Source organism: Astatotilapia calliptera, chromosome 6, assembly GCF_964374335.1.
Source record: "Astatotilapia calliptera chromosome 6, fAstCal68.1, whole genome shotgun sequence".
NCBI classification, from domain to species: domain Eukaryota; kingdom Metazoa; phylum Chordata; class Actinopteri; order Cichliformes; family Cichlidae; genus Astatotilapia; species Astatotilapia calliptera.
In genome coordinates this window covers 1,226,497-1,298,073 of record NC_137427.1, presented here as the reverse complement: position 1 = coordinate 1,298,073, position 71,577 = coordinate 1,226,497, and the positions used below count along the sequence as shown (strand labels likewise).

The 71,577-nt window shown below is 46.1% G+C and overlaps 3 protein-coding genes across 7 annotated transcripts in view; 1 reads left to right on the top strand and 2 right to left on the bottom strand.

Annotated features, from left to right (window-relative positions):
• glra3 (glycine receptor, alpha 3) overlaps positions 1-4,592 on the bottom strand; it is a 52,318-nt gene extending 47,726 nt beyond the window's left edge. For all 3 annotated transcript variants that reach the window (XM_080302285.1, XM_080302283.1, XM_080302284.1), the window contains exon 1: positions 4,001-4,592. In XM_080302285.1, coding sequence (XP_080158411.1) covers positions 4,001-4,062 — 62 coding nt within the window. In that variant the 5' untranslated portion in view covers positions 4,063-4,592. The remainder of the gene's footprint in view (positions 1-4,000) is intronic.
• A 20,638-nt stretch (positions 4,593-25,230) lies between these two features.
• dok1a (docking protein 1a) lies at positions 25,231-34,592 on the top strand. Of its 3 annotated transcripts, none has more exons than XM_026169579.2 (7): positions 25,231-25,367; positions 26,592-26,670; positions 31,234-31,349; positions 31,423-31,533; positions 31,636-31,705; positions 32,144-32,265; positions 33,206-34,592. In XM_026169579.2, the coding sequence occupies exons 1-7, from the start codon at positions 25,311-25,313 to the stop codon at positions 34,049-34,051; spliced, it is 1,401 nt and encodes a 466-aa protein (XP_026025364.2). In that variant the 5' UTR covers positions 25,231-25,310; the 3' UTR covers positions 34,052-34,592. The 3 variants fall into 3 exon arrangements, with proteins under 3 accessions (XP_026025364.2, XP_026025363.2, XP_080158412.1); XM_026169578.2 differs by having other exon boundaries at positions 32,144-32,316; XM_080302286.1 differs by lacking the exon at positions 25,231-25,367 and adding an exon at positions 25,994-26,058 and having other exon boundaries at positions 32,144-32,316.
• Positions 34,593-36,733: 2,141 nt separating this feature from the next.
• LOC113023521 (neuronal membrane glycoprotein M6-a-like) lies at positions 36,734-71,135 on the bottom strand. Its single transcript, XM_026169595.2, has 7 exons — positions 70,691-71,135; positions 53,097-53,289; positions 51,491-51,647; positions 50,637-50,790; positions 43,602-43,678; positions 43,457-43,522; positions 36,734-42,564 (listed from the first exon to the last, which is right to left on the bottom strand). Exons 1-7 carry the CDS (start codon positions 70,725-70,727, stop codon positions 42,412-42,414), a joined length of 837 nt encoding a protein of 278 aa, XP_026025380.1. The 5' UTR covers positions 70,728-71,135; the 3' UTR covers positions 36,734-42,411.
• Between the last annotated feature and the right edge of the window lie 442 nt (positions 71,136-71,577).

Here is a 71,577-nt window from a genome sequence, read left to right as displayed (position 1 = left end):
CCTGACTTCACAGGAACTATTTGTGGTTTCAAAGACAAAATCTCACGAGCCTCAAGTTTCACATCGCGGAAGGCAGATCCACTGTAAATCCACAGGATCCACCAGAACCAGGAGCTACAGTTACACCAATATCAGTCATGTGATATCCATTATCCAGTCACGTGTTCACACCACGCTGCAATCGTGCCAGAGAGCTCCAGGCTTCCGTTAGCACGCTAAAGGTTAAAGTTAAAGCTGGTTTGGAAGGGCTGCAGGAGAAAGCCTCTCCTCTCTGGGAAGAACACGGCAGCACGGCTGACGTTTGCAGATGTTCGTCCTGGACCGCCGAGCTGCTGCGACGGTCCGGTCCAGACCTCAGTGTGTGACCCTCAGACAGCCGTGCATCAACCTCAGTGAACTGAAGCAACGCTGTGAAGACGCGTGCATGAAAATCTGTGTCCACGTGAGAAACGGAGGATGAAACCGTTACTTTAGGTTATTGCTGCTACAGGAGCAACGAGCTGCTGAACGAGCGGAGAGCGTCGAAGCGTCAGCCACAGCTGAGTCGTGGCTCATTCCCAAAGCTGTGTGAGCTCAGGCCCAGTTTGCACACATTAGTCCAGTACAGGCTAACCAACCCCATGATTCAATCTTAGACTGAAGATTAAAGCTTCGACATCCTCCTCTTCCTCTTTCTGTAACCACTGCCCCGCTCAGCAGCCCGGGTATTCTGATATTTCTTCAAGTTAAAACTGCTTTGAGTTTTTGACACGTCTCTTTAAATGTTTCACAATAAAAGCCTTATTAAGAAAAATATGTGAAACACAGAGAAGCTTTTAATGTGAAACAACCACAGGAAACACTGAGTTTGTATAAACAGGGTAATTTAAATAACACGACCAAAGGAAAAGAGGCTGAAAGGAGGCACCGTGCCAGCTTTTACGCACTTTTAAGGTGGAATGGCTTTTACATGTTGGTGCGACTCTTGACACCTTAAATGTGGCTCTAACCTTCAGTTTGCATTTACTCGATTGCACGCAGAACAAACTGAATGTGAATATTTTATTTCCTGTCTGAGGGTTTTTCCGGTCTGCACCGAGATCATGTGACACTTCAGAAACTGATCCCAGTTTTCCAGACTCGTCGATCTTCAGGCTCAGCAGGTTTGAACAAAAGCGTGACTCCTTACATCGAGAGAGACGGAGGATTAACGCTGTAAACTTACAAGAAATCAATAAAAATGAAGAATCGCCATTGAAGACTCACAGTCTTAAATATGTGAGGGTTACGTGCCGGCCTACAGCAAGCTTGGACATGATCCAGGATCAGTACTTCGCTCTTTAAATAAGTGAAAGGCAAATAAACTGTGAGCTCCTCGTGTGCAGCCACACTGCTGTCACTGCTGAAAGCTGAACGTGAGCTCGTTCCCTGAGCTCAATCATCGAGGCTGCTGGCGGTCAGCAAGCCATCAGAGCACTGACGGCTCAAGCTTCTCAAACCTCCTCTGACTTTGTTTCCTCGGACAGACCTCGCTGTCTGTGTGAGCGACGTTTCATTCAGCAGCGCTTCCTGCAGAGCGAGGATGGCCTGCGAGCGCGTGCTGTCAGCGGATTGGCTGGAAACTAACTGGGACTGAATGATGAGAGAGTTTAATGAGTCACGCCGGAGCTGAAGGACTGACCCAGTTGGTGAGACTCTGAGGGGCAGCCTCAGAGTTATGCCAGGTCACGATCCGTCACATTACTGTTTGGTGATATTGATCACTGTGCCTAATTATCCAAACAGGAAGTGAACAAGCTGTAAAGCAGACTCAAACCGCGTCCTATAAAAGGAGTCAGTTGTCCCACGGCTGTCCCTCGAGTGCACGCTCTGATCCCTGCATGTGTGACTCAGAGATGTGGTCACATGATCGTGGACTCAGCCAGCGATGAGCACGTTTACACATGTTCACACCACAGGACGGTAAAGAGGCCATCGTACCGACCGTACAGATACAGACACGCAGATACGAAGTCCACGGCAGCCTTGAGCAGCCTGCCATCGCTCCCTTGCAGATTAAAACAGCTGTGAGATTTTCTGGACAGAATTTTAGGCGCAGTGAAGGGGCGGAGCGAGTCAGTTGTTGGCGTGATCACAGTTTGCAGCTCTGCGTGTGAAGCAGCTGCGATGAGGATCAGCACCACCCAGTCTGAGGACTTCAAGTGTTTGGGGTTCACCATCTGGGGCGATCGTGGCTCAAGAGTTGGGCGTTCGCCTTGTAATCGGAAGGTTGCCGGTTCGAGCCCTGGCTTGGACAGTTGTTGACCGTTGTGTCCTTGGGCAAGACACTTCACCGGTGGTGGTCAGAGGGCCCGGTGGCGCCAGTGTCCGGCAGCCTCGCCTCTGTCAGTGCGCCCCAGGGTGGCTGTGGCTACAATGTAGCTGCCATCACCAGTGTGTGGATGTGTGTGTGAATGGGTGGATGACTGGGTGTGTAAAGCGCTATATAAATACAGGCCATTTACCATCTCTGCTGACTGACCACATCAATGAAATCTGATACAAGCGACATGTTTTCACTCTCGGAGCGTCATCAGGGCTCAGAGAGGAGCTGAGGCGTCCTGGTGCCTCCACAACAGGATCGGGTTACTACTAATTAGGGATGGGTATCATTTAGGTTTTATCCGATACCGGTGCCAAATCAGTACTTTTGAAACGGTGCCGGTGCTCAAACCGGTGCTTAAAGAATGGAGAACACAAAATTGGTCCAAAAACTTCTCATGTTCAGCTGTTTTTTTGTAAAAAGATAACAATGTTAGCCTTTTCTGCAGCTATGGGGCATATATGGTATCACTCTTGACTGGAAGCAGTGCTTAAACAATGGAAAAAACACAAACTTTGTCCAAAAACCTCTCATGTTTAACTGTTTTCCACTTTTTTTTGGTCATTTTAGCCCTTTTAGCCAGGGTGAAGGGAGTATCTGCCATCAAACAAGAAGACAGCCGCATGTAGCTATGATGATGTTTGCTAGTTCACCTTACATGCATTAATGTAATAACGTGGTTAGCCTACTCACGCAGAGAAGAACGGCTGCTGCTGCCATCATCATCATTTCTGCTACACTGGCAGGGCTAGGGGCCAGGACTCTCCTCTTCTTGTTTTTGGGGGATGTTGCATAACAGGCAACCCACCCGCAGTAGATGCGCTCGGTGTGAGGTCTCGCAGCAAGCTATCAAATACGGCGCATTTCTCGGCTTTTAAAAAAAACGCTATGCGTCGCCAGGTGTTTCATCGGATTCTTGGTGTTACCTCCTTTGACAGTATCACAGTATCAGCTTAAAGCACTTGTTGCTGCTGAGTTTGCATATTTTGCTGTGAAGTACAGCCAGACTTTTAACCGCTTCACCTTGGGCATTTTTAATCTGTAGCTCTGCTTTAACAGAACGTACGTACCTGGCCCCGCCTACTATCCTCGGAAACGTAAAATGATTGGCTAGAATCTAAAGTGTGTCACAGCTCAGGAAAATAAAGCACCGAAATGTGCGCTGCTTTTCGGTCTGGTTACTACCGTTTATGTCAGAACCGGTGCCATCATGGCACCGGACACCGGTACCCATCCCTACTACTAATAATTAACGACTTTACCTGCACAGGTAAACTACTGGACTAACAGCTGCTTCAGGACAAGCATCATCACGTGCACGTGCTCAGCCACTCCAGGCTCCTCAATCAGTCAGCTGTCACGTGACACATGGGCGCGAGCGGAGGCGAGGGTCATTCTGCCCACGCAGTCACTGATAACCCTGATCCCAGCAAATTATACCGAGGAGACTTCACACAGAAAACATCAGCGATAAAAATAAAACTAAATAAATATGAAATGAAATAAAAACATTAAAATAAATGCATCAGCAGCCACGCTTCTCTCACATGAACATTTCAAACACAGTTTGAAGTTCAGCTCCATCCTGAAGCACCTGTGACTCCAACAGGAAGTCCTCAGCGTGCCTCACACAGGTAAGGGGGGGTTGGGGGGTCGTACCTGAGCAGCAGCACTACCCGCCACGCGAGCAGGCAGCCCGCCGCGGACAGCGTCCTCCTCATGCCGGTCAGAGCCTCGCGCTGCTGTCCTCGCGCCTCTGGATGCTTTCAGCACCGCGAACAGCGCTCGCGCTCCAACTGTGCTCACACGGCACGCGGGGGGAAGCTCACGCACATGCCGGAGAAACGGAGCGCGCTCCGCTGGGTCCCATCACCGCGGACAGCGCGCGCAGCTGTGCAGACCCGAACTGGGCTCGTTCTGTGCCCTCGCGAGGCACGGGGCACCAAGCCCCGCCCCCGCTCCGGATTACGTGAGTGGCAGGCAGCTCGACCAATCGTGTCTGACACCAGGAGCCCGCGAGCTGCAGCCAGAGTGGCGTCTTTACCGTTCTCATCTCCGCCTGTATGTGTCTACCCCCTCCCCCTGCTCCCCCTGCCCTCCTGCTCCTGCCCCTCCTGCCCTCTTGTACTCTTCCTCCTCCCCTCCTGCCCTGCTCCTCCTCTTCTCTCCCCGCTGCCCCCCTCCTCCTCTCCTCTTCCTCCTCCTCCCCTCCTGCCCTGCTCCTCCTCTTCTCTCCCTGCTGCCGCCCTCCTCCTCTCCTCCTCCTCCTCCTCCCCTCCTGCCCTGCTCCTCCTCTTCTCTCCCTGCTGCCCCCTCCTCCTCTCCTCTTCCTCCTCCTCCCCTGCTCCTCCTCTTCTCTCCCCGCTGCCCCCCTCCTCCTCTCCTCTTCCTCCTCCTCCCCTCCTGCCCTGCTCCTCCTCTTCTCTCCCTGCTGCCCCCCTCCTCCTCTCCTCCTCCTCCTCCTCCCCTCCTGCCCTGCTCCTCCTCTTCTCTCCCTGCTGCCCCCTCCTCCTCTCCTCTTCCTCCTCCTCCCCTGCTCCTCCTCTTCTCTCCCCGCTGCCCCCCTCCTCCTCTCCTCTTCCTCCTCCTCCCCTCCTGCCCTGCTCCTCCTCTTCTCTCCCCGCTGCCCCACTCCTCCTCTCCTCTTCCTCCTCCTCCCCTCCTGCCCCCCTCCTCCTCTTCTCTCCCCGCTGCCCCACTCCTCCTCTCCTCTTCCTCCTCCTCTTCTCTCCCTGCCCCCCTCCTCCTCTCCTCTTCCTCCTCCTCCCCTCCTGCCCCCCTCCTCCTCTTCTCTCCCCGCTGCCCCCCACCTCCTCTCCTCCTCCTCCTCCTCCCCTCCTGCCCTGCTCCTCCTCTTCTCTCCCTGCCCCCCTCCTCCTCTTCTCTCCCTGCTGCCCCCCTCCTCCTCTTCTCTCCCTGCTGCCCCCCTCCTCTTCTCTCCCTGCCCCCCTCCTCCTCCTCCCCTCCTGCCCCCCTCCTCCTCTTCTCTCCCTGCTGCCCCCCTCCTCCTCTCCTGGCTCCATCTGTCTCTGGTTCATCGTCTTTCTGCTCTGCTGAGCAGGAGTTTGGAGAACCACATGTGTCTGTGATTGGCGGCTGTGTGGAGGACGGCGCTCCCGTGCGCTGGATGGAGGCCATGGTGATAATCCCTCAGTTATGACTTCACGTGTGGAGTTCCAGCTGCAGGAATAATAAACATGATTTTAACATGTGGAGGCATTAAGGTTATTTTGTTTTCCTTGTGAGGTCATCGGAGGTTCAGGTGATGTCACGCTTGTAACGGGGCCTGGGTGGATGAATCTACAGGTGTGCTTTAGGTGTGGCAGACTTCTTGGGATGTTGTCGGGAATGTTTTTATCCTGGATGCTGAACACCAGTAACACTCAGGTTACCTGAGGAGTGGGTGGGAACAGATGTACTGAAGCCTCAGCTTTGATGGAGGAACCTTCACCCCTCCTCCTCCTCCTGCTGCCTCCATTCATTTCCTGAGCTGACTGAACGACCCAGAACGTGGCTCTGCGCCGCACGTGCACATGTGACACTGATGGGATGATGAAGGTGCTGAAAGCGAGAACATCTTTCAGGCACTCATCATCATGTTCACAGTAATGTGCATGAACGAGACATCAGCGCGGTGACACTTTTAACGCACTCCTTTCACCTGCCCCTCATGCATGGTCCCTGCCCCGGCTCTCTCAGCGTCTGTGCAGCACCACAGCACGCTTTACCTCAGAGTGAGGGGTCAGAGTAGAGGTGGCTTTTTATAATCGATTTATCGATTAAAATCGATTCTGGCTTGGATAACGTGAAATCGATTCATTAAAATCCTGAATCGATTTTTTTATATAAATTTATTTTGCCCGAAACGCCAGAATCTCAGGTGAAACCTCAAAATTTCAACAACCACCAAACAGCTAAGACAGTAAACGAGAGCAGGAACAGGATTCTGCACAGAGACGTAAACACACAGCGCGACCCGCGGATCAGAATCAGTGAGACGTGACTTTCTCACCCGATGGCACGGACACGGTCGGGGCTGAAAGCCGACAGCTCGCTGATTCTGATGCGTTGCCGGGTCCGCGCTTTGTGTTCACGCCATTTTTGCGCTGATTCTAAAGCTGTTAGTTTGATGTCTCCAAACATTATTGACCGAACCAGCAGCAAAAGAAGATCCAAACTACGAAAACCCCCCCTTTTTTTTTCGTTTTACATACTTCCGAAAAGAAAACCTAATTTCTGCCGTTCAATACTGAACAAATTTAAACTTTCTAAAATTATGGAAAATGCAAAACGCTGTGTCTCTAATAAAACCGCTGCAACTCAGAGGTAACGTTCATGTGTTGATTCAAGGTTTTCTTTCGTTTTTGATGTGCTGCAGAATATTTGTATAAAATCCAGGCCAGGAAAAATCACCTTCATGTTTTTCTGTGTTTTTTCTTCAGCTACTTTGACACAAAGGCCTCTGCTGTGACGCTCACACCTGTGATAAAGTCTGGAAAGTGTCAGCTTCCTTTTTATAGATACAAAAATATGTAAATGTACTGATCTGAATTATAATATTTCTGACTGTCAAAATTTCCCAGATTCAAAGCAAATTGAATCGTGGATCGAATCGATTGGGAACCTTGTGAATCATTCTAGAAATCAGTGACGATACCCAGCCCTAGGTCAGAGGCCTCTTCATGCTCACAGGTGAGCCTTTATTCTCCTTTTGGGCTCGAATGAGACTGAATGTCCAAATTAAACATGTTTTATTCAGAATGAAATTAGCTTGAGAACATAAACCCACCAGGAAGGTGTGCACAGAGCAGTAACACGGGCTTACGATCCAGCACGTCGTCCCCTGCTGGTCATTATGATGATTTCAGGGTTGAGGCTTCGCCTTGCAGTGCGTGTGCTACGCTTCTTCTACTTCCAAAAACTCAGCAGCCATGATGGCTGTCTCCAGCTCGTGTTCTCACTTCATTCAGTTTGAGAAACTCGAGGAGTTTTTAAACGATCCTCGTTTTGCACAGCAGAATCAGGGTCAGAAACACTCAAAGCTCACATGTCAGTACCTGGACTGATCCCACTCCACTTTCACCACATCTATCATGGATGACTGCAGCCTGTCAGACACATCCTTTACATCACCAAGAACTTTTTATAGCGTCGCCAGGAGCCCAAAAAAGTCAAATCATTGCGGCTGGAGCCGCCGACCCCCTCAGACCCCCCCTTCTCATGGTAAACATCCCGAAGGATGCGCAGCACAGCAGCGAGTCCGTGCAGCAGATTACAGCCTGTGAAGACCGGACTCTCCAACGATCATGTGATCTCATCTGAAGAGAAACGACAATGAAAACACCGAGCCGCAGGTCCAACACACACACACACACACACACACACACACACACACACACACACACACACACACACACACGCACACGCACACTCACACACACACAGATACACACACACACACACACACACACACACACACACACACACACACACACACACAGATACACACACACACACACACACACACACACACACACACACACACACACACACACACACACACACACACACACAGCTCTGTTTCCAGCATATGTCCAATAAAAGATGTCAAATCTTTTTGTTTTAAGGTGAATCTTACTTGATTTTCTTCACAGCCTTTCTTTACGACCAGAGCTGAATATGATTTACACACAAAACACAACAACACTAATAATAATAATAATAATGATAAATATTAAATATATCAACAAGAGAAGCAGGAAGAAGCACGCTGTTATTTAAACTCAGCCCACACTGTTACTGTCACGGCGGGGTGCGCCGATGTGTGTGGAAACAGGACCCAAAAGCAGATGACGACGAGGAGTAGTAAGGTTTTAACAGAAAGGTGAGGCTTTATTAGATGACGGCAGAAGTAAACCAGGGCCCTATTTCAGGAAGCCGGTTTAGTGCAAACTCTGAGTAAGTATACCCCGAGTTAACGAAAACTCTGGGTTTTCGGTTTCACAAAGCGAGTTTAGATTAATTCTGAGTGAGTTACTATGACGACACACTCCATGAAGCTAACCTGCCCCCTAGCAGGTTTACTTCAACTAACCCTGACCTTCTCCGCCCCTTTGTCGGAAACCTGACTGTAGGAAGTGTCAGACATGGCGTGTCCCTTCCTTGAAGAGCCAGTAGATGTTGAAGCCCAAATTCTCCGCAGAGCTCTCCGCCGGGAGAGAGTGATTAGAGCGCGTTTGGACATTTTATCATTTCCTGATGATTTCCTGTGTGAACGTTACCGTTTTTCAGCACAATCTATAATTTATTTGAATAACATCCTCAGGCCTAATATTGCTCATGTGACACATCGCGGACATGCTCTCAGTTCATTGCATATTATTTGTATCGCACTTCAGTTTTTTGCAAACGGGAGCTTTCTGTATAATATTGGTGATGCTGAGCACGTTTCCAAGGCTACCGTCTGTCGGGCAGTCAGGAATGTTACAGTTGCACTGAAACGTCTCCTGTACTCGTCTGTGGTGTTCCCCGGTCACAGACCCACAAGATTTATCAAAGAGGGATGCCACAAAATTGCAGGTATCAGGATGAACGAAACTTAATTCATGATGTGGTGATACTTGAACTACTACTTAAATTTTACATTTATTCTCAGGGTTCCCAGGCGTGATTGGCTGTATAGATGGCACTCACATTCCAATCATTGCTCCTTCAGTAAATGAAGGAGACTATGTGAACAGGAAGTCTTTCCACAGCATTAATGTACAGGTACATAGCTCCCTGTAGCATTTCAAACTAACAGATTATTTCATTATAGTAATGGATGCTAATTTGTGTTCTCTGCACTGTGAAGATCATATGTGATGCTGCCAACATTATCACAAATGTGGAAGCCAACTGCTCAGCCTCTGTGAGTGGTGGTGGTGGAGGACCCCCACCTGTTTTTCAGGCCTCCGCTTTTTTTCTGTTGGCTATAACGGGCCACATTTGAGCACACAGAGTAAGCAAATATGTACTTGTAATGTGCTCAGATAATTTCAATAAGTGCTTACAGAGGGGAAATTAATGTAGCCTCTAACTGCAATTGATTTACATCGGACAAACAGACCAAGCACTATGGCTCATAATACAATTACACCTTACCTGTTTGGACTATATTTTTATATTTCATTTTTACTTGCTGCCAGGAACGTTGGGGGCCTGTTGGGTTGCACCTGCGCTCACATCACGTCACATCACAAAATAAAATATAATAAAATAACAAATAAAATAACATATGATAAAATAACGTGTTAAATGGGTGGAAATCCCTCGATCAATGTTTAAATTAACACTCACGCATTGACTCTGTCGGCTATGTTTTGCCATGCATGCTTTTGCAGCTGTGGCTGTGTTACTTTTTTCCGTGGAATTTGCATGTTATCGGCATATGCTGCCATCAGAATTTCGGCCTCAAGCGCTGTGAAATACATTGACCGCGCCTTCTTTCCCTCCGTCTCCATGGTGACTCGCTTAATCTGTGCTCCACTAATCAGGGCTTTATGTATCCTCGTGCGCGCGCTTCACTTGGGGTTAAAGCAACTCCGCGTTGATTGAACTAATTGTTATCAGCCTTTCTGAAACCGAATATTCCGAGTTGGACAGTTCGGGGTTACTCAACCCTGGAAACCAAAGTAAACTGACAAGACACTAAGAAACAAAATACTAAAACGGTACTGAGACCAAAACCTAAACTATGACTGTGGTGGAAAATAACAAGCAAAGACCATGACTAAGACTAATAATACATAACAGACGAAAACCGAAACTAAGACTGAGGTCAAATAAACAGATGACCCGACAATGGCATGCAGAAAATAAAGGGCTTAAATACATACATGAGGTGATCAGGGGAAGTGGAGAGACACATGGGGGAACAGCTGACTGACATAAACCTAATGACAGGACCAGGAGAGGAAAGCTAAATACAATGAACAAAGAACACATGACATTGTCAGAATAAAACAGGAAACACTAAAACTAAACATGACAACACAACTTAACAGACCTAATACGTGATGAATAAATACAAAACCCCAAAACATAGAAAACCCAGGAACAATAATCAATAACTGCCTAAACTAAAGGCAAATAGGAAATAACACAAACTAATAACATATCAAAAAATACAAAGAAAACTCAGAGTGCTGGGTCGGAGACCCAGCCTGTGACAGTTACTTCCTTTTTGTTTTCATAAATCTGTTTTTACAATGTGCTGCATTTGTTTTGTTTACATATTTATTTATGTATATTTACACATACATAGAAACATGTTCTTTCTTGCATCTATTTTTGTACCAGTCTTCCATCTGAGTCACGTTTCAGTTCATCGCTGATCACCATATAAAGCTCGAGTATCTACATAACTTGAATGTTATTTTATATTTTGTCATATTTTTTTTAAGGCCTCGCTGCGCTTTGAGCCTAATGGAGCACAAACAGCAGACGGCGTGACGGAGCTGTGAGATCACTGCTGGTCATGAACGAGAGCTAGAGTCCCCGACTGTCCAGAGTTCAGCTGCAGACATCATGAGTGGATTTTGTGGATGGACCTGAAGACATCTGGCCGGGCAGCTCGTCTTCTGCAGTCCTTGAGTCTGCATGCTTACAGCAGATTAAATAGCAGGGATGAGGGCGGTGTCGGCTACTGTCAGCTCCACTGGGGTTCAGGAAGTACAGCAGGTCACCTACTCGTTGGAAGGTTGGTGGTTCAATCCCCGTCTACTCCAGTCTGCATGCCAAATATCGTTGGGCAAGAAACTTAGCCGAAGCACTTGGATAGAAAAAAAAGTGCTTGTGTGATTGAGGCGAGTTGTATAAAGTGCTACAAAAGAACGATTCCTCTTTGGGACCTAAAGACCAGGATAAACTCCATCTAAGGCAAAGCGCATGATTGGTCCAGCACCACCATGCTGCTTGGTGCAGGAGGATCTCCTGCTGCTATCAGCGGGTCCTCTGTGGCAGCAACACATACCAGTTGGCTCTGCACTCAACTTCTGCAGATTTGGATTTTGGACTTTGTTTCTTCTTCTTCTTTTCTTTCTTTAAAATCAGGTGCACCTGAAATGTTGCCATCCTTTGGTTTTCAATCATTCTGTGCTCGAGGCTCACCTGAGAGGTCCTAAATCCTCACTGTGTTCATCAGGGCGGTGTTGTGCCACCAATGAGCCAACAGCAGCACACAGTATCACATGAATGATAATCACTATCCTCTGTGGGCGTATCTGTGAAAGATCAGCCAGAAGTGCAAAGTAGTCACGATCTGTTAGAGACAAACAGCAAACATCCGCCGCTTCGTGCGCTCAGCGTGCGCAGAGGTGACCTTCCTCTGAGGGAGGGACGACCTCATTGAGGCCATCTCCATCTGACAGCGTTGAAGGTTACGCCTCCCGTCTCAAACGCGCTCCTCTGCCCCGTGGTTTCTCCTCCTTCACCCGTCACAGCCCAACATGCTCTCAGCTCTTTATTATTAATGCTCCTCATTAATAAACAGCCATCATGAGCGGTTGCACCACGTCAGCTGCTGCACACGTACGAATAAATAAACGATGTACTGTAGTCTGGAAAGACAAACAGCCTTTGAATGCATCAAAGCAGGTGGAGCCGCTGCAGGCGATTCCGACTAACCTTAATCTGCCTCTGAAGACATCGCAGACGTCACTTCATCTTTTTGCCTCAGAGCAAATAGAAGGAGACCGACCGGTCGTAGCCGGAGGGCTTCCATTCCCCAAACCTGTCAAAAGGCATTTTCCTAAATTAGAACAATACTATTATTAATTTACAGAGCTGGATCTGCCGTACTCCTGAGGGTTTCGCTTAAAAGGTTGTTAATATGAAATAAAAGCTCTTCTGTCGTCTGCATCCTCCAAACATTCGACCACAAGGCAGGATTATTTTTTGTGGCTAAACACAAATCAGCCACGACTACTGGAGCTCATAGCACCAGGTGCTGTTTCACTACCTGCTTGGGGTTCCAAGTGAGCCGAGGGGATCCCGAAATGTGACGCCAACAGACTGAAGGCCACCGATTGGCTGTAAGTGGCGCCACTTGAAGAGTCCTTCGAGCATCTCATTCATGAAAACCAAAACGGATGGGACACCTGGGAATCTCATGAAAAGCCACAGACATAGCAGCAGGTGCATCGTCGCCTCCACGTCCACCTTTGTTGTAGCGTTTGTGTCGCATAATTACATCACGGGATGCTCAGCCCTGTTGCCATAACGATGAGTACCATTAGGTGGGACGCGATTTTAATGGCAAACCAGTCGAATCAAGTTGAGCCGTGGCGAGTCGATACTTATGGAAAAGGGAGACAAACTCTTCTCTTCAATCCGCTCCTGCTGTGTAAGTATGCTTTCATCGTCAGGCTCTCTGTGGGCCCCACAGTGAGGACATCTATGGGCTCACTGACTATAACCTTCTGCTCCGTTGTCCCAGCTTGGACTGTCCATTGTTACCCAAATAACAAGCAGTGGGCGACCAAGAACATTAAAGCTCTCCTCAATGACAAGAAGAGGCTTTCAGAGCGGGCCACCGAGAGGAGGTGAGAACGGTTCAGGGGCAAGATCAGGGAGGCTAAGGACAGTTACAGGAGGACTCGCCACGTCACGAAGACCCTGGAAAGACTCATCGTCTACCTGCTCGACCGTGTGACAGCGATGCAGGTGGATCCTCTCTGATGCCCTGGATCACTGATCACCTGATGGAGAGACCAGAATATGTGTATCTTCAACATTGTGTGTCCAGTTTTGTGTAACTACTGGGATGTTTATATATTTTGTATTATTTAATTGATGCTTTAATTTGGCAGTTACTGTTCTTACTGTCCTGCAGCGATCACATCATTTCCTCTGGGATTAATAAAGTATTTTGATTCTGACATTAACTGATAATAAGATACATTCTTCACTGCATCTTTTAAAAGCAAAGAAGTAGGAGCGTGTGTCCTGGTATCTTTGAGCCTCTTTGGTTGGTCTACCTGTGACGGTGGTTTAAGCGACTGCTCCGTCCATGCTGACCTGTCCCACAGAATTAAGGCCTAATCAGGCAGCTCCGGGTGGCGAGAAGAATTAACCACAGTGAGCTGCTTAGGAAGAGGACTCTTTCACAGATGTGCTTTCTGTATATGATAATCCACTTTTGCAGCTAAGCAGGATATATTTATTATAAAGGGGTCAGTGTGCCGCACAGTAAAATCACCCCGAATGTCCTAGAACTGTATATTTTTACTGTGGAAATCATCCTGTGTGGAGAGCAGGACTCACCAAGAAGGAACGCAGGACTGTGATTTATGGGTAATGAGCAAAGAGCCTGTCTGGGTCACAGAGCACATGACCCACAGTAACTGTGGTCTCACTGGTTTGTTAGCAGCACCAGGAGCTCTGAGATAGATCTGAGGCAGTGGATGAGATATTCTCGCCTAAGACAAAGACACCAGATATTCATTTGTCTGGATGATTTTGCATCTGTCTGGCAATTCTGCCATTTGGATTTCAGTTCCTAAGAATTATCTCTAACAAACATATTAATTCAAACAACAATTTAAAATATGGTTTCTTACAAAGTCAGCAACGATGATTCCTCACGCCCCAGGAAAGATCTTTCTCCAGGACTAACTGGACAACATGAAAACTGTCACGGTTTGCGGGGCAAGCCGTGTGGATTTGTAGTAAGGACCCAAAAGGCAGCAGCTCTGGTGCAGGTGAGTGTTTATTTACAGCAGTGGGTACAAACAGCAACGGGGTGTGAACATGAAACCGAAACCTAAACTGGGTAAACTAACAACACAAACCAGGAATGACGGTGCAGGGAGGTCCGGGGAAACACATACGGGGAGACGCAGGGAGACCGAGGGGAAACAACACAGACAAACCAGCAACTACTATGACAGAAGACACAACTTAAATACACTCAGAGAACACAGGGGGATTACATACAGGTGGGAAACACAGCTGGGAGTGATTAACATGACGAGACTAGGGAGGCAAACTGAAAACACTCACATAAGACACAGACCTTCACAATAAAACAGGAACTTACACATGAAAGGACACAAACTAAGAAACGCGGACTAGATACAGGAACACATGGGCAGAACAGAGTAAACACTAACCAGAGGAAGAACAGAACCAAAATCGCGAAGAGAAAACACAAAACGCTGGGTCAAAAGGACCCAGGATCATGACAAAAACACAATTTCATGACTTTGAGCTGCCTCTGTTTTCTTCTTCTACGCATGCTGGCAGCCTTTGGATATCTTGTTGCATGCATGGGCATCTTTACCTGTCTGGTAAATCGATTTGTTGATCAATTATTAAGTCATGTACTAACAGAGACTTGGAGGAGAGAGACCTGATATTTAATAATCCACATTTCACTGTGTTACTCTTTGGTTCAGATGTGGATACTGTATTGTTCTTTCTTTGTGATTGTTTATGTTTAAGTTGTTTGTTGCTGGTTTTTAGTTTGTTCTTTGTCTGTTTGGGAGCTGACACAGTCTCTATGGAGATGGGTTTTTGGGGGGGTAGCAGGAGGAGAGAAGCTGCAGAGAGGCGTGTAAGACTGCAGCTCTGCTTCCTGGTCCCAACTCTGGATAGTCATATTTTGGGGGGTTTAATAAATTTGTCCATATTTCTAGAAATGAGAGCTGCTCCATCCAAAGTGGGATGGGTGCCGTCTCTCCTAACAAGACCAGGTTTCCTCCAGAAGGTTTGCCAATTATCTATGAAGCCCACATCGTTTCTGGGACACCACTCAGACAGCCAGCAGTTTAAGGAGAACATGCGGCTAAACATGTGGTTGTGATGTTCTCCTAGATGCTATTCTGATGGTGCATCTGGTTCATTTTGCCTGTTGCATTTAACCAGACGCTGCTGGAGCTAAGCTAAGGTACTCAGTGATGAGCTATTCATTTTCACATCACACTCTAAGCTTCCTACATCTCACATGTTGGTGAGAGGAAACTTATATTAAGATGGTAAATCACAGGCTGCTTGTTTATTTGCTAGCTTCATTTCCACACGAGCTGCTGATGGTAACTGATCCCAGTGCAGTGAAAGCAAAACTAGTGGCAGCTTGTCAGCAGCTCTGGTCAGAAACCAAACGAGCAAACAGCCAGAAAGGTCTGCTGTCAAACTCAAGCCTCTGTTACCAGAACAGAGACACACCCACGAGTCAATCAACGAGTTGATATTATTATTATTGATTTATAAAGAGTGTCAGTTAATTTTGATTCCCTGGGAGTCAAATAATAGGGATTTGTTAAAAATCTGCTGGTGCATCTCAGTGATGGGCTCCTGGCTGTCAGCTGTGCACCAACCTGACTTCTGCACACCTGATGGTCCCAACCTCATTAAGAGGACAAAATCCCACAACTGAACCCTGACAGGCTCACCTGTGAAGGGAAACCATCGCAGGTGATGACATCATGAAGCTCACTGAGCGTCTGCAGCGCTGTCAACAAAGCAAAGACATATTTAGAGTTATTTATCATTTTTTCTTTGCTACATAGTTCCATGTGTTGTTTGTTGTTTCATATATGATGTCTTCAGTTTAGAAAGTAGTAAATATAAATATATATGTATATGAAGTTTATATACATTTTTAACCCAAACTGCAATCTTGACCTAAAACTACGCAGGTAATTTATTTTTTATGTACCTAAAGAACGCAGACAGTGATAAACCAATGCTACACATCCAGCCCGGTGTGCAGACTTTACATGCATGTGAAAAAGCACAGTCACGTTTCTATTAAGGTACTGACACCAGCCAACACCCTGTGTGTGATGGTGAGACGTGGGATCTGAAAACACCCCGGGATGAGAACATGTTCTGACTTTGCTGTAGATGTAAGTAAACATTTAAATAACCAAGACATTTGTTTGTACCCAGAGACAATGAAAAAACAGAACCCTCAGCGATAGATCAGAGGAGAAACACAATGCTTTCATTCCTCTGGTAGGACAAAGGAGTCCAAATTAAAACCAAGCATATTTATCGTTTAAAACTGTCCTCGTGCATCATCGGCCCTCTGCAGAGTGAGAGTCTTTAAAGTGAGAAAACTGACAGGCTGATTAGACGGTTCAGTTCAGCTCGTTGACCTTTTACCCTTTGTGGTCTGAACAGTGACCCTAAATCTGCAGCTATCGACCGGTCGGAGCCCGTCCTTGTGGGGACAGATTTGTAACCCGCACAGGTCAATAAATTCACTTCTGTTTTATTGATATCAGGTCAAACTATCACATCATTCATCTCAGGACACTTTATATTATTAAGGTTAAAACGTTAGCCCCGCCCCCACGCGCCCCCTGAGTGTGCACATCTTTAATAAATAAAGTGAGTGAATGAATTGGTGGAGCTGAATCGATTGTTTCAGGAGAAGGCTGATGGTCAGGATGGACGAGCAGAATCAATACTGTGGCAGATTTCCCCAGAGAAACGTTTGTGGGAACGCAAACATTTCTATTCTATTACATCACAAAACAAAGTGGATTCAGACTTCGCAGACTGAACTGACCGGTAAAGGCTGAGTCCAAAGTTGGGTTCAATCAAACAATCTCCTCGTGGTGTTCAGACTGATTCCAAACAGAAGCTGCTCCCTACATCGGGTCAGGCTCATGAAACATCCATCCATTCGCTTCCACTTATCCTTTTCAGGGTCACGGAGCCTATCCCAGCTATCAAAGGGCAAGAGGGGGGGTACACGGGGGGTAAGGGGGACGGGACAGGTCGCCAGTCTGTTGCAGGGCTAACACACAGGGACACACAACCATTCGCGCTCACATTCACTCCCACATAGCGTATCCACACAAACAGCATTTCACTGGACGGTGAAAACTCAAAGAAATAAAGTAAATAAATACATAAAGCTCCAGAGAACTCGACTGGGGCCAAGACTGCTGCAGAACAGGTGAGCAAACAGTTATAGGTGCAGCCAGTGAGGGTAGAGTTTGTTCTTCCTCTACACTTGGCTGCAGCACTGCCACCTGCTGGGCTGGAGGATGGATGGTGTAATGGTCTTTTGCATTTTATGTTTGTTGAGCTGTATGTCCAGATTTTGCTCTTTTGCACCCTCTGGTGGTGAAGTATAGAGGGTTCAGTTGTTTGCAGTTTGGGTCTCCACCAGCCACTTTATGGTAGCCAGTGTTGGGGAGTAACAGAGTACATGTACCACCGTTACGTATTTAGAATACAAAATATGAGTAACTGTATTCCGTTACAGTTACCGTTTAAAAAGGTGGTATTCAGAATACAGTTACTTTGTTGAAATAAAGGGATTACACAGCGGTATTTTCCTGTTTCATATGTTAGGCTATGCCCTCTCTAGTTTTAGCTTACACGCCGGTGGAAACTAGAGATGGCACGACACCACTTTTTTATGTCTGATACCGATATCATAAATTTGGATATCTGCCGATACCGATATAAATCCGATATAGCGTATTTTATAATTAATGAAATGGTTTTTTAAATATCTTGCTGCATTTTGTATGAGTTCATACTCAAGTTTAACAAACTAAACTAAAGTTATTCAGTTATACCTGTATGCAAAAACACACTGCACCCAAAATATTTCATAGATCAGCAAAACTGATCAATCTAATAAACTTAAACCTGCAGCATCCTCCCTGTTCTGGTGTTTTAAAGAGTACTTAGTGGAAATACACTCAACAAAAATATAAACGCAACACCTTTGTTACTGCAAAGGGTGGCCTTTTGTTGTGGGCAGTCTGAGGTACACCTGTGCACTACTCATGATGTCAGATCAGCATCCTGATGTGGCACACCTGTGAGGTGGGATGGATTATCTCAATATAGCAGATGTGCCCACTACCACACATTTGGACTGATTTGTGACCACTGTTTGGGAGGGATGGTTATATTGTGTATCTGGAATGAATTTTAGGTCTCTACGTCCATCCCATGGGGAATGGGAGCAGTAACAAAGGTGTTGCGTTTATATTTTTATTGAGTGTATTAAGCAACCTAAATAATAGGGCCGCCAACTCCGGACAAAAAAACTAGGGAACCACCCCCCACCCTCTGCCTCATAATGCTTAATTGACGTAATCAACTTTAATTTATTACACATGAAAAAAAAATGCAGATCAATAATTTTTCTACAATAATTCAATAGATTCAACATCTTTCTTCAACAGAACTGCAGACTGCACAGATGGTGTCATGATCAGGCTGTGTGGCAGGCAGGAAATAGGACCCAAACGCAAACTCAGTGGAGACAGGACTGAACTCAAAATGGCAAAAACTCTACAAAATCTAAACTGGGAAGACTCTAACAAAACACACAGGGAGCTACAGGTAGAAACACACAGCATGAGGGAGACGCAGACAGAAATACACAGAGGGTTAACGAGGGAAGTGTGAACACAGCTGACACAGATAACCATAACGAGACAGGGCAGGAGTGAACACAACATGACGCATACTGACGAGAGACTGTCAAAGTAAAACAGGAAGTACACGGAGGTACAGACAGGAGGAGAGAGAGCACGGGGAGAACACAGACATAACGGGCTGGGAAAACATGGAATAAAACACAAGGAGAGACGAGGGCTCACAGATACACAGGGGCACACAGCAGGTAACCAAATAAGGAACATCTTAACTAAACAACCTAGGAACCAAGGCATAAATAGGGAACAAAATACAAAACACACAAAAACTAAGAATACTGGGCCAACGTGGCCCAGGACCATGACAGATGGTACCATCCCAAAAGGAAAAAGTACTATAGCTTAGTAGGATATATTACACTTAATAGTTACTATATACAGTAATGGACTTCTATATATTTAACATCAGATAAAACTTTGGTTGTAAGATTCAGATAATTATTTATTAAAAGCCAGACATGAGAATAAGAAAGAAAAGTATGTCTTTGTGCCCCCTTTTCCTGTTCATGCCCTATCGGCCCCCCTGGCAAAACTTTGCTAGATCCGCCCCTGCACAGTTACGTCAGCTGTAGAAAAAGATCCTGGCAAATGGTCTGTATTTGTAAAGCGCTTTACACTGTACACAATCATCCACACATTCACACACTGGTGATGGCAGCTACATTGTAGCCACAGCCGCCAGTGTAGATCCTGGAGTAGAAAGTAACATTAAATAAATTCTAACAACAGCTGATCAAGCTTAAACATGCTGCTGTTGTTCAGCCGCTGGTTTCCTCTTTCTGGTGCAAAGTGGGCCAAAAACAAACAAGAGAGCCGATCAGCTGATCATTGATCAGTTTCATGATTGAAGCAGCAACAGGAGAGGGTTATTAGCTTAACGTGGGAATGCTTTACAAACATTCAGAGGTGAACTTGCACATTTGCTTTACTTCTCTGGGAGAACTTTCTCGGATTTTAAATGCCGGTGTTCTGGGAATCCATCCTAACTCAAAAAACATCCTATCCAATGTTTCTGCGCAGACGCGGCGCATGCGTGCAACACCAACGCCGAATTAACCTCTTTTTCTCTCACCCATCCGGAATACTTCTTAAGGTTATGGTTAGGTTTAGTCACAAGTCACCGTCAAATTATAATACGGGTAGGACGATTTCTCAGAACACGTTTGGTATCTTCTTGATGCATCTCAATCATCCAGGTAAATAAATCTCCAAAAGTTGATTCTGGACGTAGCGTTTTGGGGGAGAAACGTTTCGTCATCATCAGGTGACGTCTTCAGTCTCAGCTGACTGCAGGTTTCAATCTTATAAACAGCACATTTGCATAATGACTGAAACCAGCCCACTGAGGAACAGTGGGCTGAGATGAATGGAGGAGGGGGCCTAAGGGTACATCTTTCGCCATCTTACAATGCTGTGATTGCAGCCATTCCCCAACTGTCTGTGAATGCCACTCATGGCCATTAATCAGTGGGCTTTGTAAATTAAGATTAAGGAACTGACCTCCAGCCCATTGTTCCTTCAGCAGGCTGGTTTCAGTCATTATGCAAATGTACTGTTGATAAGATTGATAGATAATGAGACTACTTCGTGGGCACGAAATAGGTATAAATAATATATATATATAATGTATAAATATTACGAAACAGGTATAACATGCACACGAAATGCTAATTTGTGGGCACAAATTGGATCTAACATGGCAACGAATTACGCATTTGTGGCCACAAAATAGATAACGTGCGACCTGGATGCTGGGATAGATTTTATTGTCAACCAACTGCAAGGGCCTGAAGGATCACGGTTATCGGTGCGGTGGTCATTTCGTGCCCACGAAATAGTATTTTGTGGCCACAATTTATTTATTTTTTGGACCAAGTCATCCGAGGGGCTCCGTATCAACCACACCGCTGACAGGTCTCTCACGTCACAGCCGCCGTGCTAAGGTTATGAGCTGAGTTACGCCATGTCGTAGTTTTGTGAGGTGCTTTTGTGATATTTAATGGATCAAATTACATTTTTTACTTCTCACCGAAATCAGTATCGGTATCGGTCCGATACTGATATCGGACCGGTCCATCTCTGGTGGAAACCCAAACAAAACACGCATTAAGAGGCTCTAATGTCTGTGTCTCTATCTTGCAGCCCATGTCATCTCTACTTGCTGCCCGTATAATGACGTGAAGAAATATTTTTAAAAATTATTTGTTACTGGCATCGCCCTAAAGCATGCAGCCTCATGGGCTGTACCCGTGATGTGTCTGTGAGCGAGGGAGGGAGAAAAAGCAAAAGTAGGAGCTGTGACCGAGCAGCTCCTACTTATTCTTTAATCACTTAAGAATAAAACAAAGAAAGAAGTACAGAAGTCCTGCCCTTCACTTTATACTCCACCCATCTTCTTATATGCAGAGTTACTGGAGCGTGTTAGGTACACTGTGGCCTGGTCACCAGTCTGTCACAGAGCTACAGACAACCCTTTGCACCCACAGACAATTTAAAAACACTCCTGACTAAGCGTAACTCTTACACACCTCTGTCTCCAGCTCCTCCTACATCGTCCGTCTCCTCGCGTTGCGTTCAGTCCTTCTGATGCTTCAACATGAAACTTCTCTCATTCCCTTCAGTTTACCTGCTGCCTTTGTTTGACACTATTTCTGTATCATCAACAATTTTTATTTATTTCACTTTATACTTTAATAACAGAACTTAAGGATAAATACATAAATAAATAATTTAAAAAATGAACAAACAAAATCAACAACAACAAAAACAAAAACAAAGGGAAGTCATCCTATTCTTTCTTCACACACCAATCTTCAAGTTACAGACAGCCAGCTTGTAAACGGGGACCAAATACAATCATATTGATGCAATTTGTCCAATAAACCACGAGTCACTTTTTCGTAACTGAGCCATTGTCTTTAGCCACTCTTCATAGGGAGGGGGGCTCTTTTTCCACCAATGTCTTAGCAGCACCCGTTTGGCCGTAGAGCCAGAATAATCCATCTTTTTGTATAACTGGAAAAATCTCCATCAGAAAGTTCTGTGGTTATACCAAGTATGGACAGTTTTGGTGAGATACCAAATCTCCTTTTCAAAACACTGAAAATTACCTCCATCATGTTTTCCCATCAATCCCGAAGTGCCGAACAGCTCCATAAGATACGTAAGATCGAAGCGTTTTGACCATCACATCTCCAACATTCGTCCGTAGAGGCCAGGTTCCATTTATACAACTGTTGTGGTGTTCGATGCCACCTATGGATTATCTTAAGTTGAATAAATCTGCTGCCTATTTCTTTATACGTAGTATTAACATTTTGAAAACATGAATCCCGTTCAACTGAAGATATGTCCAATGCCACGTCCTGGGCCCAGTAGCCCTTAACTTTCAGGAGAGGGTCAGCTGACCGTTCTTGCAATAAATGATAAATCTTAGTGGTGATGCCTTTACCCAAGGGTGATTTTGAGAGCAGGACTTCCACAGGGCCGCCCACAGGACAACTCAAGGGGGTTCGCAGCCACTTCGATAATGAACTATGTATTTGGACATATCTCCAGAATTGGTTACGCTGCAACTTATATAACTCCACAATTTTATCAAAGCTTAGAAAACATTTGGTCCCACAGTCAAATAAATCTGCTACATAATGCCTACTTTACTGTAACCAGTCAACCGATGTCCCTGCAATTAAAATGATTTTATTTGACACTATTTCTATATTTTGTCTTCCATTTGTGTCCTACGTGTGAAGACTCTTTTTCTGCTGTCAGGTGGAGTTGTGGGCGGGTGCTCCACCTGTTGGCAGAGTCTCCTTCTTGCCAATCGGCTCTGGGAGCTAAAGGAGGAGCTGTCGCCCGCTCGGTGGTGAATCAGCCCACGATGTCTTTGCGTCTTTGTCAGTGGCTGTCTTCCAGTCTGGCCCTCACACCAACCGGTCGCAGCAGAAAGCTGTTGGCTTTTCTACTGTAGGGTCTTCACCTTACAATATAAAGCACCCTGAGGCGGGCGTTGTTGTGATTCGCTGCCATACAAATAAACTGAATTGTTCATTTATTACAGGAGGTTTAGAATAAATTCATTCACATAAGAAAATATATATCGCCTTGAGGCGACTTTTGTTGTGATTTGGCGCTATATAAATAAAGATGAATTGAATTGAATTGAAATTGAATATTGAGGCTTCCTCCTCAGAAGGATGTAGCAGCAGGTTTGGTCCTGATTATATTCAGCAGTGACCTTTGCTGCTGACTGTTTCATAACCCGGAGTCATCCTGGATCCTTCATGTTCCACAGCAGCGTGACAGGAAGTTTATATTACTGCAAGGTCCTGACTGGTGCTGAATCCCCACAGTGTGTGTGAGTGTGTCTGTGAGTGTGTGTCTGTGAGTGTGTGTCTGTGAGTGTGTGTCTGTGAGTGTCTGTGAGTGTGTGTCTGAGTGTGTCTGTGAGTGTGTCTGTGAGTGTGTGTCTGTGAGTGTCTGTGAGTGTGTGTGTGAATGTGTGTCTGAGTGTGTCTGTGAGTGTGTGTCTGTGAGTGTGTGTCTGTGAGTGTCTGTGAGTGTGTGTCTGAGTGTGTCTGAGTGTGTCTGTGAGTGTGTGTCTGTGAGTGTGTGTGAGTGTGTGTGAGTGTGTGTCTGTGAGTGTCTGTGAGTGTGTGTGAGTGTGTATTTCTGTGAGTGTGTGTGAGTGCGTGTCTGTGAGTGTCTGTGAGTGTGTCTGTGTGTGTATTTCTGTGAGTGTGTGTGAGTGTGTGTGAGTGTGTGTCTGTGAGTGTCTGTGAGTGTGTGTCTGTGAGTGTCTGTGAGTGTGTGTGAGTGTGTGTGAGTGCGTGTCTGTGAGTGTGTCTGTGAGTGTATCTGTGAGTGTGTGTGTGAATGTGTGTCTGAGTGTGTCTGTGAGTGTGTGTCTGTGAGTGTGTGTCTGTGAGTGTGTGTCTGTGAGTGTCTGTGAGTGTGTGTGAGTGCGTGTCTGTGAGTGTCTGTGAGTGTGTGTGAGTGTGTATTTCTGTGAGTGTGTGTGAGTGCGTGTCTGTGAGTGTCTGTGAGTGTGTCTGTGTGTGTATTTCTGTGAGTGTGTGTGAGTGTGTGTGAGTGTGTGTCTGTGAGTGTCTGTGAGTGTGTGTCTGTGAGTGTCTGTGAGTGTGTGTGAGTGTGTGTGAGTGCGTGTCTGTGAGTGTGTCTGTGAGTGTATCTGTGAGTGTGTGTGTGAGTGTGTCTGTGAGTGTGTGTCTGTGAGTGTGTGTGAGTGTGTGTCTGTGAGTGTGTGTGAGTGTGTCTGTGAGTGTATCTGTGAGTGTGTGTGTGAGTGTGTGTGTGAGTGTGTGTGTGTGTGTCTGTGAGTGTGTCTGTGAGTGTGTGTGTGAGTGTGTGTGTTCGTGTGAGTGTGTGTGAGTGTGTGTGTGTGTGTCTGTGAGTGTGTCTGTGAGTGTGTGTGTGAGTGTGTGTGTGAGTGTGTGTGTGTGTGTCTGTGAGTGTGTGTGAGTGTGTGTGTCTGTGAGTGTGTCTGTGAGTGTGTGTGTGAGTGTGTGTGTGTGTGTGTGTCTGTGAGTGTGTGTGAGTGTGTGTCTGTGAGTGTGTCTGTGAGTGTGTGAGTGTGTGTGTCTGTGAGTGTGTCTGTGAGTGTGTGAGTGTGTGTGTCTGTGAGTGGGTCTGTGTGTGTGTTTGTGTGAGTGTGTGTGAGTGTGTGTCTGTGAGTGTGTCTGTGAGTGTGTGTGAGTGTGTCTGTGAGTGTGTCTGTGAGTGTGTGTCTGTGAGTGTGTCTGTGAGTGTGTGTGTGAGTGTGTGTGTGTGTGTCTGTGAGTGGGTCTGTGTGTGTGTTTGTGAGTGTGTGTGAGTGTGTGTGAGTGTGTATGTGAGTGTGTCTGTGAGTGTGTGAGTGTGTGTGTCTGTGAGTGGGTCTGTGTGTGTGTTTGTGTGAGTGTGTGTGAGTGTGTTTGTGAGTGTGTGTGAGTGTGTGTGAGTGTGTGTCTGTGAGTGTGTGTGAGTGTGTCTGTGAGTGTGTGAGTGTGTGTGTCTGTGAGTGTGTGTCTGTGAGTGTGTCTGTGAGTGTGTGTGTGTGTGTGTGTCTGTGAGTGTGTGTGTGAGTGTGTGTGTGTCTGTGAGTGTGTCTGTGAGTGTGTGTGTGTGTGTCTGTGCGTGTGTGTGTGTCTGTGAGTGTGTGTGTGAGTCTGTGTGTGTGTCTGTGAGTGTGTCTGTGAGTGTGTGTGTGTGAGTGTGTGTGTGAGTGTGTGAGTGTGTGTGAGTGTGTCTGTGCGTGTGTCTGTGAGTGTGAGTGTGTGAGTGTGTGTGTGTGCGTGTGTGTGTGTGTGTGAGTGTGTGTGTGTGTGAGTGTGTATGTGTCTGTGAGTGTGTGTGTGAGTGTGTGTGTGTGTGTGTGAGTGTGTGTGTGTGTGTGTGAGTTTCATGTGAGGATCATATTTCAACAGTGCATCATTTTGGCCACACCCCGTCCCGACTGTTCACAGGAGAAACTCTCTCACTCGTTGGTGTTCGGCTGAAGTGCTGCTGCTTCTTTGATGGACGCTCAGACCAAATCAGGGAAAGTTTACCTGCAACCCCACAAACCTGGAAAAGTAAGTACAGCTTTCATTCCTGCTGTTTCTGCGTCGCTGTGAGCGTTCAAGAGCTGACAAAGTGGGGAGGAAGCTGTGTTTTTGATTCTTTTATGACTGTAGTAACGACGAGAAACGGACATTTCTGTAGATAACTAACTAAAACGGGAGGAAGATCAACATTTTGTCACACTTCATTTTGATTTGACGGCTGAGAAAAGGGAAAAACCGAAGATGGGATCTCAGTGTTTCTCTGGCTCGGGGAGTTTGAACCAACATGTTGAAACACAGCTTCACATTCCAGCACAACACAAAGTACACACACACGCCGTGTGAGCTCACGACTCCTTTACGTCACGAGCACACCCACAACACCAACCCGAAACTGTGACTGAAAAATGGAAAAACCACAGACGATCATTTTACTGAAGGGCGAGCTGCCAAACGTTTACCTGTAGTAACGCGTTCCTGCTTTTATTGTGAAAGGACTGAGATCATAGGTGAGCGCAGGGTCCGTACTCATGTAGGACACGCCGGACGTGACCTCTCTGATGCATGGCGTTCATAAAGGAAAGGCTCAGGCTGACGCCATCGAGGCAGAAGGTGGAGGAGTTATACGGAGGACCAAGAGTGCCCAAAGTGAAACACATGTTTGAATGAATCCAGTGAACAATTATTCTGTCAAAAATCTAATTTAATATTTAAAGCATGTGTAAGTATTTCACTATTTAACTCATTATTTCACGGTTTCACCCATCAAAGTCAGGGGGCGGGGCTAACCCTGATCTAAAAACCAGTCAAGAACACAGAGTTTGTACTTCTCAGCTTTGAACTTGGCAGGTAGAGTCAGGAGTGTGGGCTCATGAGGACAGGAGGACAGCTCAGACTGAGACATCAGCCCTGCTTTGTTGTTTTATCCCTGCAGTGTCCACGTTGCCATGGAAACGGGTGTCTGTGAGGTTTTGTTGCATCGTGATCTGGGATCGATGCGCCATGACCTGCAGTTACAGTGACTGGTGTAAATGACTTCAAGATGAGCTGCTGCACATAACGATGCAATAATTAATTAAACTGTAAAACAATGAAATGTTTGAATATTTTAAATAATTTATTGATACATATTTATTCACTTCATTTGACACTCTGGGCCCTCCGTAGCCACAGCCTTGTTTTCCTTTGATAAATTCTCATGTGGCGTGTCCTGTTTGTACGCAGCACGGCGCTCACGTCTCTCTTTGTCCTCAGAAATGGAAGCCGGTGTGGTTGTCTTTGACGCCCCCCAGCAGCAGTGGAGTGGGCCGACTGGAGATCCAGGATATGGGAGGTAAACAGCTCCACTCGTTATGTGAATGATGAAAATAACAGTGATAGTTTCTTATTAGTTACTGAGCGCTCACATCAGTAAAATAAGACTGAAGCTCACTGATTTCACACCAAGCCCAGTTTATTTCCAGTCCAGCTGAACCCAGACTGGGGGAGCAGGTGCTGGAGCAGCTCTGTGTCATCTCCCTGGATTATCCGTCACATCACGATCACGTCTCAGGTTTTATCCTGTTCCACTTTGATATTTGAGGTGATATTTAATACGTGACACTAAATGTCAGATTTTCACAGTTTAATCAGGTCAATGAAACGCTGTGGGGAGCTCCAGGGCCGTGCAGAGATGTTTGAAGGGGCAGGTGCTCAAGCCCCCCCGCACGCGCCTGCCGAGCTCCACCTCAGGTAACATTTACATGCAGATCCGTGCACGTAAGTTTTGGAGGAACAACATGGCGCTGATTCAATCAGCAGAGCCAGTTAGTGGCATTCACATTCAACAACAGACTGATGCTTCCAGATAGGAAACAGGGGTTCATCCTTTCATTTGTCACCTGTCGGTAGCTGGAATACACCTTTGAACAGGCGGTGGAGACAGATTTTACGAACCACTGTATTATAAAGGTAGAACATCTGAAGTGTTGGTCATAATCCTGATTACATAAGAAAGCAATGATCGCAGCAGTGGCTCTAATCCTGCACGTGCAAACATGGACTCACTTCTGGAACTGCAGCTTTGATGTTGATGCTCTATTTACAGACACAAAGTGCAGATTATAAAGAAAAACTCTCAATCATCCTCTGATGTTGTGATTCTCCAGACCTTTTCTTTACTTTACCCCTGTGGGACGTCTGCACTGTCCAAAATATTCAGCTTAAACAGAAAAACATAACTAATTAAATATTTCTTTCATGTCTTTAAGTTAAACTCGGCTTTCGTGTTCAGTGGAGACGCTCAGCACTGAAAGCCGGCTTCATATCAGTTCCTGGGGAGCTAAAAATAAAACCACACGAGCACAAAAAGGCGGGGAATCGTGTCATGTTAGGGATGCTGGTGGTGCTGAACGCATGTCATGCATGCAGCGGCGGGCCGAGCATCAGCCGCTGAACACGAGCACCGGATCTGACGCTTTAACAGAGCCCGGGATGAGGGCGATGTTATGTAAGCTCAGCGGCAGCATCTGCACAGTGAACACATGACATGCACGTTTTACGTGGACGACACACGAACATCAGAGAAGAGTTTGTGAACGAGGACCGGGCCGAAGCAGAGAAACGGCTGCCAGCAGTGGTCTTTAAAAGGTGCGATCAACGCAGAGGCCAGAAAGTGTCCGACACGGTGAGAGCTGCTCGTCACAGAACCTCAGTGCTTCCTTCAGTCCTTTCTCTGTGACCTGCACACAAATACATGCAGGGATGCTTCACAGCTTTAATGCTAACAAAGATGCTCCTCGCCTCTCACCTGCAGAGATTCATGAGTGATGATAAAGATCATAAAGCGTCTTGACACGACTGTTGCTGTGATTTGGCGCTGTATAAATGAAACTGAATTGAACTGAATCTGGGGATGAGAACAGTAATCTCTCTGTCATCTGCAGACACACCAGCTAACAATCCTCACTGCTGCCACATGTGCGACAATACTGACCCCTAGTGTTCGGTCGGGTTTTTGCATGGTGACGTCTGGTCGACTGAAACTCATCTCAGATTCATCCTGATGCCACTTTTAGCAAATTACGTTCAGCTGTGAGGGAGATGCAGTAGAATCAGCAGTGCAAGAGTACTGATGTTACAAAGGAAGTAGTAAAAGTAAATATACTTTCAGGAGTACTTAGAGGGGGACCAGAGGCCTGGGGGAGCAGCTCCTGCACTCGTCTGGACCAAGAGTTCAGATGTTCTGCAGAATCTGCTGCAAACACATCAGACGTCACCTAATTTTGTAATAATCAGCAAGTCTCAATACACGCCAAGCACACTTCAACCAAACTGAGGTTAAACATTGACTCAAGCATTGATCCAGTGTCCAAAGTCCAGCGTGTAACCGAGTTTTGCTGTTTGCTTTGCAGGTGTGTGCACACAGGAATGTTTGAGGTTGCACAGGTTCGCTGACTTTTGCTCACAAATACACAAGTGGAGTAAAAATAAGAGAAGTTTGAAGTTTCTATGCAGTCAGTGTGTTTGAGCTCCAGAAAGAAAGCACGAATAAAGCTACACTAACAGGAAATTATTTATCTGGAGTTCTTCTTCTTCTTATTAGTCCTTTATTTATCCTGGTAAAAAATCTCATTTCCAAGAGAGACCTGGTATCATAGCAACAAAAGTCAAAATACACGTACCACATAAGTATATAACATCCATCCATCTTCTTCCGCTTTATCCGGGCCGGGTCGCGGGGGCAGCAGCCTAAGCAGAGAAGCCCAGACCTCCCTCTCCCAGACACCTCCTCCAGCTTATCTGGGGAAATATAATCTCTCCAGGGTGTCCTGGGTCTGCCCCGGGGCCTCCTCCGGTGGGACATGCCTGGAACACCTCACCCAGGAGACCCCAGGGGGCATCCTTGTCAGATGCCCGAACCACCTCAGTTGGCTCCTTTCGATGTGGAGCAGCAGCGGCTCTACTCTGAGCCCCTCCCGGATGGCCGAACTTCTCAAGTAAATAACATTTTAAACAAATACAATATCCTGTACAAACATGTGAAAAATATAAAATAACAGATCAAATTTAGAGCGATGTTAAAAACAATCACGCTGAGTTATTCTCTCGTTCCAGTAATAAAACATAAAGCACAATGGTGGACAGTATCCAACCTCTTTAGGTAGCGGGCAGGTGCGTTCATAAAAAAGCAGGTCACTGTAATCCAATAAAGGTCAAAAAGTTGCATGAATCAAGTGTTTTCTCACTTGGAGGGAGAAACGTAGTTTTCACTTCGACACCTCTCTCCTGCTTCTTCCCTGCTCAGTCAAACTGGATGTCTGACGTTAGCTGGAGTTTAGAGAAGGTCTGCAGTGTTGTTGTCATCTGCATAGAGGCCTCAAAGACAGAGGGACGACATCACTGCTAAAATATATAGTTCAGTCCGGGAAAATCATCGGAAACATCCATGTGCGAGCTGCAAAGCACCTCCACCTTCCAGAGGTTCTGCTGACAGCATACATGCCGTGTTGCCAGGTCTCCTTCTGTGCTCCAAATACTCCAACTTCTGGAACTGGGATGCCAGTTTGGGTTTTTTCAAGCCTGCTTTTGAAACATTCTTCACTTTCTGTTCTTCAGCTTCGGTGGCCTGAGGATTTCAGCTTTGCTATTAAGAGAAGACGAGGTTCTTTAAATCATGAGTGCAGTGTGCAGGAACGAGAATCAGCAGCTCCAAGGCCATGGTCCTCAGCTGGAAATGGATGGTGTGCCCGCTCTGATCCGGGATGAGTCGCTGCCTCGAGTAGAAGATTTGAAGCACCTCGAGGTCTTTTCACACATGATGGAAGAGCAGAGCACGAGATCAACAGATGGACTGGTGCGAACGCCGAACCGAGAGCCCTGAGTGTAAAAGTGAAGCTTTACTGATGATCTACAGTCACCTTCTGCTCTGGGTAGTTACTGATAATGTGGAAATGATCTTCCTCTGAAAGATGAAAGGAGGAGCTTGGAGTACAGCTGCTACTCCTCCACATCAAAAGAAGATGGTGGCGGATGCTTGGATGCCTGCTGGGATACTGGGAGGAAGCATGGAGGCAGACCCTGGACTGACCTTGAGGTTATATCTCAGCTGGCTTGGGAATGCTTGGAGTCCCTCTTGATTAGTTAGGAAGAGGTGGATGGACGGGGGGGGTCTGGGTGTCTGCTGCCCCCATGACCCAAAGCTCGATGGATGAACCGATTCACAGCAAAATGTATCTATAAAAGATGAATGTACTCCGATCTGACAAGTGACATAAACCTTAATTCTTTGCCAGCAGGGGGCGACTTCTTTGATTGCAAAAATGATTTTGAGTACAGGAGTTACATGATGACTTTATCGTGTCTGTCACTGGTCTCAGAGCTTCGTGGATAAAACAGGATGTTTATCCCTTAAATTATGAGTCAGATAAACACGAGTCTGCAGGCTAACGCAGGTCGAGCTTGTGGCTCGCAGGTCTGTGTGAGAGTGAGTATGACAGGATGATTCAGTGCTTAATCCTGTCTTTACAAACAGATTCATCTTTAAATATCACTCTGCCTTTTCCTTGTGACGAATAATATTGGTGTTCAGCTCACTCACACACACATTTGAATCTTACTTAAACCAGAGCTCAGCCACAAACACTCCCACACCTGCGAGTGGAAGTATCGCCTGCGGCTGTTTGACATTCAGGCAAACATGTCGCCTCACGTTTCTCCACCCGGAGAAGAATCGTGCGCTCTGAGCAAAGACTCGTCGGGTGGAAACGGCCGCAGTGCAGAGTGCGCACGAAGCTTATTGTTTGAGTCGCTCTGGTTTGAGAAGAAGCCGTACAGGCCGCGTGATTTATGTCTGTCAGGCGTTCGCCGCCGACTCAGCTGTAACGCTCTGCCTGTTTGTGCACGGTGCATCCTGCAGGGGGCGATCTCGCCACTGGGGTCAGAAAACACGGGGACCGGAGGGTGAAGGTGGTCCGACTGTCTGAGTTGATCAGCGTCCTCAGACTCCCCCCGAACGCTGAGGCCTGCCCCATGGTGAGCCGTCATACTCTCACGTTTCCAGTCGTCAAAAGTCGAAAAGACGCTTAAAGCTGGTTTGTGTCTGCAGGAGAACATGTGGGCGTTCTGCGTGGAGACTCAGGACAGGACCATGGTGTTCGCCGCACTCAGAGACGACTGTGCCGACTGGGTGGACAAACTGTGCCAAAGCACGTTTCAGGTGTGAAGGACACAAATGTTCCTTCTCTTTACGTTTCACACAAATGTGCAGCTTCATGATTTCACAGCTAATTATTTAAGCTTGCTTCATTCGCTCTCTCAGAAAGGAGGCCGTCCACGCTCCAATCAGCCCCAAATGGAGGAGAACCAGATATACGTCTCAGTAGAAGAAGGTAAATTCTTTGCTTTTGTCTTCTCCAAATACTCAATTCCGGTTAAGAGCGCCCCCCATGGAACAGGACGAGCAGTTATTGCATCCCCTAGTTTTGATACATTCACATAAATGTGAGTCTGGGAAAATTTGACACACGCTGAGCAAACAGTGAGCTACAGGGATGTACACGATACTGCAGAAATGTAATATTCAGCTCTCTCTGGCTGCTCAGTAAAAGTGGACCGTAATAACCTTCCTAACATTCAACATGCACTCTGACGTAGTGTTCAGAAACATCCTTAAAGGAGCACAGAGAAGCCGAGCCTCACACTTTTTGCTCATGCTGTCAGTATTTATTAACTGCATGTATTTAAACTGTGTTAAAATTATCACATCAGTGTTCTGCTTCGCTTTATTTGCATAGTAATGAATGACAGACTCTCCTCCCTGTTTACAGCCTCTGAGTTCTGGGTGGCGATTCAGAGGACGGAGGCAGCGACCCGCTGCGGCCTGCAGGGGGCGTACTGGCTGCAGGTGGGACGGGAGGCGCTGCTTCTGAAAGAAACCCAGAAGAAGAAGGTTGTTCACGAGTGGGCGTACGAACTCCTGAGGCGATACGGGAATGATAAGGTGGGGGCGATCGTGGCTCAAGAGTTGGGAGTTCGCCTTGTAATCGGAAGGTCGCCGGTTCGAGCCCCGGCTCGGACAGTCTCGGTCGTTGTGTCCTTGGGCAAGACACTTCACCCACCGCCTACTGGTGTTGGCCAGAAGGGCCGATGGCGCGATATGGCAGCCTGGCTTCTGTCAGTCTGCCCCAGGGCAGCTGTGGCTACAACTGTAGCTGCCTCCACCAGTGTGTGTGAATGGGTGGATGACTGGGTGTGTAAAGTGCTTTGGGGTCCCTAGGGGGGACTAGTAAAAGTGCTCATGGTCACAATGTAAAGGTGCTTTTTGTATCACCTGTTGCATGTTGTTATTACATCTTTCACCACATGGGGGCGCCATTTTATCAGACTGTAAGGAGAAGCAGGAAAAGTCAGTGTTTAGCCTGAGATCAGGACTCAAGCCCGACAGCAGGGAGGTTTTGGAGCTTTTTTATGGAGCTCTGAATCCGTCAGCTTTACTGGTGGCTCGATATCGTCTGCAGGCGTGCGCCTGAACAGAAAAAGAGCAAAAGTGTTAGCACTCTCCAGGAACCGTGCTTACGTTTGCCCGTGTTTCACTTTTATCATTTATATAAAATGATCAAATGTGGTTGTGTTTGGTGATAATTCTTCAGCCATATCTCGCCTCCACATGCGTGTGGGTACCAGCTCTTCCTCCCCTGCTGGGTGCTGGATTAGCTTGCTGCGCCATCATGTGGTGCAAAACGGTGTTACCGAAAAGTCTGGCTCTCTTGCTCTGATGTTTTCACCTGAAATTCTTTCACATTCTTGTTAAAGTTCAGTTCATGATGGAAGCTTTAAGTGAAACTGAAGCCTCACAAGTGTAAGACGTTTATTTTCTCTCCTCCTCCCAGCTGACCCTAACCATCGAAGCCGGGCGGCGCTGCGACTCCGGTCCTGGAGCGTTCATCTTTGAGACGCCGCAGGCTGAGAAGATATTCGCCCTGATTCAGAGCACCATCAAACTGAAGACTTCATCGACCAACCAAAACCCAGAGGGAGAGAAGGTTGCGGTAACCAACATACAGGCTCATTCGCCCCTCCCCAAAGTCCCCGATATGACCAACATGGCCGCCATCCTGGAGAACAAGCTGAGGACAGAGGAGAGCAGAGAAGAGAGCGCACATGCTCGGGAAGATCACCCGCCTCCTATCACCCTCATGCCACTCCCACTGGTCCCTGCTGGCTCCTCTGCAGGTAACCATGGAGACCAGTCAGAGGCCATATACGCTAATCCGACTGATTGCATCCGGCCTGTAACAAAACCCCCGCCTGTCAGAGCCACGTATATCGACCCTGCGAGCGTTCTTCCTCTCAAACCCCCATGTGCCGCTCCGCATCCCCCCCCTCGCGCAGACGACCCGGATTCGGTCTACTCGGAGGTGTACGACAAGGTCGGCCATCACCAGAACACAGACAACGTCCTCCAGAAAAAAGAAGAAACGAAGGTTTCAGCAGAGGGTGACGCGGTCTACGCCCAACCCGGCAGACGGAGCGAAGTGTCTCTGAAAAGCGAAGCCAAGGCCGACCCCTTCGCTCATCTTTACGCTCATGTCTGTAAGAAAGCACCGTCGTCTAGCCCCTCGTCATCCAATGACAGCACCCCCTCCTCCTCGTCTCCTATCGCCAACAGGAGCACAACAAAAGCCTCGGGTTGTCCGCTTGATGATGTAATCTATGAAAACCTGGGCATCATTTAACTCTGGTGTTTAGAAAACATCTGAAACCATCATTGACATTCTTCATAGTAAAATTGTTTGAAAACTCGTGTTACCGCAGCTCAGGCGATGTAGGCTGGACGTCGGAGGAACTGCCGGTTTTGAAAGGTCAGGGATCAGATGTTTGAGAAACTTCTTGCTTGCTTCCTAAAATATGAATATTTAATCATTAAGACAGGTAAATAAATAAACCTGCATGAATGTGATTTATGTTAATGTATCTGTTTATCTGCATTTTTATAAGTTTAGCACGCCCGTGTTGCAAATTCATACTCTGACTGATTTTTCCACATAGAAAACTTCTCATACACGATTTTTACATATAAAACTGTAAACACGCTTGTTTGGTTACGATGCACAAATGTATGCTGCAAAAATGTCCCTGAGTCATGTTACATACGTGGGCCTTACTGTGTTTCTGTGTAAATATAGGAGCTATGACAGGTATCGCCATCATCTGTTACCGTAAGTGTTATTGTGCTTTATTCTAATATTGTGCTTTAAATAAAACAAATATATGACACTTTTGCTCCACTGAGTGAATCCTGGTGTTTTTAACACTAATACACATATAAGAACAGAAGATGTTTATTCACATAAGCAATCGGGAAAGGTGGAGTGTTGGCGTCGTGTTCAAACACCTGATGAATCAGAGTAAATATTTACCACACTGCACCGCTGCCTGAGGCCCCTCCCCCACCCGCCACTTTCAGTCAAGACCAGGTTCAGAGACAAACGAGAAGCAGCAGACCGGGTGAGTCCCCATGTCCTCGAGACCCCCCAGCTTTGTGGAGTCTTTCATAAACTGTTCGTGCTGAGTCTGAAGAGGGTCCCAGTGCTCACACCTCGTCCCTGTACCAAAGACACCGCGTCCCAGTGGGCCACACGATTACAGCCTGTGGCACTGACCTCCCACGTCACAAAGACCCTGGAAAGACTCACCCTGGACCATCTCTGACCTATCAGATCAGGATCCCCTTCAGTTCCCCGCCATCATCTACCTGTTCAATCGTGTCTGTGTCCACCTGGACCAGCCGGCGAGCGCTGTGAGGTCATGTTTTTTTACTTTTCCAGTGCATTCACTGGAGAGGAGGATGTTGTCCAAGATGAGGACAATGATGGATAATACCCACTCTGTAACATGCTGGGCAATCACAGGTGCACGCTCAGTGAGAGACTGAGATTACCCATAATGCACCACTGAACGACACAGGAAATCATTCCTGCACAACTCCATCTAATGCACAGCACACAGTGCAGGAGTTGCAGCCTGCAGCACGTCCTCCACAGTGGAAATAACAAAGTTTCTCTGTAATAATCTGGATGTTTATAACTAACATATTTGTACATATTAGAAATATTTCTTGTATATTGTAAACTTTGTAATATACTGTATTATTTAATTAGTTCAGTGTGTTACTGTGTTTGTTGTTGTGACTGTGATCACAAAATTCTTTGCGGATTAATAAAATATTATGATTCTGATTTCATTTAAGTCACACGTTATACATTCATTTATTTCCTTTAAATTTAATCGACGTAACAACCTAAAGCAACAAAACCAGAAGCGTGAGGGTGGGAGGGTGGAGACAGCCTGATGCACTGATGAACTTTGACCAGCAGGGGGGGATGTGCATCACGCACAGATAAAACAGGAAGCCATCACATGACGTGCTTAGACATGTACTTCACTTCTTTACCACAAGGCGGCACTGCTGGACTTTCCAACACTCCAACATGAACTGTAGACTTAATTTATGGTTAAACAGTGAAACAAAACCTGTGGATAAAATGTTTCGCTTTTAAATGACTTTTCTTTGACTCAGTTAATAGAAAAAGATTCACAACACAGCTTCATATGTGGCGGTGGAGGCGCCTAAAACTGTAGACTTGGATCTGTGTGCTCTGGACTGGTCGCACACCTGAGGGCGTCGAGGGGAAACATAGCCCTCTGTAACTTCAGCCTTTCTTTTTTAAATCAAATGTTCGTCACTTTGAGGTTATCTGCTCATCGTGTGCAGACGTGCTGCAGAGATGATCCGGTGACAGCTTTCTGTGACTGAAGCCGAACTAATGCGCGATAATCCTAAAAGAGGTTTTAGATGCAAAACCATCAGGTAATAATACAAAACGGAGGAAACATAAACGATGGTTTAGTCCTTGTTGCTTAGAAGACGTCAGCTGCTGACTGCTCAATGCCAGCCAGTTTTTTTGATGCTGTAATGCATAAATGTGACCACAAGATGGCGCTGTTACAGCCTTTATCAAGAAGGGCTTGGTCCTCGTGTTCAGTTAGGCCTTTAGAGTTTTCGTGTCCTCCCTGTGCCAGCCTGTTGTTTCCTTTCCTTGGATAAAGGCCTGCATGAAGCAGGTGACATCACGTGACTAGCTTTACCTTTGGTGTGAGGCCTTTGTGCATAAACGTCCTTCATAACTCTGATCAGATTTATTGTATCTATCACCAGAAATATGAATCACAGCAGCTTCCATCGTGGATGATGATCCGGCCGCGTGTGATAAAGCGTCTTTTATTCATCCTCTGCGCCACACGTTGGTCTGTTGATGTTTCATCACTCAGTGTGAGGATGACGTAACATCCTCATTATCCTTTTTTAATTATTTCTAATGACTTTGTGAGAGAAATGAAGACACAAACTCAGGATGTTCCCTTATTAACAAGTACACAAGTGTATTATTTCATTTTATTTATATATGCAAGCAAGTTTATGTCTTTACAAATAAAAAAGCCACTGTCTGCCCAAGCTGTTGGCACACATATGTACAAAGATGGAGGAGTGAATCAGATGAAGCCTGCTACTAAGCAACCAGAGTGAAGTACAAAAAGTCTAGCACACTATAGAGAAACAGAAAAAAACGACCTCCAACGTCCAAAATGTCCAACCTCACATAATGCATGAATCTGAAACACGCGATGATCAGTGGAAGGTCACGGACTGACATCATCAGCTGTTAGATCTGCGGCTCACTTCATGATGGACAAGAGGCACAGAGGGTCTGATCTCCCCCTGTGATTCAGAGCTGTGGGAACACGGTAAACCTCCTCACAGCGGGTTGGAACTCAGACGTCATGTCATTGAAACTCATGCTCGATCGCGCCGACGCGCTCGGGTTTCTGATCCCGTGCTCGGGATCCTGGAATGGTTCAGCCGCGGTCAGCGAGCAGACCGAGAGGACGCAGGATCAGAACGTGTCATCACACGCGTTCGTCTTTACATGTGGGTTAGACAGTCAGATGAGGAGACTTGAACGAATGGAGAGCGAGCTGCTCACGTCCTCCTCCACCCGACTACAACAGCGGGCTGAGCCTCTCGGGTCACCTGTCTCAGGTGTTTTGGTTTCATTTGGGCCAAATCTGTTCTGTGCCACACTGACAGCCGACAGTCTGGCTCCTTTCTTCTTCACCTTCAGACTGTGGACGACCAAAACTGCCATCATTCAGATTATTAAGTATTTCTGACAGTTTTGCATAAACTAACGTTTGAGTTTGCATCCGTGTTTGTGCACCGAACACAAGCCAAACTTAACACGACTGATTCGTTTGCCTCGCAGAGACCGACCTTGGTTCAGCGACCAGGAGGAGTCGGCGCACCGTCGCTGACCCAGAGACGATTCAGCGGTGCATTTGGTCACCTGGATGGTGACCGAAGGTAACACCCAGGTGAGCAGAATCAGCTCTCTGGGTCTTGCTTGCATAATGAAGCCGAAACACAGAAAGAACCAAAAGGGGAAATAAAGTAAACAGAGGACTAATTCCAAAAACAATTAAGCTAAGAAACCCTATTTTGTATAAATATTATTTTTGCATTAAAGACGTGTTTGTTAATTTATTCACGTCCTTTTTAACCAATGGCCGTTGTGGTCCTCCACATCCAGCAGCGCTGGAAGTTTGAATTCTGCGTTTCCGATCATTCGTCTGAAATCCACCACGGGCTCTGAAAGCGTCCGAGCCGTGCGTTTGCGAGGAGGGCGAGGAGGAGCACGTGAGCAGAGGTGGGTGCAGGGAAACGGGTGGCCAGAGCAATACATTACACCACATCTGCAAATCCGCTTTATTAGGATAAACAATACAGAACACCATAATCATATCACTGAAGACTTGCAATCATAAATTCATGCACTTGTATGCCGTAAATTGAATGGACTTGTTGTTTTTAACGTCTCGATTTTGTCAAACTGCTACAATATATTGCTCTGGTGGTAAACAACTGAGCAAGCAAGCTAGCTTAGCAACACCATTAGCAACAGGAACGGCAATACTGCACACGGAAAAGTGGAAAATAAAAACAGCAGAACAGCGCCAGTGGAAAAAAATGACTTTTTTTTGTCTTGTTTTAATCGTTAAAATTATGACCATTGAATGCATAACCATGCCACAAACAACAACTAGAGTCACTGTCTTTTTTATGTAGTATAAGATTATCTTCATTATTATGAATTCATTCGTTTTCATCATTGTTATTTCTTCAGGTTATAACCAATGCTGCAAGACTATACACGGGTCCCACAGTGGGGATCTCAATGCACTTACACACCAAGAATAAGAGAGAGAGCTCACGATGGTCAATAAGTGCACAAAAAACTATTTTTTCTTTTATCTGAGGTTAAAAACACTGACAAGACATCCATTGTCAGGCAATGAAATGATAGAATACTGTTACTGTAAAACTAGACCCTTAAAAATACTGACCGTGTGCAGCCGGGACACACCTGAACAGGACGCGAGTCCGGCGGAGGCGCCCCTCGATGACGCCGCGGTGCTTTTTGTACTTTGGTCAGCTGCAGTTACACGAAGCAGCGAGCACGGTTTGAGACGCTAACTGCTCTTTATGTCTGCTGTAAACGCAGACGCTCCCAACACGTCCTGATTGGATGGCGTCCCGTGAATGCTTCAGCCAATCAGCATCTGTGCTGTCTAACATCAAAGCTTTTATCTGAGTTTAAACCAATCAGCTTGCACACATTTTTTAAATAAGTGAAATTAGTTTTTTAGCATTAAGTTATAAGCAGTGTTGCCAACTTAGCGAATTTGTCGCTATGTTTAGCGAGTTTTCAGCGACTTTTTTTCTAAAAAGCGACTAGCGACAAATCTGGCGACTTTTTCCGGTGTTATTGGAGACTTATTTATGACGACTTTTTGACGTGAAAGCGCGTATCGCTCTTACTCTCAACAAGCAGCGGTGCTGCCGTGGGCACCTCACCCGTGCCAAAGCGCTCACGGGTGGAGGACAGTCCTCCCCCCGCTGCTATCAGGGCAGGAGACGTTCACACCTGTGCGTCCAAACGGCAAATGAATCGTGCATGAGCGAAGCCGCTGCTCCGCACTGACTGTAACGCAGTCAGTTCTTTTACTCTTATGCTGTTTTGTGGATCACAAGGTTTAAAACTACTTATAAACACACAGAGACAGTAACTCCACCAGAGTGCCAATTTCGGGTCACTTTTGCCGGTCCAAGCCCGGGTAAAGGAGCAGGGTTGGAATTGTGACATTAAAAAACAATAATTGCTAAAAGAAATTTAATTTGTAGTTCTAAATAAACTCTAACTGCATTTAGGACGTTTTTTACTCACTTTATGTCTCTTCCACGATGTTATTTCTCTCTCCAACAACATAGGTTACAAATAGATTAGCATGACCAATTATGCAAATTGGACGATGACGTCATTTGTCAACTTCTAGCGACTTTTGGGACAGCCAATAGCGATTTTCCTTACTGAGGAGTTGGCAACACTGGTTATAAGGTCATTAAAGTATTTAAAACACACGAGCAGGACGTCGAGCCACAAAGCTGGCGGCAAACAACGTTTTCCACGTGCTGATTGGCTGAGGCAGATGGCGACCCAAAATAACTGTTTAGAGAGTCACAACAAATCAGGATGACCAACGTGTGAAGCCAGCGAATCTGGACTTTGGTCGTCGTGGTTATTGGAGCCGAGGCGCCGGTTTAAACCTTTTACTGCGGCTCGGGAGCGTCGAGGTGTAAGTGCAGCTGTGCGCGGGGAGCAGAGGATCAGGACATTGGGACTGAACCGCCGCCCCCTCCGGACTCTGTAACCCATAGGAAATCCTCCTCCCGGCTGCTCACCTCGACTGTTTCACATATATGTATATCTTTATACAGAGTTAACGTCGGTGCAGCGCTTTAGCACCGCCCACACGCGAAAGGAAAAGAGAAAAAAAACACATTTCTTTTTTCTAATTAAATGATTTCACATTTAAAAAGTTTCAAAGATTAAAAGTTGATAATAAAATAGTGAAATGTCATCATGAAAAGTAAAGAGTTATGGCTCAGAGTGATGGCGGTGGTGGAGTGTGTGTGTGTGTGTGTGTGTGTGTGTGTGTGTGTGTGCCGGTAGTCTCATCAAATCAAACCATCATGTCATCATCTTCATCTCGCTCTCAGTCGTCTCTACTGGCAGATAGAGAGTCATCACCATCCTCGCCTGCACGCTTCTTCTTCTCTTGCTGAACACAGAACAAAGACCGAACAGCGTTTGGACCTGAGCCCACTGCGTTAGAAGGACGTCGAGCTTATTAAATGTGTTGACTGCATTTTTATCTGCTGATAAAACCTCGCGTGGTGAACTGCGACTGTGGAGAACTGGGAAGCTCCGCTGGTCCAGAATAACCCAGCAACCCGAGGAGAGCGTTACAGGACACGAGAGCAGCCGGCAACCACAGTCCAGCAGCTCAGCCCTGAACCATTAGCTTATTCGCTGGAATGTCGTTCCTCTTCCTCCGCCCTACAATCTGCTTCAGACACCACCACCTCCACCACCGCCAACACACAAACACTACCCAGAATTCCTGCCGATCCTCTGCCGCCGTCAGCCTGCGGTTGGTGTCGCTGATTTTTCTGACTCAACTTACAAATAACGTTTTGGTCGCATCAGGGCGTCGCCAAAGAACGCAAAACAGGAAGCATGAGAACAACGAATCGCTCGAGATGACTGGTGTATACGCTTGTGTGTGTGTGTGTGTGTGTGTGTGTGTGTGCAGAATCGCTGAAATACTGAATCATCACCTGGTAATGTTACAGCCCCCCCCCCCCCGTTTAAATACCCCGGTGCTAAAATCACACAGAAAGAATCCGAATAAAAATGTGGCAAAATCCCTGAAAAGTGAGAAAACGTTACGTAACAGACGGATGAGATGATGACTAAAAGACTTTGTGCTGCTAAGATGTGCTGTTTCTCAGGACGAATCACAAGTTTTTACAATCAGGGGACGAAGAGGGGGGGAGGAGGGAGCCCCGTTTCACTAGCTGCACCCCCGCTGCCACCGTGCGTGCTGTCAGCCTCAGAATAAAAAGAAGAATACGATACGCAGAAATAGAGACGCATTGAGAGAATTTGGTCGTGTTCGTGACATCGATTCTTCTGCGATCATCGGCGCTCCGCAATTAACGGGTAAAATCTCTCCTGCAGGTCGTCGTGATCGGCCCGTGGTTATGGTTGAAAACAATATAACCAAAGCTCGAGCTCAACGCTAACCTCAGGCGGGTCTCCGACCATCTGCTGGATGTTAACCAATCCAGTGCTTTTGTTTCCAAAACCCCGCCCCACCCCCCACCGCCGCAAACGACCACACGAGAAACTACGAAACAACTAATGAAACTGGGCTCAACGTGAAGAGGTCAGAGGTCAGGGAGGGAGAAAGGAGGGGGTGGGGGGAGTTGGCAAAGCTACCCATTTGTACCCGGGAGGCACAAATTTCCTCGGGGACCTTATTTCTCTGTGACACCATCATCATAGCGTGGCGAACGACACAACACAGCATGACACCACCAAACAACACCGACCATTCAGTCACATCTACATGTCTCCATGTGTGTGTGTGTGTGTGTGTGTGTGTGTGTTGACGATGAGCTCACAGACGCCGTCCTCATGCGTCTGCTGTAGATCGTTGCTGTTTGGAGTCTTTAGGCGATCAGATTGAAATAATTCTCCTTCTTTGGGTTCGTCCGCGGTGATTTTTGGCATTTCCTCGTTACGCTATGTTATGCAGTGAGAACTTTTGTTTGTGCAGCATTTTACTCTGAAAGGCCTGAAAACTCACACCATCACATTCAGAAACCTTCAGACTAAAATGTCTGACCGCTTTATGTTCGGTGAATCTGGACGATTTATCGTGTTAAACTTGGAGCAGACCAGCAATGATCAGAGCTGAGGATGAGGAGGGCGTCGGTGATCTCATGGGTTTCTTATCCTCTAATTTCTGCCTACTCGTGTCTGTAAATTTGTTTGAATGAATCTTTTTCACCCGTGTGTGCGTGTGTGTCTGACAGGTAAGTGTGTGTGTGTCGTTCCTCGTGGCGGCGTGTTTATGTGTAGGCATTGAGGCGTTCTTTGGAGCGTGTAGAGTGGATGTCGTGCAGCTCCTGCTCCTCCTTCGACTTGATGTCCTCGTACTTCTGCATCCGACTGGCGTCCTTCAGGTAGCCCCAGTTAGCGGCTAGAGCCATCAGGAAGTGCACCTGAGGGGAAACGCAGGAGACTGATCAAACATCACCGACTCGTCCGCTGCACGCTGACGCTGCAGACAGATTGAGCGGCTTATCTGGGATCAGCTGGTTTGGACTGTTCCTACACCATCACATCAGTGCTGCAGGAAAAGGAGGGGGAGGCCAGATGAGGGGGTCACATGTCGCCTTTAAAGGCAGAAGGAGGACAGGATGTGTTTACCTTGTTTCTGCCACTCAGGGCTAAAAACAGCAGCTGTATGTTTTTAACAGGTTTACTTGAATTTAATAGAGGAAGTGCACATGTAGTCACCTTCCTGGAGCAAACACAGGTACAGCCCTGAACACGGGTCGAGTCTAATGCCGTTAATCCCACACTGTGCACACGAGCCGCTCCCTCTGGCGGCCCCTAGTGTTAAAGCACGGCGCAGCAACTCACTGCTGTTGCTGTGCCATGTGTGTGATATACTCTTCATTTTAGCATTTTAGCATTCACATGCAGCACCACGCGGTTTCATCCCCTTCAGTAAGTTGACAAATGAAACGTCCCTCACGCTGCTTCCTGCCGCACAACAGATTTGTGTGTGTGGACGAGTGCCTGTGCTTTGGTTCTTGTACAGATCTGCGCACGGGAAAGATCGGAGATTATTCAGAAAGGCTCAGGTTTGTGAATGTGTGCTTGGAGCGAGGATGGAAGGACGTGAGCGTCTCCACGCCTCGGATCTGGAGACGCCGGTGACTCACCGCCTGTCTCACTGCAGACGTGCAGGACTGGATTTTACACTCTGACTCTTTTGTCTCCCTGTCTGCAGGGACGATGTCTGTTTCCTTCGTTTGCACCAATCATTAAAAACCATAATGGCAGAACAAATTATAACCAATCAGATATGAGAATGATGGTTCTTACCATGGCGATGACAGCAGCTCCTGCTCCTGCTAGTGCGCACACGAACAGGTGGAAGGTCAAGTCCAGCTGCAACACAACATACGCATGATGCGGTGGATTTGTGCTGACGGGTTATCACGTGTACGTGTTTTTGCTGCGTTCTCACCTCGTTGGATTCGCACATCTTGACGAACTTCTCGGACTGCGTGCACAACTTCCTCTCCTCGGAGATGGTCACCGCTCCTGAGAAGCACAAATGCTCTGTTAGCCTCTCCTCGTCCTCTGTGGTTGATGAAGGAACCGGGGAATCTCTGCCTATCGCAGCGCTCGGACGGTCCCTGCGTTTCTTTAATTAAAGCTGACCAAGATCAACGCTTCCCCGCTCCTGGACTGTCGGCCGCTGGGAACGGCCTTGAAGTAATCACAGTCCAGAGCGCAGCGCCTCATGAACCAGGAGTTCATCTTTAATGTTTTTCCTCCTGAGAAATCTTCATTAGTTTGCTGACTGAGGCCTGCTGCAGTCTAAATGTTGAACAGCAGATGGCAGCGCAGTGAGCGAGCGCACACAAGGCCTCTGGTGGTGCCTTTTGTTTTAACACTGGAATTCCCAGCTTCTACCGTTCTACCTTTAAAAGCCGGAGAGCAGTCAAGTCAAGAAGGCTTCTACCCTGAGACCCCCGCGGAGTCATCATTTTGCGTTTCTACCTTTAAAAGCCGGAGAGCAGTCAAATGCTGGAAGTGGAAGCTAAATTGGCTAGTCATTCATATGTATATTGGGTCGTTACCTAGGAATTCTGGAGGGAGGGGATTGGGGGAGAAATCCACACATGAGTCTAGGTCCTTTGTTGCTGACATTTATTGATAAAAACAGTAGTTTCATTTCATGTTATTTCCTTTTTCATTTCAAGCAAGGAAGTGGATGTAGTTAGTAAGTAAGATATTTCAGACATTATTCTGACACAGAGGAGGAGATACTGGAATTATAATTAGTATCTATGCATGCATTTGTGATTTTGTTTGACCTTCCCATTGCTCACAATTTGAATTTGTTCACACTGCAGATGAGTGTCTCAGTCCCCAAACAAGCTCTCTTTTTCGGTGGAGAAGCAGTCTCCTCATCCGCAGTGAGTGTGGAGAAATCAACACACATGAGTCTAGGTCCTTTGTTGCTGACATTTATTGATAAAAACAGTAGTTTCATTTCATGTTATTTCCTTTTTCATTTCAAGCAAGGAAGTGGATGTAGTTAGTAAGTAAGATATTTCAGACATTATTCTGACACAGAGGAGGAGATACTGGAATTATAATTAGTATCTATGCATGCATTTGTGATTTTGTTTGACCTTCCCATTGCTCACAATTTGAATTTGTTCACACTGCAGATGAGTGTCTCAGTCCCCAAACAAGCTCTCTTTTTCGGTGGAGAAGCAGTCTCCTCATCCGCAGTGAGTGTGGAGAAATCAACACACATGAGTCTAGGTCCTTTGTTGCTGACATTTATTGATAAAAACAGTAGTTTCATTTCATGTTATTTCCTTTTTCATTTCAAGCAAGGAAGTGGATGTAGTTAGTAAGTAAGATATTTCAGACATTATTCTGACACAGAGGAGGAGATACTGGAATTATAATTAGTATCTATGCATGCATTTGTGATTTTGTTTGACCTTCCCATTGCTCACAATTTGAATTTGTTCACACTGCAGATGAGTGTCTCAGTCCCCAAACAAGCTCTCTTTTTCGGTGGAGAAGCAGTCTCCTCATCCGCAGTGAGTGTGGAGAAATCAACACACATGAGTCTAGGTCCTTTGTTGCTGACATTTATTGATAAAAACAGTAGTTTCATTTCATGTTATTTCCTTTTTCATTTCAAGCAAGGAAGTGGATGTAGTTAGTAAGTAAGATATTTCAGACATTATTCTGACACAGAGGAGGAGATACTGGAATTATAATTAGTATCTATGCATGCATTTGTGATTTTGTTTGACCTTCCCATTGCTTACAGTACAAAAAACCAACCATTTGTACACATATGTACTAATAATAATAAAAAGTGAGTGCAACACTGCAACCCATCACCCCGTCGTTCAGTGGTCGTTGATCAGTGGTCCATTGTGGCACCATTCAGAGCACTGGTACAATAGTACCAGCAAGATATGGGAAGACATTGCAAATGTACTTGGATTTTAGGTTGCAAGCCACCCAAAACTTGATCCCAAACTTGTCAGGCTTACTTGCAATATACTGCAGGAAACCCGTCACCCCGTCGTTCTGTGGTCCATTGTGGCACCACTGATCAACGACCACTGAACGACGGGGTGACGGGTTGCATTGTTATGTGGTCACACCCCCGTCGTTGATCAGTGGTCCATTGTGGCACCATTCAGAGCACTGGTACAATAGTACCAGCAAGATATGGGAAGACATTGCAAATGTACTTGGATTTTAGGTTGCAAGCCACCCAAAACTTGATCCCAAACTTGTCAGGCTTACTTGCAATATACTGCAGGAAACCCGTCACCCCGTCGTTCTGTGGTCCATTGTGGCACCACTGATCAACGACCACTGAACGACGGGGTGACGGGTTGCATTGTTATGTGGTCACACCCCCGTCGTTGATCAGTGGTCCATTGTGGCACCATTCAGAGCACTGGTACAATAGTACCAGCAAGATATGGGAAGACATTGCAAATGTACTTGGATTTTAGGTTGCAAGCCACCCAAAACTTGATCCCAAACTTGTCAGGCTTACTTGCAATATACTGCAGGAAACCCGTCACCCCGTCGTTCTGTGGTCCATTGTGGCACCACTGATCAACGACCACTGAACGACGGGGGTGTGACCCCGCTGATCAGTGTGACCTGACCCCACTGATCAATTGTGATCAAGGGTATATATATGATACAATCTCACTGCACTTAGCCTAACCCTTCATTGCCCTGAAGAATCCTGTGGTGTACGGACCTCCTCTCCAAGGAAAGAAAATGCAGAGAAGACTCACCACCCAGCAGGCGTTGGAAATGATCCTGGCGGAAGTCGACCCTTGTGACTCGGATGGAGAAGACCTAGAAGTTCAGCCGGATTCGGACTCAGAGCTGTCTGATCAGTCTTCCGGTTAGTTTCATTTCATGTTATTTCCTTTTTCATTTCAAGCAAGGAAGTGGATGTAGTTAGTAAGTAAGATATTTCAGACATTATTCTGACACAGAGGAGGAGATACTGGAATTATAATTAGTATCTATGCATGCATTTGTGATTTTGTTTGACCTTCCCATTGCTCACAATTTGAATTTGTTCACACTGCAGATGAGGAGACTGCTTCTCCACCGAAAAAGAGAGCTTGTTTGGGGACTGAGACAGCGAAAGATGGCACAGTGTGGCGTGAAGAACATGTGGGGACCCGTCTCCCTTTCACCCCTATAGAACCGTACGCTGCAGATGGAGAGCCAACGGCTAAGGCCAGGAGAAGTATCTTGAGTCGCCTTCAGAGCTTCCTGTGTTTCATCACTCTTGACATGCTTCGTAGCATTCAAGAATGGACTATTCAACATGCACAGCAAACGGAGCATGTTTGTTGGTTCATGGACCTCCCTGAACTAATGGCATTTATTGCTATTGTCATCTTGCGGGGGGTTTACAGGGTTCCATCTGTAAATGACTGCTGGTCAGCAAACCTGGGAAACCCACAGATAATTGGAACTATGGCACGAAACCGCTTCCAAGACATCATGCAACACCTACGCTTTGATGACAAGTCCACCCGCTGTGATCGAGCAAAGACTGATAAGTTCGCAGCAATTTCCAGTGTGTGGGGATCATTTGTCACCAACTGCATCACGTGCTACAACCCTGGTCTACATATCACCGTTGATGAACAGCTTTTCCCATCAAAAACTCGGTGCAGTTTCCTGCAGTATATTGCCAGTAAACCGGACAAGTTTGGGATCAAGTTTTGGGTGGCTTGCGACCTAAAATCCAAGTACATTTGCAATGTCTTCCCATATCTTGGCAAGGACCCCAATCGTCCCACTGGGGAGAGACTTTCCGAAAATGTAGTTATGAGGCTGATGGAACCATTCCTGGACAAGGGCAGAAATGTTACCACTGACAATTTTTTCACATCGCTTTCACTTGCGCAAAAACTTCTTAGACGGAAAACCACCATCCTCGGCACAGTCAACAAGATTCGCAGGGAAATTCCTCAATCCACTAGACAGACAGATCGCAATGAATTCACCACTCAGGTATGTTGCAGGTCTTTTGTGGTTCTATGTTTATGTGTTTCATTGTGTGTAAAAGGGCTATGGAATTAACAATTTATCTTATTTCTTAGGTGTTTTCAACCTCTGCTGCCACGCTGACGGCGTATGCGGCCAAACGGAAGAAGACAGTATATATTCTTAGCAGCATGCACAGCGTGGTTCAGACCGAAAACACTACCAAAAGGAAGCCAAACACTGTCACCCTTTACAACAAGACAAAGTGTGGCGTGGATGTGATGGACCAGATGGTTCGGGAGTACACTGTCCGCAAAGGAACACGGCGCTGGCCAGTTGCCGTGTTTTATAACATGATTGACATGGCAGCACTGAATGCACATGTGCTGTATCAAGAATGCACCGGGACGAAGGAAAGACGGGTGGACTTCCTGGTAGCCCTTGCAACCGAATTGGCTCACTCTCATGTAGCTGCGAAGAAGGAAAGAAAAGAACAGTTGCTTCGGACACAACCCTCCACACCGAGCCCTGGAAAAAGGGCCACGTGTCAGGTCAAACACAGATGCAAAAAAAATCAGGCCACTGTGCGATGTGTTCACTGCTACAGGTACACATGTGGTAAATGCAGGCGACAGATACCGTGGCAGTGCCAGGATTGTGAGTGATTGCTGAAAATGTTGTAATGTACTCACTCAATTTTTGTTATTATTTGTAAACATGTGTACAAACGGTTGGTTTTTTTTCTATTTTCATCAATAAATGTCAGCAACAAAGGACCTACATGTGTGTTGAGTTCTCCCTAAGATGGCATACTGAAACACTCCAAGTGTTTGCAAGTAAACCTGACAAGTTTGGGATCAAGTTTTGGGTGGCTTGCAACCTAAAATCCAAGTACATTTGCAATGTCTTCCCATATCTTGCTGGTACTATTGTACCAGTGCTCTGAATGGTGCCACAATGGACCACTGATCAACGACCACTGAACGACGGGGTGACGGGTTGCAGTGTTGCACTCACTTTTTATTATTATTAGTACATATGTGTACAAATGGTTGGTTTTTTGTACTGTAAGCAATGGGAAGGTCAAACAAAATCACAAATGCATGCATAGATACTAATTATAATTCCAGTATCTCCTCCTCTGTGTCAGAATAATGTCTGAAATATCTTACTTACTAACTACATCCACTTCCTTGCTTGAAATGAAAAAGGAAATAACATGAAATGAAACTACTGTTTTTATCAATAAATGTCAGCAACAAAGGACCTAGACTCATGTGTGTTGATTTCTCCACACTCACTGCGGATGAGGAGACTGCTTCTCCACCGAAAAAGAGAGCTTGTTTGGGGACTGAGACACTCATCTGCAGTGTGAACAAATTCAAATTGTGAGCAATGGGAAGGTCAAACAAAATCACAAATGCATGCATAGATACTAATTATAATTCCAGTATCTCCTCCTCTGTGTCAGAATAATGTCTGAAATATCTTACTTACTAACTACATCCACTTCCTTGCTTGAAATGAAAAAGGAAATAACATGAAATGAAACTACTGTTTTTATCAATAAATGTCAGCAACAAAGGACCTAGACTCATGTGTGTTGATTTCTCCCCCAATCCCCTCCCTCCAGAATTCCTAGGTAACGACCCAATATACATATGAATGACTAGCCAATTTAGCTTCCACTTCCAGCATTTGACTGCTCTCCGGCTTTTAAAGGTAGAAACGCAAAATGATGACTCCGCGGGGGTCTAAGGTACTACCCCGAAATGACTGCTCTCCGGGGGTGTAAGTGTTAATGTAGGCATCCTGAGAACAACATGGTGGGCAGTGCTGCATCGTGCACACAGTAATGTGCAGCATCCACCAGCTGAAGTCTGTCTGTGTGAACATTTAAGGAGGTTTTGAGCTAAGTCGTGCTAACATGCTGTTTGGAAAGACAAGTGATGATAATCAGGCAGAAAAATAATCTGCATAAAGAACCCAGACAGCTGGCACCTCTGGGCCTAACCGGGCCAACTTCTGGCACCTTACATGCCGAATGACATCTGACATTGTACTGATTTAAGGTGGAGCCGTGGCTCCTGAGTGAATGCAGGCAGCGACACCCAGAGACAAACATGTCCCGTTACTGCTTCCTGACATTTCTGTGATCTGTTCTCAGGATGTCTGAAGAGAGCCAGACCGCCGTCGCTGCTGTTATTCAGTCACACCCACATTTCACACAGGCTCAGCTGTCTAACCCCTCAAACACATGTTCAGGACTTCATCAAACACCAGAAACACCGACCGACAGGCCGAGCTCGGACGTTTTCTGTCATTAATGAATTTGCAGATATTTCAGATCAATGTTTTTCCTCTCGAGCGTCCGATTCTCGGATGTCGTTGCAGCGCCTGGAAGGCTTTGCAGCTTTCTGCTGGTATTTGGCACTTCTTCTGCACACACACAGGTTTTTCCATGATATGTGCCAGTTTGGTGTTTTGGTGAGTCACCATTAACCTGCCTGCTCTAAGCAGCGATCGGGTGATCCAGGATCTTACTTTTAATCACAGAACAAAGAACAGGCTGAGTTAAAAATCTGAACAGCAGCGTATGAAGAAGATTTCCAGTCTGCTAAATCCAACAAAGTGAAGGAAAAGATGTTCCACACATAAATTAGAGGTGCACGGATCAATGGGAGGGGCCGGTCTGAGCTCGGAGCAGCAGCACGGAGAAATTACAGTCATTTGTTTAAAGGCAGCTGAGCTCATCAAGCTGAACTCGTCAGTCTTCCTGTTTACAGCATCTCACATAAACTGCATCAAACTGGGAAAACCAGTCCTCCTTGTTTACCTCAAACTCAGAAAATGCGTTGTGCAAACCCTGCAGAGGTCTAACCACAAAGAAACGAAATTCTTTTGTAAGTTAGAAATGTAGCTGTTCATGATTGGAAGTTCATTTAACATCAGGGTGCAAAGAGCAAAGGGTCCAAAGTCTGCGTACCAAACTGACGCAGGTCCAGGCAGAGGTTGGTTCCCTCCACCGAGCTGGTGTTCTGACACATGGACCAAACGTTGAAGTACATGAAGACCGGCAGGCTGGTGAATGCTGTCACCCCGAGCCACACCAGGAAGAACAGGTAGGCCAGGAACATCAGCTGCAAACACAGGCACACGTTAGTCTCGCACTGCTGTGCATCGCGTTCAGCAGAGCTCACAAAAGTCTTTATTCAGGTTGGACTAAAAAAAGTGCAAAATGCACATTCGTCTTCATCAGCCGCAGAGCTGAGTGGCTGCACTGACGCATGCACGCCACTCTAATATCTGTCACAGTTTCCAGATGTAGCTGACTAGACGAATACAAACCTCAGAAACCAACAGTACTTTTGTGATGAACATGATGAACATGACTGTGCTGTTTACTGCAAACATTTATTTGCAGGAAACGTTAAAGTGCCACAACGACATCACTTAAGTTATAAGTTATAAAGTTTGTGCAAATAAGTGTTTGATCCAGATAAAAGCAACTGTAGATGTTTAAAAAGGGCCGTAATCACTGTGTGTATGTATGTGTGTGTGTGTGTGCGTGCGTGTGTGTGTAAAACAACTTTAATGTCAATAATGGTCAATATGAATCATACTACTCTGCACATCCAAGTAAATATCAGTGATGCTGACCTTTTGCGGTCATTTATGGTCATGTGACATCAAGCTAATTATTGGCCCTCATTAGCAAAGTGGAGTTTGTATAAAATAGGAAAGGGTCACCACGTCTATCCTTCCAGCAGCTTCTTTGTTTAAATTAACACTAACTTAAACACAAATATGTCTTGACGAGTTTTAGAAGTTTTGACTCACGAATGCAGTAAGGCAGCGTCCGCAGGCAGTGATCTTGAACTCTCCGTAGAGATCGCGGATGGCTCCGGTGGTGAAAAAGCCCTCCACCAGCAGCAGCACTCCAAACACAAAGAATCCAGCTGCAAGGCCATAAATTATGTACTTCAGGATGTCGATGCTGCGGAGAGGACACACATCACAGCGTCGCTAATTAATGACTGCTTATTTATTTTCATGCTTCGAGTGCTCTTCAGACTTCTTCAGCTAAATCACCACGAGGAACTGCCAGAAACCAGAGAATCATGGAGGATTTATTCACATTAAAAATGTAAGTGGTGTAAATGTAGCCATTCCTAATTTTATCTTTATTTTCTCGTGTGTCTGTTTACATTTTTTTTTTTAAAAACATTGAAGAGCCAAAAACTGCAGTTCCAGTAGTGTCCACTAGAAGCTCCAGCAGTGAGTCGGTCTCTACACTGTTAAAAGGTTACAGCAGAAATAATCATGTTTACAGACGGCATGACTGCATGCACGGTTAGGGGCGTGGTCTCTTTGATTGACAGGTGGATGGCAACGATGATGTGAATGAAACACTTTTAATAATAATGAAGCAACAGGCTAGCCCAGAGGCTACGAGCTAGCTCAAAGGCTGCAGGTTGGAGACCACGTAATAAAGGAAGAGGTGCGGGTTCCCGGGCCTGGAGGGGCGGGGTAAGAAACTAGAACAAACAACTGTGTGGGCCAACAAGGGATTTATAGCTGTATAGCAGGAAGGGGCGTGGCCTGAACTTGAGACAAACTGTGCCCAATAATACAGTTTCTTGTGCTGTAAATAGCCTACGCTCCATTTCTGGTGAGTGAAGTTTTAGAATTTTATTTTGGATATTACTAGCGATGGGATGTCTGTGAAGGTTCTCAGTCCTCCAGGTCATCGTAGTCAAAGGAGCTTGCAAAGGAAAGCATCTGGACTTCTTTAAGTTGCTTGAAGACGTTTCACCTCTCATCCGAGAAGCTTCTTCAGTTCTAAGGTCAAATGGTGGAGAGTCCCAGATTTAAACCTAGTGGGAGTTTCCCCCCACAGAGGGACAAAAGGACCCCTGATGATCCTCTAATCGCCTGAGCCAAGGTGTGAAACTGGGTGTGGGTCCCAATCAGCCAGAGTTTCAGGTGTGTTCATTGTGAAACCTGGCCCCACCTTATCATGCGAATTCCTGAGGTCAGATGGCCCAGGATGTGAGTGGGCGTTCAGGCGTCTGGGGAGGGATCTCAAAACTGGATTATAGATGGCAGAGAGTTGGTGTCGTAAACCCCGCCTCTGTTCAAAGATGGTCGCTCACAGTGGACATAGATGCTTCTTTCACTCCTCTTTCAAACCATCTGTCCTCTCTGTCCAAAATGTGAACATTGGCATCCTCGAAAGAGCAAGCTCCTTTGACTATCGATGGGATGCACCAATTAGGACCCATTATCAATTAGAAAAAAAGAGAAAACACTGAAACCAATGGCTGCGTTCATCTTTTATATACAGGCTATGCACTTCAGTTGACTTCAGCTCGTTCTGTTTGGGGTTTGTGATTATTAAGAGTGATTATTAATACTCCGTACAGAGAAAAGATGAAACACTTACATGGTGAACACATCCAGAGTGTCTCCCGGGGCTCTAATGACTTCAAAGTAGTTCTGGAGGATGGTGACGGTGCCGCTCAAAGCCTCGTGGCCACACCCACAGAACAAGGCCACGCCCATGTAGAGGAGGATGGTGGCGATGAGCGACGCCCAGGGCAGGCTGCCCACACATCGCTCGCAGCACTCCTTACAGCCTGAGACAGAGACAGAAACCGTGAGTCTGACTGCAGTTCGACAAATTCTATATGACGATGATGAAAGCAAAGGAGAAGACACGGGGCGGGGTTATGAGGAACGATGGTAAATTCAAGTTTTTTTACTGAGTTTGAATGAGTCACTCACCAAAATGGGTTTTTGTTTGAGTCACTGAGTCAGTTGACCAGAGAGTGCAAAAAATTTACATTTTCATTCAAACTTAATTTGTTTCTATTTTCATGTAAATCCTACTGCTAAGATGAGTGATTGAAAAAGAAAAACAACTATTTTTATAGCGCAAAAAAGAGCAAAAAAAAAAAATTAAGATTCTTAAAGGGAACATTTATTTTATTAGTATTTTCCTCAAATGTGTGGTGAATGAGTGGTCACGTCCAAATTCATGGTCTGCATCCTCATGAGGACGCGTTTGTAGGCCGATTACGTCACAGTGATGTGACGAAGGCTGTCCAAATTCGTAGACTCCTCCGAATGCGGCCAACAAATTCCCCAGATTTGAAGGATGGGTCGGGTGTGTCCTTCGTGGCTGATTAAACAGAAGTGTGAGACAATCAAGAATTTACGCCAATGTTCTTTTATATTTTAGATAGCAAGGAGCAGACGGCTGAGTTTATTAAACTCCACCGAGACAGCGGTGACGCAAATCTGAAGGCTAGACCGTCCAATTCCATAGCCGTTTACTTCCGGCCTACCCGACCTTCTGAGGACCCGGCCCACCTAGACCGCGAAGGACGGGTCCTCAGGAGGATGCAGCCCATGAATTTGGACATGACTAGTGAGTGAGTGAGTGATTCGTTCATTCTACGATTCAGCACAGGAAGGGGGGTGAGTAACTCAAATGTGCTGTTAGCATGTTAGCAGAGCGATGCTACTGTGAATTGAGGAGCTATCCGGTTTTTGGGCCTTTCTCAATGTGCGTACTTGTGCGTACTTGCGTTGTCGTGTACTCGTGATACGTCATCAGTCGGAGACCAAGTACTGCTCCAATTCGAAGTACACATCAAGCCGAGAACGCAAAAAAGTCCCGGATGTGTTCTCGCTCCGCCCGTTTTATTGAGCATGCATTGGTGGTGACTTGTGTGGACTTGGTACAGCTAAATATCCCAGAATGCATTTCGTCCAAAACTCAAACGCAGCAATGGCGGACGAGCGGGGCTAAAAACTTTTAAATATTCCTCTTTCTGGGTCACAAAATAAACTTTTAAGTTATTTTCAAGCAAGAATGTAGCTGTGTAAACTTCAAATATCTGCTCGATTTATCAAGATGTCATATATTTCCAAATGCACTCCGACGTTTTCGGAGACGTCTGTGACCCACCAGCTCCATAGCAGACAGCGAGGTCGAGGATCATTAGAGCCGGCGAGAACAGCGGACTGCCGGCACATCGTTTCCAACCCCCCCCGCGGTCTTTTCGCTACTCAGGTTAAACAAACCCCAAACCCCAGCAGCTGTCTATTGTATTGAGTGTCCACTAAAATAAAAATAAAAGCGTTCTAACATCTCATCTGCTTGTTTTTATTAAGGTATGTACACGTATGTACATGTACACTATTTTTATTAATAGGTTAAACATGATATATAAGTCGCTTAGATCACTTCTAAATGTTAATGTTTGGTTTATTTCAGTGTTTTATTTGTTCCTGAGTAAACCGGTTTGGCTGTGATTAAAGTTAAGCTTCATAACATATTACTCACAGTTAAATTAAGAGGGGACGGCAGTAAAAACTCCGGACCTGTGACATCATCAAGTACGCTGGTGTTCCAATTGTACAAATCGCGAGTCCGTACTCGCGTGCGTTCTCGGTGAGTACGGACTCGCGTACTTGAGAATTGAGAAAGGGCCTTTAAGTCTGACGTCATTAGCCGCGTCCGGGTTCTAAACTCCGCTGCAGGTCCCAAAGTCAAACGATCACTACAGCATTACTGAGAGTTGAAAAACTGTCTAAATTCTTTCATCTGTAATAAAATGATCAGCGTTGCTGCTTTACCAGGTGTAACGATTAAGTTTAACATCCAGGCATCCATGAAAACAGGATTTATTAAATTTAATGGAGTTAGAAGTTAGCAGGAAGTTAGCGGAAGTTAGATCATTAGTTTCGCTAGTTAGCTAAGCATGATATAGCATGTTCTGACTGAGAGATTTATGAAAAAATTCAAACGTACAGCTCTGCTATCACTTCCAACATAAATGAAGACAGAAAACTAAACAGCAGTGATGTTTGTAGGGTTACTGAAGTTGGGCTAGCTGGTATATAATGATGTGCTACGTGATCGCTAGCGACACAGCTATGTTAGCATAACATTAGCACAGTGAAGCTGGAGGATGAACGCTAACTTCTTTCCACTTGATAAAGTTAACGTGAGGGTTCCTGATGGTTAGAGACAAATGCAATCGCATGGCAGGATGTAGTTGCATCGGAATCTTTAAAAACTGAGCTTTAAAATGATTAGCAGTAATAAAAACCGAGAGAGGCCGACATTGATCACTGACTGTTTTTATGGGCTTGTTGAGATGAAATAGAACAAGTTACAAAGCATTAAAACATGTTTAAAGCACAATAGCCCTATGAAACGCAAGGTAGTTTGGGCCCTGAAGCAGGATTCAGCATGTCATCACTTAAAGACCGGATTGTCTTGATGTGAGCTTCTACTCAGGGTTTTTTCTTCCAGTTCAGAACAGAAATGTTTCTGTTAAGAAACTGGCTGTTGTTCCCCCCCACACACACAATTTTAATTATAAGCTAGATATATTTCTACTAATGAAATTAGTTTGCTAACAGCAACAGGAATGAGTCAGTTGGGCTTGTGAATCATGATTCACGAGTCAGTAAAGTGATTCTCGAGTACTGAACGATTCGTTCATGATTCGCACATCACTAGTTATGAGCACACAGACGGCAGTAAAACGAGCATGTGCACCGCCGGGTTGGTCATTACATGGAGCAGCACGTGCAAAGTCACAACATAAAGTTTTACATTTGAGTGCAGAAACCAAAACTCCCAGTTTGCTCCGTGAATGTTGGCCTACAGGAAATAATGCGGATGCAATAACTTTCATTTGACGTTCCTAAAAAATGACTCCTTTAAATACCGAAGAGCAAAAATGAAAATTTTAAAAGCTCGTGAAGAAGAGAAAACCGAGCAGAGATCAATGTAGCGACGGCCGTGGCTCTTCCTCCTCCGAGAGCAGGAGATGAAACGTGATGCCTAAATGCCTCCTGAAGGGTTTTATTAGCTGTGAGTGTTTTAATGACCAGTTTGATGTAGCTTTAAATGATCCGGTTGATTAGCAGCTCTTACCTCCTCATGGACAATAAGCCTCATCGACAGACAAACAATGTGTCACGCAGTCAGTTAAACTGACACAATGCAAGAGCAGCTGCACATATAAACTGACATTCACTTGGCTTCTTCCCCACAATCAGCTGAATTCAATGCAATACATTTTAAATATTGGCTCAAAATAACCTTCCTACAACACAGGAGCAGACAGAGAGCTCCATTCATAAAGGAAATGCTCCCTTATTAAAAAACTGGATTAAATCTGAGCTAATTATACTTTTTCCTGTGAAAACGTCCTGAAGTACATTTATTTCAGTACTAACGGCACCACAAACATTCTCACTCCTGGTGTGAGGATTTTAAACACACATGACTTTCTTGGTCTCCTATTGGACCTTTGGTTGGTTTCTTTGGGGAATCGTAGGTTATTGTTCAGTGAACTTTGCAATGAAAGCATGCAAAGTGAAGGTTGTAACCTCTTTGTGAATCATTTGGTCTTAGCAGCACAAATGCCTAACTTATATATTGTATTTGAGGAAAACAAGACTGGAGCACCTTAACCCGCTCCTCCTCGTCCTCGTCCATGCTAACACTCCTGCTGAGTCTTTTGCAGTGAGAGGTTACTTCTGATCACTCTGCCTGTTGTCCAGAGCCATTCTCCTGTGCTTGGAATGATTAAGTAGAGCTCTCCACCTGCCACATTATGTAATTGTGCAGTAGCTGCGAATGATGCACCAACAATTCGGCTATTTTCAAATGACTCATTTGTGTGGCTGCCAGATAAACAGTGATCTTTCCTCTCTGAGAAGCTTTTCAGTGCAGAAATAATGGCAGTAACGCAACGACGGGAGGCAGCAGAACAACATCTTTCCCTGCTGGACTTCTTCCACCGTTTAACGCAAACATCTACATTTCCTCCCTGGTGTAGTTTAGCTCATCTGTCTTGCACACATGTAGAAGCAGGAGAGGAGTATTCGAGTACACGATGACTCACTGGGTTGTTGTCAGTGGTGACACTACAGCTGATGGGTGAAATCACTGTAGACGTGTTTTATGCTGCAGATCGCTTAAAGCTCGTCAGCACAGGAGGTGCAGCATAAGCAGCTCATTAGCAGGAGGTGTTCGGGCTCAGTAATCAGGATCCAGTGTTCAGTTCTGTCTTTCAGGAGCGACCCACGATCACATGATCACAGCAGGGGGACAGATTAAAAGCCAGTGATGGCTGCTTTATGTGCACAGAGAAGAGAAGACACTTCAGGAACTTCAAAATAAAATAATAATGCAAATAAATACATAAATAAAATATAATTTCAGATTAAAACCAGTTTGTTTGAGATCAGATTTCAGATTGTAATGTAGACACACATTTAAAGGTTCTACAAAATGTTTCCAGGGTGGAACCAATGTTCGATCTGTTGTTTAGGATTGACGATATTTTCAGTTACATGCCACAGTCAGTAGAGGGCAGCATTTCCCTTTCTCAGTGGGTGGCAGTTTTCCCAGTGTGTGGGTGAAGAGGGGGTACGGCAAGGTGTGTTTTTATTAACCCCTTCAAGTTAATGCGATCAATGAGATGCGCAATTTGTGCTTTATGTGTTGGTGTGGAAACAAGATGTTTATTTGTGACAGAGCTGTCGAGTGTTGGTCAGTGCAGTGCAGAATGTGTCGACATTTTGTACGGTCTCGCAGCATAGTTGGCGGCACCTGCATCCAATGAATGCCAGTAGGAATCAAGAACGCCATTTTTCAACCTGGAGGTAATTACGGTTACCATCACAGAACACACACTGTGCTGTGCTCCAGTCCCAGAAGTCTGAGCTGCCGTTTCAGGGTTTGTTTCTGAGAACCAGTGAGCAGGTCTGTGCGGCAGTCTGAGGATCACCCAGTCAGCATGATCCTCAGGTGGAGCACCAAGCATCCATCACGGTGACACACAAAATTTACACATGTGACGCTTCAGAACAGAGCCTCACAACCTGGGAAGTGGCTCCATCATTTATCTACAGTCTGTGGTAGCGGTGTGTTTTTCTTTGACTGACAGTTGTCTGGCTGTGATGTCACAGCCTGCGCGTCCTCCATCAGCCCCACCCAGTTACTTCACCCTCCACTCAGATTACGAGGAATTTCAATTCAAGCAAACTGGACAAAATCAGTCTCACACACACACACACACACACACACACACACAACAGGGGGTGACAAAGAAAAGTGGTGTGTGTGTGTGAGTGAGTGTGAGTGAGTCATCATGCTGCTCAGGTTTAATTGACCACCCTTGTTGCCATGCCAACTGGGGTGTGGCAGGAGCCTGCTGACCCACTTTGCCTGTAGCGTTGTCATGGCAACAGCGCAGCACTGTGAGGGCTACAGTCTCACTAATGCATACTGTCTCTCTCTCTCACACACACACACACACACACACACACACACACACACACACACACACACACACACACACACACACACACACACACACACAGCATGTTTTTCATCACATCGTTTTGAGGAAAACGTTGACGTTGACTGCAGATTTTGCATGTTTCTCTGCAACAACGTGAGCCGCCAACGAAGGAACAAACATGGCGGCTCTGCCAGCAGGAAGGTACCATTTTGCTGCGCTGACTCCATTTAACAAAACGTCCCCGTGCAGCTGAGTCGGCTCGTGGCTCTGAGTCTCACACACACATTCATGCATGTTTGAGCTGTGAGGCAGATGGAGCTGCGCGTGCACGCACGCACACACACACACACACACACACACACACACACACACACACACACACACACACACACACACACACAGCTTGATAATATAAATGTGCTGTGAAGCTGTTTCTGCAGTATGTTGCTGTCTGAGTGTTTTCATTATCAGCACATATCTGTGTGTGTGAGGCTGAGTGTGTGTCCTGAATTTGAGCCATGTTATAATCCCGTCATATTTCCATATTTGGGCTTTAAACGCAGGAAAGACCCAGTGACCTGGTAAAAACCGGGACAGACTGTGTGCTGCATCTCTCTGTGTGTGTTTTCTTTGTTTAGGAGGAGCTTATTTTTTTAGATGATCGCAGGAATCCATTTGCTGTTCCACTGCAGATCAGTGCTGATCATCAGCCTCATAATCCTGCGGGACAAACACACACTGTACCTCTAACATGTTCACGATAGAAACAAAACAATCAGATCTGACTCTTTATTGAGTTGATATTTGGACCGTAAACTGTGACCGTGTGACTGAATAAATCTTTTCCAGTACAACATATTTCCCTGTAAACCTATTGAAGAACTTGCACTGGATTTGCCAAACTTGTAGGGATGTACTGAGTGTAGGTTCTGCTTATGTTGCTGCTTTAGTGGTTTTGTGGCAGTTTAAAGTTAGATTTCTATCTATGAGCATGAGGCTGAGAGATACCAACTAGATACAGTCGGGCCCACCTCAAAGAACTGCTTGGGCTCTGGAACCAGTCTCTTGGAGAGGGGCTGGACTCTGTCCCAGTGTGGAGTTGCCCTCCGTGAGTGGCGGCGGGTGGGTATCTGGGTGCTGTATCTCCTCGACTGTCTGCCTGTATACTGGGGTGTTTCCTGGTGGACAAGAGCGTTCCTTCCCTTTGCCTTTGGGTCGGGGAACAGGTCCTGACTTTCATCTGGACGCTGAATGATAGTTCAGAGTACCGAGCCTTCATGGGATCACTGAGTGGGGTCCCTGTGGATGCTTCATCTAGTGACACTGTCGTCTTACCGGGAGACTTCATTGCTTACTTTGGCGACCACAGTGAGACCTGGAGGGGCACGGTTGGAAGGAACAACCTGCCTCATCTGAACCCGAGCTGTGTTCTGTTATTGGACTTCCACCATAATGAACACAATGTGTGTGTACGTTTTATCAGGTGACCATGAGGACATGGAATAAGAGTTTTGGTCTGCCTCAAAGCATTTCTGTTAAACCATCAGACAACTCAGGAGGGGAAAGTGGTGCTCTACCCGCACAGTGTGCAGTGGTGGTGGGGTGCTGCTGTTTTCAGCTGAAGATAATCCCACTGGCATGGCATCCGTACAGGAATCAGAATCTGGGGATGGGGGAGATGGCTCACCTACCTCTTGGGGTGAGGTCACTGAGGCAGTTAAACATCTCCTTGGTGGCAGGGCCCCTGAGTGGATAAGGTTTGCCCTGAGTTCCTAAAGGCTATGGATACTGTAGGGCTGTCTTGTGTGATGCGCTTCTGCAACATCGTTTGGAGATGTGGGGTGGTAGTTCTGGATTGGATGGGGTGTCACACTCAGCCTCCCTGGGAAAGTCTACGCCAGGGTGCTGGAAAGGAAAGTTCATCCGTTAGCCGAACCTCGGATGCAGGAGGAACAATGAGGTTTCGGTCCTGGTCGTGGAACACTGGACCAACTCTACTGTCTTGAGGATATTTCAGGGTGTGTGGGAGTTTGCCCAACCAGTCTACTTGTGTTTTGACTTTGACAAGGCATTCGACCGTGTCCCTCTGAGTGTCCCTCTGAGTGTCCGGGGGGGGGGGGCTGTATAGCTATTGTAAGAGCTTGCGCTGCAATGCCAGCAGTAAGCAGTAAGTGTTGAACTCCACCAGGGGTTCTGTGTGGTGGATGATGGCTTCCACTTGAGTGGTCTCAGAATCTCATCTCTGCTTATCACAGATGATGTGGTTCTGTTGGCTTCATCAGGTGACGGCCCCAGCTCAAACTGGAGAACGTTCCCAGCCGAGTGTGAAGTGGTGGGAATGGGAATCAGCACCTTGAAGCCTGAGGCCATGGTCCTCAGCTGTTAAAGGGTGGAGTTCCCACTCAAAGATGAGTTCCTGCCCCAAGTGGAGGAGTTTAAGTATCTCGGGATCTTGTTCACAGATCGACAGACGGATTATTGCTGTGTCTGCAATGATGTGGAGACTGTACCAGTCCATCGTGGTGAAGAGAGAGCTGAGAACAACAGCGTAGTTGATTGTTGATTTACCAGTCAGGCCTCACCTGATGTCACGAGCTCTTCGTAGTGACAAAAAGAACAAGATCGTGGATAAAAGGGGCAGAATCAAGTTTCTACGAAGGGTGGCTGGCCTCTTTCTAAGAGATAGGGTGAGAAGTTCAGCCATCTGGGAGGGGCTCAGAGTAGAGCCACCGCTCCTCCACATCGATAGGAGCCAGTTGAGGTGGTTCAGGCATCTGACAAGGATGCCTCCTGGGCGCCTCCTGGGTGAGGTGTTGTGGGTATTCCCCACCAGGAGGAGGCCCCGGGGCAGACCCAGAACACGCTGGAGGGATTATGTCTGTCGGCTGGCCTGGCCTTCTCTGCTTAGGCTGCTGCCCCCGCGATCCGGCCCCGGATAAACAGAAAAAGATGGATGGATGGCCTTATTAACATTAAGTTGATATCACCATCTTGATACTATGTGAACTTACATTTGCAGAAAACCATGAACGTACATAAATTAAATGACCAGAACTAATTTTTAATTATTCTTCATTAATTTTTTTGTAGTTCTGTTTGTAATAAATGAGGTTATTTCCATGTTCAGTGTTTCCCTGGCCAATTTTAGCTCTGTTCAGTTTAATTTTGTTTATATAGCAGCACTCAGAGTTAACCCGAGGCTCATTTGAACGTAAGACCCTAAAAAGACTAAATTGGGGCCAAGTATGTGTTATGTAATATTCTTGAAGATAACTAAATATTAATCAAACTACGAATGCATTTTAACTGCGTTGTTACATTGTTTCACTGATTATTAGTTCAATGAAATTAGTTTCATTCATTTTATAAAAGCAAAAACCAAAAGCATTTGCTGCTTCCATGTTCTTAAATGTGTGATTTTATTATTTTCTTTCTGATATATTCTGGTTTAATCCCAAAAAGTGGATTCTGTTCATCTGGATGCAGCATTACATCCAGATGAACAGAATCCACTTTTTGGGACTTCCTTACCTGGATGATTGAGCGTGCATCAACACATTCATGTTTAATCTCTAATAAGCAGTATTTGCAGAAAAGAGACAAACATTATGGTGCCAATAATAATATTGGATTATTGTGGGGTCTACCGTACAATATTAAAGCTGCATTACCTGCGTTGCAAAGGTGACCCGAGGAGGTGCGTCATGCTTTCTATTGAGATGCATTAGCTTCAGGGTTATGGTAAATGGATTCTTATGTGGCGCTCTACACAACGTGCCACATTCACCCAATCACACAAGCACTTTCTTCCAAGTCTTTTAGTGCTTCCTAGCTAACATTCATACTCCGTGCAAAACTTGGGGTTAGTATCTTGCTCAAGGATACTTGGCATGCAGACTGGAGGAGCCAGGGATCGAACCACCAACCTCCAGATCAGTAGATGACCTGACTCCACCTCCTGAGCTACACCCACTTCATCCCACCCCAGGTCATCTATCATCAGCTCTCGTGTGTCAGAAATTTAAAGTTTTCTTCCCTTTTTAAAATGTTTCTGAACGAGTTGTGGCCATGCTCCCGAAATAACTTCACACATGACAATTAAAGACCTCAGGATGGTGGATCCTGAGGTGAGATGTATACACGGAGGTGCACATCTAATTGACATAAACCTAACCCTAACTGTAACCCTGACACTAAAACCACATTTGAGTCTCCAAATTTTTGGGAACCGGGATTTTGGTTCCCATAAGTGACTGTTGGTCTCCACAATTATAGCAGCATGCCAACTTTCTGTTCTCATAACGATGTCTAAACATGTACACACACACACACACACACACACACACACACACACACACACACACACACACACACACTCTTTCACATTGGGTCTTGGTGCTCATTAGGCTGTATTTTGTGCTGTTTTGCCTGATTGTCTAACAGACCAACAAACACCACTGCTGTGTGTGTGTGTGTGTGTGTGTTTATGTGTGTGTGTGTATGTGTGCTGTAGGAGAGGGTCACTGAGCTCTCACACAGACACACAAACACAGAGTGGCCTGAAGATGCACTCAGGAGTCAGGACTGGGTTCTAATGGAAATGACAAGCCCAGCCCAGCGACACCATTAAGACTGAGCGGCCGTGCAGCCCAGTGGAGGGTAACCCAGATAAATATAGGCGTATGCATGTGCACGCACCGCCGTCGTCTACATGCGAAGCTTTTCTCTTTTAAACGTTTAAGGTGTTTTTTTGTCTTTGATTCACAACAACAAAATTTTCATATACATGGATATCTTCTTTGTGACACACACGCACACACACACACACACACACACACACACACACCGCCTCCTGAAAAGATTTTCCAATCTGCCAATCAAATTCTCTGTTGATCCACAAACCCCTCCCTCCCTGCCTCCCCATCACCGTGACAACCGTTCACAGCTGTGTGATAGAGGCAGGCGCTCTAACTTTATCACCGATGACAGTGGCTCACAAGCAGCTGTGCTCACAGAGTTTGGGGAGAGCCGTTTTACCAGCCGTCTCATCATTAACGACGCAGTAACGGGAGATTATCTGGCCTTCGTTAGCCGGACATAGGCAGCTACGCCTACCTGTGGGATAATCGGGGGATCGGAGCAGAAGCGCTGACTCGTTAGATTCATCCACGTGTCTGTGAAATCGCATCACAGCGGAGCAAGTCAAAAAGCCAGCATGAAGGCACCTTCCTGGTTTATTTGTCTGCGTGCGCGTAGGGGCAGCACTAAGCTTTAGTTAGTGTTGTGAGGGCGGCGACCAGATGATCAGTGATCTACTCTGTGACAAACTGGAGGAAAGGGACAGCAGGGGCCAGCAGCTCGTACCTTAAGAATCTAAAGTTTTATCCATCAGCCTTTGGTGCTGCAGATATCCTCACACAGGCCACGCTGGAGGTTAACGTGGTTCCTTCGACTGAAACTCTGTGAGATTTTGCCAAGTTTAACACCTCGTTTAGCATCTTGCCAGCAACCCCTAAAACCTTGAAACAGATGCACGGTCGGTGGGCTTTCACATTTTGTTCTTCTACATAAAACACTTCCATAAATGCACCACTTTGCCTTTTGTTTCCCTGCAGATGTTAAATATCGTCTGTGTTTGCAGGAATGCCACAGAACCACACGCTGATGGAGGCCAATAAATCAGGCCAGCAATAACAGGGAGAAGATGAGGGGGGAGACCCAGTGAGACCAATCAGTTTCAGTGATGGATGACTCTCAGACAGCCAGACAGAAATTATGAAATATTACGAAGGCGAATTCGGTGCAATCATCATATTTGCCTTCAGTTAAAGAGGAGCGCTGAGAGTTCAGTGAACGTGTAACGCTTCACGGGGAAAGCTGCTCTGAACACGTTCGTGCTGGTCTCTTACATTCAGACTATCCTCAGCTCACGGCTGCTGTTTGGAGGGTTTGTGACCGATCACAGATCAGTGTGGTGGAAATGTCGCTGAGTGAGATGGGAGACATTCATCCAAGAAAAGCACACATTGGACTGGATAGACTGGGAAATGAATCAGGAAGAAGGCTGTGGACTGGAATTATCTGCAGCTGCTCTGCAGACACGACCCTCGATCAGCTGCGCACACATCTAGGATCCGAACACCGACCGGCTGAACATGCTGGGGTTTGATATCTCTGCAGCTCTGTGCAGACTTTCATGCTCACACAGAAACAACATTCAGAGCGCCACTCTTGCCACGAGACAAGCCTCTGAAACGCCATTTTTAGACCTGCACCGGAAGCTGAGCACCCCACACTAATGAGATATCTGCACCAGCTCTTCCACCCCCCCGGTTCCACCCACAAACAGAAAATCAGAAAAACACAAAGCTTTTGGACTAACTGCACGATAATGCCACAGATAAACAAGACGCCGATGCTGTGGAGGCATCGTTTCTGCTCGTGTCGATGTGTAGATGCAGAATGTGAACCACTCCCTCCTCCCGAGGAGCTGCACACACGCAGACTGTGGTGGTGATGTCATGCACAAACCGAGGCTGGAGCCGCTCCACGAAACGGTGAAAAGTGGAAGCGCTGCCAGCGCTCGCTGACTTTACAGTGATACAGGAGGATTTTCTGAATTGCAGCTGGAAACGTGATGCTCGACACGACAACACAGAAAACACAAAAACATTTACACGTCGCCAAACACCACCAAACCACAGGAGGGCGTTGGTGTGGACGGCGAAGCGCCGAAGACGAAACTGCAGTGTAAATGTGAAACGTTGTGTCCATATCCCACTTACACGAAACTGCTGCCACCAGCATTTAGACAAACAGATCTCTTTAGAAGTAACGAGCTTCATCCCGCTGGGAGGATGAGGAGCTCGGAAAATTTCAAATCTCAAGGAAGGCTCACAGCATTCAGGGGACAGTTCAAGCTAAGATAACAGTGAGGGATCTCTGCCTGTGGTGCCAAAAAAATAGGGACAGTTTTGTGACGGCTCCACGTATCACTGCGCAGGAAGACGACGCAGAGAAAAAGTAGTTCCTGCATGAAGCGGCTCAGACCAGCGAGAAGGCTGCTGAGGTTTTTAAGGTTTTTCTTTTCACACCACACGGCCAGCAGCACTTAGTCCCATCATATTTTCAAGATGGCAGACACACCTCATAAACTGAGCAACTCACACAATGGCTGCTACGTGGAGCTGCTCACAGAAAGGTTGGAGTTTTACTTTTATGTATTTAACGACGCTTTGAGCGCCTTTCAATTCACCAAATGTACAGCAGGGCCTCCAAGACTGGACCCAGCACTAAAGCACGTCTCTCCAACGCAGTCAACAATCTGCTCATTTTCATGTTCCTCATGTAAAAGTAGAAATTTGGGGTTGTGATGCTACAAAAAACTTTCCTGGCATTCGGCCCAGAAGCTGCTCGTATCCGGATCCGAGAGGTGACCGGACACACCGAGCCGCGGGTGTTACGGCGAGGGCCGGGGTTAACCTCCTTCCTCTGAGGTCGTCCAGCCAGCTGCACACAGTGTGTGAGGCTGAAACGCTCACAGGCAGCAGAGCAGAGCTGCTTTTCATTTCATGTGTCAATGGACAGTAATGAAATTACCTCCACAGACAGAGAGAGATAAAGCAGAAACATCCCGTATGCCATCCTCCTCGGCTGCTTTATGGCTCCAGCATCTCACCCTCCCCTCTCTGGGCCTGTAAGTCAGTTTGTATTGACTCACTGCACTCTCCATGAAGTACCTTTCTATTAGTGGCCGTGATAATGAAATGGATATGAGGCAAATACACAAAGTCCGCTCTCAGCTTTCTCACTGAGATCTACAAAACCTCAAAACGATTTTTACGATGTCCTCTGGACCGCAGCAGCGTGAGAACAAGCCTCGGTCCGCCCTGCTTCCCCAGACAGAAATTATTTGTAATTATGCTCCTTAATGCTAATAAAATGCTCATGCTAATTTGTAGAGACACGTTGCCTTTTAAAATGAAGCCAGTGTTTCCTGAGAAAGACCCTCGGTGCTCCTTTCATATCAGCGGAGACCGACTGAAGCTCAAACCCGAGAACGTGAAGGAGGAACGGATCAAACAGGAAGAGATGAAACGGCAGCAGCTCACAGACCGCAGCGGGATTTTGTTTTGGTGTGTTTGTCATGTGAGGATATGATGTCTGGCACCAAGTAACCACAAATGATCGCTCCTCCTTCTCTTCCCGTCTCAGTTAATAACTCTGATTTTCTGTTTTCTTAGAGAGATACTTAAAATGTTGACATGAAAGCATCACGTGTACAACCTGCACTCACACCTACTGAGGACACAGGGATCTGCACCTAACCTCAGCTGGGACTGGATGTGTGTCAAAGAACGAGCTCAGCTGATCGATGACGGAGACTGTTCAAGTGTCATTGTGAAGACACAGTGACATCCCCCTGTTTACAACATTGTCAGAGTTGTATTACACAAATAAACGGATGATGCAAAAATATGACACTAAGTCGAGGTGCCATAAATGTGAAAGTATGATTAATACGTATTTCTGCCATTGATCTGCCATGCTCACTGAGCGTGACTGCATTTGAGTTTTTGTGAGAACCTCTGGACGGTGTCGGCAGCGTTCCATCAAACGTCGGCTTACAGGACAGAAAAACTAAGCGAACACAGGCGCACCAAAGCCTGCAGTTCCTCTAACATCCACTAGAGGCTGCAGCATTAAGAAATAAACATATTTACTGCCTGCATGACTGCATGCACAATTAGAGGCACGGCTTAGTTGACTGACAGGTGGGTGGTGACACAGGCGGCTGTAGCTGCTAGCCGTCTGCCTGAACTGGACCTCCGGACGCGTTTGTGCCGTGCAGCTACCATTAACTGCTCACAGGTCCTTCCAGGTGCATCATTATCAGCTCGAAAAAGTCTTCTACCCAGACGACTTCATGTCACACAATCGTCGGCCACTTCTCCAAACTATTGTACTATTACTATTGTAACATGAGCAGTCACCGTTTTAACCGAGCCAAATAAAGGACTGAGGCATGCAGTAGAGCTCTAAATGACCTGAGCTATCCAGCTGCTCCCAGAGGTGCACGTGAGCAAACAAACAGCCTGAGACGTGTTTAATGAACCAGAGATTTTCAATTAAACCAGCAAGTCTCTAAAATCGGTCCTCAGCAGGAAGGGAAAATGATCAAAACCTTTCAGAGTGTTGCTGCTACGCTTTCAGACTTTCAGGTTAGAATACATGAAACTTTAATTAACTCTGTGGAGAATCTGGGGTCGGTTACCACAGCAGGAAGTGCTTATATAAGATGATGAAGGGATTTCGTAGACAAATGCCCATTAATATAACCCCAGAAAGAGAAAGGAGTTGGAACAGCTGTTTAAAGATTGGTTTTTACTACACTGAGTTATTATTGTCAAGCTTAATAGTTTCCTTTGAGCCTGAAAGCAGCACGTTCGTGCTAACAGCTGATGGACAAGCACAGACGATTTACAAGAACAACCTGAGGAGTCTGTGGTCATGATGAGCTTTACTTCAATAAGTAAGACTTCTACACAATAAGACTGTTTCTGCAGCCAGAGGAGTCGCCCCCTGCTGGTCGTCGGAAAGATTACAAGTTTATTACAAAGGCCACCTTTTCATGTCTGAATGAGAGTCGAGTGTTTGGATACAGTCTATGATGAGAACAGGAATGAAATCAAACAAAATGCTGAATCCAAACGCACCTTCGGATCTGTGAGACTTTTGTTCTGATACGAAATATTAAATCCGTCTCTGGATGACGGAGAACCGGAATTTTAACTAAACACCATCCCTGCAAACACCAACGTTGGCAAAGTCACAAATTTCAGAACCTTCACTGTAAAGACTTTTTATTCCACTCGTGTGACATGACTCCATTTCACATTAACATATATGACAGTTTTTGGTCCTGTTAAAAGTGAACTACGGTAGAATTATTGGAGATTATATTTAATGCACCCTTCAGCCACATATCTGCAATCAAATCCATTTGAACCTTTATTGAAACACCACTGATGTAAAAGTAAATCGATTCCTTTGAAAACAACTCTACGTCGTACTTATACAGCCGCTCTGTGTCTCTCACCTGTGCTGCCTCGTTTCATCTCACACCTGTGTTTTGTGTGGTGCAGGGGAAGAGATGAGGCCTGTAATGGCTGAACTAAAGACAGGGACGAAGAGGGAGTGTGACACGGATGTAGGATGGGAACTAGAGAATGGACAGAAGGAGAGGGGGTGAGGCTTAAAAAAAAGAGAAGTGACAGGAATGAAAAATCATGTTTGCTTGAACACCACCCGCATCTCTGATTGGCTAAAACAGGTTGCTTCCAGAAAAAACACACAAATGCGCCTATCACACAACAGAAGACGATGTCAGGATGGTGTTTCCATAGATACAGCGAGAATAAACATTCATTTGGCCTTGTATATAAATATTTCTATTTTCTTTTAATCAAAACCGCCTCCTTTATTGGTTGTATTTGTGAATCTCTGCAAGCAGCAGTTGATGTCTCATTTGGCTCTGAAGGTGTGATGAAGAAAATGGACACGCCCATTTTTACTGCCAACATCAACAACAACAAGAATCATTTGGGGGGGAAAATGCAAAATAACACTCTCTGCAAACCACCCCGAGGCGGTCAGAGGGATGGACGCATGTGGAAAGATTCAGATCAGAAATAGAATTTGAAAAATGGACGGCGGAAGAAAAACGGGAATGAAGGAGCGAGAGGGAGTCAACCGAGAGAGTGAGATGGTGGCGAGTGGGAGATCAGCCAAAATATCCTCTTCTAGAGAGAGAGACAGAAACAGGTAGACGGGAAAACAAGATACAGACAGAAAGATGGAAAAAATCCAGCCTGGAATACACCAAGGCTGAACGGGTGAAGGAAAGAGGGGTAAGGGCCAGAGATGGAGAGATATGAAGAAAATGGAGGGAAAGGGAGCGACACAGACGGAAAAGGGGGGGGGGGGTGCAGAGAGCGAGGGAGAGTGGAGAGGAAAAGGCGTTCAGACAAGCGTGAAGCATCAACAATGAGGGCTAACAAAGAAAATCCCAATGGAGGCATCAATCACTGCCCCACTTATCCCTCCTCCCTCTGATTTTTAGTCTTTATTCCAAGGTTTTGCCCCACGCACCCTCCTTCTATCACCCTCTTCTTCCCCTTTTCCTCCCCCAGCCACTCCCACCTCCATCCATTCATCCATCCATCCATCCATGCATCCATCCATCTGTCCGTCCATCTGTCCGTCCAGCCTCCAAAACAACACCAAGCCTCCGGTGTCTGTCGTTTCCATGCACCCTCAGCCCAAACAATCTGCGTATTTAAGCTCCCGTTCATGGACGCACACGGCTCGTGTACGATCCCGTGTTTTTATCCGGAGCAGACAGCCTCCTGAGGAGGCTCCATTACAATCCACAGCCTCTTTCCATTTCTGCCGAGATGACTGATGGGGAAAACGGGGAATGTGAACCGTGCTGAGAAAAGTTGCAAATTAAATATACAGCCTAAAGTCTAAGCTTCTTTTCCCCTTTTTTCCCTCCAGGACGTGTATGCCGTCCTCCTTCTCTCTGCCCACAACACACAAAGGAATCCCATGATACAGGGAGGGAAGGATGAACAGAACAATGGCATAAAGGAACGAGTGACGGAAGATAAAAAGGAATCGATGGCTCGTCCTTTCCTACCTTTCTGGCTTTGCGATTCATCCATGTTTTCTTCCATTGTGGCAGGTTACAGTCCCTTTGTCTCGGTTATGTGTGAAGCTGTTTAAAGCCCCTTGCTAGCTCTCAGCAGAGTGTGCGTGTGTGTGTGTGGGAGGCAGTGTGTGTGTGAGTGTTTTTCCCTCCCTGCAGATGATGGAGGCTCAGGGAAGTCCCTGTTCCAACGCTCTCTCTCCTCACTCTGCCTATCTGGACCTGTCCAGCATCCTGTCTCTGGATCCATCCACAGCTTTCGCTTTCAGTACAGAAACAGAAAAACATGAAACCTCCTTAACAAAAAAATATTGACACTAATATTTTTTTAGTCTTAGAAAATTAAAGAAAAGAAACAACACGTGCAGGATTTCTCATGACCAACGACAGAGTAAAAGCTTAATACTAATAAAAACGAAGGCATCTGTCTATATTTACTCCGAATGACAAAGTAAAGAGATGTGAAAAAAGCACAGACAGGTTAAACAGAGCAGCGTGAAAACATCCTCAAACACGGTTTCAAGGAATAAAAGGAAGTCCAGGGGAAACAACAAACGAGGCAGCTCTGAAGTGACAAAGATTTAAAATGACATTAGCTCGTTACCAGGCCTCTGGAGAACTACAAGACATGTTGAGTAGGTTTTTTATCCATTTAAATCAGCTGTGTTGGATCAAGGACACATCTAAAACCTGCAGGACACCGGCCCTCGAGGCCTGGAGTTGGACACCCCTGGTCTAGCACATCCCACAGATGCTCGATTGGAATGAACTCATTGCTGTGCTCCTCAAACTATTCCTGATCCGTTATCCTGCTGAAAGAGGCCACAGCCATCAGGGAGTACCATTTCCATGAAAGGGTGTAGATGGTCTGCAACAAT

What these genes read in the sequence shown, in the direction of transcription:
- dok1a (XM_026169578.2), top strand. Translation starts at nt 25,311, where the DNA reads ATGGACGCTCAGACCAAATCAGGGAAAGTTTACCTGCAACCCCACAAA. An exon ending in TGTGCCAAAGCACGTTTCAG is followed by an intron (nt 31,534 to 31,635) that starts GTGTGAAGGACA and finishes TCGCTCTCTCAG; the next exon opens with AAAGGAGGCCGTCCACGCTC. An exon ending in GGCGATACGGGAATGATAAG is followed by an intron (nt 32,317 to 33,205) that starts GTGGGGGCGATC and finishes TCCTCCTCCCAG; the next exon opens with CTGACCCTAACCATCGAAGC.
- LOC113023521 (XM_026169595.2), bottom strand. Translation starts at nt 70,727, where the DNA reads ATGGAAGAAAACATGGATGAATCGCAAAGCCAGAAAG. An exon ending in ACTCTGGATGTGTTCACCAT is followed by an intron (nt 51,648 to 53,096) that starts GTAAGTGTTTCA and finishes TCCTCTCCGCAG; the next exon opens with CATCGACATCCTGAAGTACA. An exon ending in GAGCTGCTGTCATCGCCATG is followed by an intron (nt 42,565 to 43,456) that starts GTAAGAACCATC and finishes GTTTCCCCTCAG; the next exon opens with GTGCACTTCCTGATGGCTCT.